Consider the following 60,948-nt stretch of genomic DNA (forward strand, 5'->3'; position numbering starts at 1 on the left):
CTCATTCGCAAATGTTGACCTGGGGCCACATCCGCCAGTAGTGGGTGACTGCTATGTATAATCCCAATTGAGACATTTGTGGGTGTTTGAACTTGGGTCCTTGATGCCGGGGACACAATCACCTACTCTTACAAAATGACACCAAGTGATATCTAATGCCCACTGAGAAGCGAACGGTGCATAGTATCATTAGGGTCATCACACCCCGCAATAATAAGGGCGGGCGGCCGCTAGTTTTCTAACCATGAACCTCTGCAACACAAGCGGCAAGTGCGCTATAGTGAAGGCCATGTCACCACCAGGGCATTTAGAGGTGAAATGAACTCCAATTTCAATAGATTTCAACTGACACACGGCCACAGGTTCGAGAATGATTGTAGATGAATATGAAACAGCAGGCTAGGGTTTATTTGGTTGAATCTTGTTCGCCGAGTTACTACATTATTTTCCCTGCCGTACAAGTTAGGGGCCATCCATTTAGTACGTACGCGTGGAGGGGCGAGTTAACCCAAATGCGTACTCTTGCGTATGGGGGTCTACTGACAATGTACGTACACATAGGAAACGGAGGGGGGGGGGGGGGGTTAATCCTCGATAATAATGTCTACATTGGTCTTCAAATGAGTTAGATAGTCCAGCGGTGGACTGTTTGCTTAAACACGTTAATATTATTCATCCTTGATCGTTTCTGCGTGGATTAAATATCGGCCGTTCTATAGGATTCGGTGGGGGGGGGTGGGTGCATCAAGCATACGTACACAGGTGGGGGGGGGGGGGAGTGTAAAAAGTACGCGTGTGTGCAGGGAGGGTGGGAGAGGTCAAGTTGACAGATTTTTGCGTACGTACTAAATGGATGTCCCCATATTACTCTAACACACCAGTTACCAAACACCAACCCAATGTTCCAAATGAGATATTAACAACTCTGAAGAGCTCACGTGAAAAAACACATCCCAACCGGAATTCAGTGAAAAAAGTATTAATTTGTGAAACTTACAATATTTGTGAAGATCACTCTATTCCGACACAGTTATGTACTTCAAGTGGCTAGTTTATAAAACCTTGCAGTACTTGGCAGTCTGCTCCGCACTAACCGATTGTTCTACAGAACGACCACTTTTCAATATTTATCACGGAAGCGAGACAAGACTTGAGGTCGCGTGATCCGACTGACTTGAGGCGAGTTTGAGAGTGGCAGGAGGTGGTGGTGGGGGGGGGGGGCTATGGACATGCTGACCTGAAAGGGCTTCTCGCCCGTGTGCACCAGCTGGTGCCGCTTGAGTTTGGAGCTCTCGACGAAGGCCTTGCCACACTCAGCGCACACGTGCACACGTGGCCCGTGGGTGTGCAGGTGTTTACGCATAGCAGAGTTGTCACGGAACATCTTGTTGCATCCCTGGAGCATGTTCGCGCGCGGACACATACACACACGGGTACAACGTACGTACCCATGCAAAATCACAATTATGTATACTTACACTCACATAGATGCGTGCAGAGGTACACATATACAGGAATAAGAACACACATGTACGCATGTACAAAGACAAACATCCCCCGAATAGCCTAACATAGTGTTGGAGCAAGTGCTGTTTGCGAGCACCTATGAAGACCAGCATGGTAAACGAGGGGGTGGGTAGCCAACACCACGCCCGACAACCTTCGTCTCCTCAGTGGCGATGTTGTCACACCACACCAGATACTTATTTGAAGCCAAGTCGACCTAGATGAGGCCCAGGATCGGTTCAGATAATCGTAACTGGTGTCGGCCGTGACCGGGAATTGAACTCGGAGTCAGCTAGTTCGTCGCGCAGCGCGCGAACCACTGCGCTACCTCTGTACATGTAGGCATGAATACAAATACTGTCAGACACGTGAAGGAGCATGTACGTACACACAAGTATTGCGGCCCACTCACACATGCACAGATACACACACTGCTAGGTACATGTGAATGCCAATGAAGGTTAGGGATACTGCAGAGGATGAACCTATATATGGCAGTCTTTACATTTTCACCTACACCAGCTAGTTTTTCCGAATGCTATTTATTTTATCAGTATAAACTGAAATTTAACAAATGATTTAACACTAAGTACACACATACATACATTAGCAAATTCCCATGCACTCTCACACCAGCATGCAAACAGGTGCCAAATGAACACGCAGACATGTAAACACACAAACACTTGCACACATCTAGGAATATATCAAAGCATATAAGCGAAATATATGCAACACCACCAACCACCCCGACACCACCACAGCATTGTGGCATGCAAGGTACTCATGTACATGCCAAGTACACAACTGTTCGTTCGTTCAGGTGACGGGCAGCCTATATCCTTAATGAAATACAAATCCACAATGCACCAGGTACTTGTTTACAGGCCAAGTCAATCTCGTGGAGGGCCAGGCAAGGTTTAAACACCATTTGTCATTGGTGACCAAGTCGATGCATCTCTGCTGCAAAAACAAGAGGCGGGACTCGAATCCGATGGTGGAGCCGAGCATTCGGTAGAAATTCTGCATTCCCATGGTGAGAGCCAGGTTATCCGCAGGAAATCTGGTGTTGTGACTTCCCACCAAGTCGCATTAATTTCATTAGCCCTGGAGAGACCCGCAAGCGAGATATGAACTCGCAACGTTACAACTGTGGGTCAAGTACTCTAAAACAATAGTGCCATTGGGCCAGATACACGCATACAATGTGTATGAAAACATTCCCATTCTTGCTTATAGGCTATTTGGGCAAGCAGTACTCTTAGCGACTGCCTATTGAGCGGAGTGCGGCATGTGAGGCTGTGTTGAGGCCAGAACGATGAATGACAAACCACCTTCTTTGCCTTCCCCTTGGTAACAGTATTTCGTTTTAAATGGTCCTCTTTGCATTGTACTTTCAGAAAAAAAGCTGCAAAGCATGAACAAAATGTGCCGGCTACATGCACACACACAACACTTAAGTAATCAATCACTTCATACAGTTAATAATTCATTTACCCATTTGGAAGCTTTTTAAAATTACATTGTATTTGTCTAGACACACCTAGATTGGTATTGATTTCCTAAATGCATTTTGTTATACAGTATATTTCTTATTCTTGGTTCTTTCGGTAAAGTCACGTAGAAGGGAAACAATAAAATAATAAAAATATAAAACAATAAAATTCTCACGACGTTTCGACTGCAACACAAGCAATCATCATCAGGTGTGAAACCCACAGCAAGAAAATTTGAAAAAAGTGGCGGTTTTGTTTTTACGTTAGCACCACGGGGAGCGATTTGGCAGTTATTCAGTTGGACGAGTCCATCTATGTTCGGAAAAGAGGAGGGAGGAGACAAAAATAATGGATGCGGTCTGAAAGCCACCGTAAGCGTGAACAATCAATTAAGACCCGAAATTGTTTATCAAATCCTTCCAACGATTGCTAAACCAGAATCCATCTTCTCGGTTGAAATTGTCTCTGTGTTTGTATATGTGGATAGCCTCATGAACGAATCTCTTAATTGATTGTTCACGCTTACGGTGGCTTTCAGACCGCATCCATTATTTTTGTCTCCCCCCTCCTCTTTTCCAAACATAGATGGACTCGTCCATCTGAATAACTGCCAAATCGCTCTCCGTGGTGCTAACGTTTAAAAAAAACGCCACTTTTTTCAAATGTTCTTGCTGTGGTTTTCACACCTGATGATGATTGATTGTGTTGCAGTCGAAACGTCGTGAGAATTTTATTGTTTTATATTTTTATTATTATATTGTTTCCCTTCTACGTGACTTTACCGAAAGAACCAAGAATATGAATCCCTGCAGTCACGAAAGCTTTAAATCAAAAGTATATTTTTAATTATTTTCTTACCAATTATATCCCATTCGTATTATTGGTGTCAAGGCATGCAGAAGCAGCCCATCCATCTTTCCGCACAGCTTCACATCAAACCGGGGAATGACCCTGCTACCCTATGAAGCAATCCGTGGACAAGTCTGAAACTACATGGCAGCCGACACGGTACAGTGCAGGGGACTACAGCAGTCAAAGTAAAACATTGTGTAATGGGCAGCTACCCTGTGAACACTCAACTTTCAGTGTGTAATAACATAGTAAGAGGTAATTACTTTTATATTAAGCGATAAATGGTTGCAAAGACAATTAAAATGCTGCAAAAGTTTGCCATCATCAGCTTGGGTCCATGTGCAGCAGACAGTTGCTTTCAAAGCAAACAGACCACAGACAACAATGCAAAGCCTACACATCATATCACAGAGATGTTGAAGTAAAGTAAACTGAACAAGTTAATTTTAAAAACAGTATCATAAAAGTAACCAAATAATCAGATTAGACTACATTAGAAATACCAAACACAAGACTACTTCTAAATAACTTGAGTGATGATATTGTTTTAAAAATTTATTCAGCGACTGATCACTTTTCAAAAATGACAGTATTAGGGTCTCAATGGCATGCATAATAATGAAACAAATGTCTTGCTGTTCATGGTGCCATAATATAATGGATTATCTGCCGATCACTATCTCTCGAAAATCAAACGGACCAAAGTTGACCAAAATCAAAAGAGTTTTGCCGGTCCTGGCTTGATCACAACTTGGGCAAGGTTCTTGTCCCAATAGGAGACGCAAAATTAATGAAGACAGGCCATACTCAATCACGATCAGGTTGGCTGAAGTGAGCCATGCTTCAGAGTCAGTGAGTTCCCTTAACAATTGGATGTAGAGAGGGGGGGTGTAAGGGGTACAGACCTTGTGTGGACAAGCAATCGTCCTTGGAGACTCCTCCTCCTTGGGTTTCCGGGGCTTCATTCTGGCGCAAGGGGAAACAGGCAAGGCATGAAGGCAGGACATACAACATGCCCAACCTCCAATACCTCCACAACTGTATTCTAGGTAAGCATTTTCTAAGTTAAATTTCCCAAAAAATATATGTACAATTAAATGGACTTGCTCCTCCCTACATTAATGACCTTCAGCCATATGCTGCATCAAGCTCATTAAGATCCTCAGATTGTGCACTGCTAACTGTCCCACGGTCTAGGCTTCAGACTTGCGGTGATCGTACCTTTGTAAATTGTGCCATCTAAACTCTGGAACTCTTTGCCCTTCAGGGCTTCCAAGACACTGCAAACCTTTCAAATCTCGACTAAAAACATATCTGTTTAAAATGGCTCTCGGTAGTTATTTTCAAAACGTCTTTTTGACTTCTTCTTTCCTTGGTTAATATTAACTTGTTCTGCCTTTTTATGCATAGCGCCCTGAGAATGATTGTTTAAGGGCACTTTGTACATATTCGTGGGTCTTTCGGTAAAGTCACGTAAATAACAAAACTAACAAATACCTATCCACGTGACTTTACCGAAAGACCCAAGAATATGAATTCCTGCAGTCACGAAAGCTTTAAGCCAAGCACTTTATACATTTAAATTATTATTAGATACGACTCTTTTCACAGAAGAACCTCACACAAAGTCCAATTGGATTCCTGCTCAAATGAATGGTTGATGGTGCTCATCAACTTTGGCGGCCATAAGCCCGTCATGGAAATTCCACATTCCTGTGGAGATGGCAAAATAACTCAAAGTGGTACGACATTTTACGGACTGTGTCGGTATGAGGGCCGAATTGACCCCCACTTGGATTTGAACTTACAAAATTCAGACTGAGCCAAGCACTCAAAGCAACAGAGCCACATGGACAGGTAAGGTGGCTGCCCAGATTAAAACCCTGTGCGTCCGGCACAACAGCCCTGTAACAGCCATTATGAACGCCTAAGGGAGAGACATCAAAGCCACACTATTGCAACAATATACCAAACATAAGCACGCTGTTAGAAAACACTACCAAAGTAATGAATAAGTGAACCAATGGACAAGTTACGAATGTTCGGTGTGGCGACGGCATGCACACGCGTGCACCTTGCAAACTCCGCTAGCTGTTTTGGGTCTGAGAGGTCGACGCCAGGGATTCCGCCGGGCGGAAGCTTCTTGCCCGTGATGTACTCCGAGTAATCGGGCAGCGGCGAGCCTCCCGACACCACCTCTTCCGCCAAGTCCTCCGCCTCCCCGTCTGATTTCTTGTCATCCGCTGAATAGGACCAGGAGGGTTAGGGGGTTGGAAAATTTAAAGCGTGGAGAAAACATATATCGCGAGAATCAAGGATAATTTCCAAGACACCTTAAATGAGAGCCGCAGCCATGATGAGACCAGGGACTCTCCTGGCAAGCGCACTCCTGTAAACTTGCGCTATTCTCATTTTGAGAAAACACTTTAAGACACGGCAGGGAAAGCATGATGAAAGTAGCACTGCAAGATGCCCCTGCAGTGGGAAATGCTGGCCAGGTGAGAAAATATTTGGCTTATCTGTCCTTTGCCAGGAGTTGAGATCCTCTAAATGTATGGCACCATCTTCTAGCCTTGCATTCAAAGGGTTGCAGCGCCTAAGGGTAACACAAGCCTGTGTTTGTGGCCCCTGTCCAAGGTGTAGAGTGTGTTTATATATTCCACACTCGGATCACTGTAGAATTTACAAAGTACTAGACCAAAAAACGAATCTGGCAACCAGAGACCGTGCCAAATGGTAAAAATACATAAAATCGTGGAGGTGGTGATTTAATAGAGCTATGGGAGTTAGCTTTAAAACTCGACGACAAAAATTACAAGACGTAGAGATTACAATTGAACCTTAAACCGCCAGATGAATGGAACAAACGCAAGATGATAAATGGCTCCAAAACAGGCACTTGAGTGACACCCAAAGGTCGACGCAACCACGGGGAAGGCCTAGAACCAGACGGCAGTGCTGATGTAAGAGTAGATCTTGGTGCTCAGAAAATTGAACTTTTCCATTGCAGCAGGCACCCGTCTGTCTACAAAACCCATGACAACGGCCCACAAACATCAAAGTCATGGGTTCCTCGTTGCATAAGAGTGCGAGACACCGCACATATTTTGGCGAGATAATTAACATCATGGCATCATTTAGATAACACAAACAGGATATAATACACCAGAGAACATTAAGAAATTACTCAACTTTACTGCAATGGATGGGAGCTATAGATTGTATTGTAAACACCAATATGAAGTGAACAGCATAGATGTATGATCACGGCTGATGATTAATTATGTTTGCAAGTGTTTACTGGTCACGCAGTCCTCAACCTTGCTCTTTTTATAGGCATGTGACGGCTCACTACATTGTTGCAATTCAGGGTCATGATTTCATCAATAATGGATTATTTCTGGTCTCGTTTCCTTTGTGCTGGAGGTATTGCTGGTCTCGTCTGGATGCTGTTATGTCGTCTCATTTGCCTTGTCCATATTTTTAGCACAAGATTTTCTTTTTCACTCAGTTTCCCTCTTTGTACTGTCCATTCATGTTCCGTCTCATTTGCTCCAATAACCACGAATCCTGACAGGTTCCAAGACGCACAATTTGATGTGCGAATCCTATTTCACATCACACAATCGTTTCGCGTCTATTTCAAAGCTCGGTTACCCCAATTTTGATAAGGTCCTTAGGAGAAAGATCTCGCAGAGAACGGCTTGACGGCGTGAGAGATTGGTGCCAGAAAGATATCGCCGCTACCCGAGCATACTGGCACAAGACGGAGGAAAGTGGAAACAAATGACGACGAAATGTGCAACGGACACCTACGGGCGATCTGCCCATGGATTGCGATGATGCATGTGATAATGGGTGTCGTCTATCCCTGAAAGCATCACCCGGTCTTGAGACTTTTACAAGAGGATCAGGTTCTGGTATGTTGGGACAAGTCCATTGATTGTATGGACACGATGTGAAAAGTTCGGCCCCCCTAACCTCTTGCTGTCCATGCCCTTCTAAATTTGCCCATTTAAAAACCGTCACAGCAAAATCAGCTGTGTCAAGATTTTGCTTTGACTGTTCCACCTGAAGACGGAAGCTTGTGTTGCCTCCGAAACGTCGTGATTTAATTTAGCTGTTTTCATTTATTTTACCTACGTGACTTTACCGAAAAAAAACAAAGAGCAAGATTCCGATTGTAAATTGACCACAACGTTAACATTACTCGATTCTCGAGTAGAAGCTTGTACACAGCAATCCATCGAATCGCTGGGGTCAAAAACAAAATCATCCCTTACGAAGCGCTATGTACAACACAAACCGTGTGTTGTATGTGTGTACGGTATAAAATAACACACCCTATCCGACTGGGTGGCTCTCTTGGTGAGAATATTGGTGGATACAATCAGTGGCTCCCCGTCCATTCAATTGACACCCGCCACAGGGACGTGTGGAACGTCCACCCCACTTGTATTCGGGGCTGCCAAAAAAGATGATAACCAATCGTCAATCGTTGTCCATCATGAGCAGGGCGGGGAGAGGGGGCAACACTTTTGGGACTTTATATTTCTGGCACTTCTGTCAACTCCACGGTGGGGTTGGGTGCGGGCAATGCGTGACAGTGGCCAGCGGGTGGCGTGTGGTTGCCGAGTGGCCGCGTGTGACCAGCGAGAGGGCGGCAGTGTGTTAGCGAGGCCGTGTACAGACACAGAGAAAGGAGAAAGTGAAAGGCGGCAACCAACGACAGCGAGCGTACACGGTGGCTGCCCCCCACGACTCTCACGCACGCCGGAATGCGTGAGACGTGGGCGAGCCAAGAACGTCAGCGAGAGATAGAGAGAGAGGAGCACTGCCATCGCCGGTTACACAAAAAACTACGTACAAATACATCGCGTTGTGGAAAAGACGAGATCGAGGAAAAAAAACGTCCTTGAACGCTTTACGCAACCGCGCACTTGTGTTTTTTTTACGGTTTGCGGCGCCGTCTGCTGTACGAGACGGCACAATCCTCCTAAGCGCCACGACCCGCGCACAACAAAAACACCCCCCCCAGCCGCTCTCGCTCGCTCGCACACTACACCACACACACGCAAAAAAAACTCCAAAATAAATTTGCGCCCGACGCGCCACGAAAACATCGCGGCTCGCCGCGGGCGCGAAAAATATAGCGATCCGTGAGGGGAAGGGTGCGTCGGGGCACGCTGCGAGCGGCGAAATCGTCGAACGAAGCGGCGGGCCTCCCGGGGGCCCGCGCCAAAACGCGGCGGCCATGACGGCGCCATCTTCCCCTCCGCCATTGAAGTGGGGGGGGGGGGAAGATGGCGGCGCCCAGGGGCCACAGCGCAGCAGCGCGGACGAGCGAGAGAAGGAGTCGTCCCCTCCTCTCGCTCGTCCACGCCAAGGAACAATAAACCACTCGAAATTTACCGGGGAGAAGAAAAGAGAACGCATCGCATTCGAGGCGCGCAAAGCTTTCTCTATCCCACCCGCCCCGCAAGCTTTGCGCGCGCGATTCGCGAGGTAGAAATTGCCGAGAGCGAGCGAGTACTTGCTCGCCCGTCTCGCCGCGGCTTCGTCGTTGTGAGTTTGTTGTTCGTCGCGAGCAGGCGGCTGCAGAGCTCGTTTGCTCTCTCTCGCTCTCATCGTCTAAAGTTCAAACGCGTTCCCATTCAATGGTCGCCGGGAAGGGGCGTTAGTGTGGCCGGCTTCTGACGTGAAAGTCCCATGCCGCCGTGGATCTTAAGATTCATTGCGTTTTGTGGAAACGATGTAAGCTCGACATCCGATGATGGGTGGTAATGGTTTGGCAAGACTCACGAGTTTAAATGATGCGTTTTGGAAAAAATAAGACCCAGTCTAGATCGAATATATCCCACAAAAAAAGCTTACTGCACATTTAAACTGTAATGTTTACAGTAAAACGTAAACAAAATGTACCCGCAAATAAGCATTTGACCACTCGACGTGTCAGGTCCTGCAGTCAAGAGTGGTGGCGAGACGTAAGGCATGAACGTTCTCAGTTATGCGTGATGTATTCACTTAAAATGGGAAACGACTGATATAAGTCAGACAACTCGAGCCGGCCAGACATGATGATGAACACCACATGGACCCGCCAGACAACACCACGCGAGGACTGTTGTTGATCGACTATGGTGGTGAGCACAGTCCACAACACTCGACAATAACAAGAGGTGAATGTGCGATGGTGACGGAAGAGGGTTATCGGTGTCGAGAAGTGACCGCATGGCGCTCACACTCCCCACAACACGGCAATGTTGTGGATGGAAAACCACGCGAAACTCACCCGAGGCCCACATCGTGACCGAGAATTCCCCTTCCAGGGTCTTGATCTGAACTTTCTTCTGCTCCCAACGGCGCGGTGGCCTCTCGGGCAGCACCTCCCCGGCCTCCAGCTGGTAACCCCGCCTGACCGAGCCACCTCCACCTCCTCCCCCCTTCTTTCCACCTCCCTTCTTGGACGGTCTCGCCCGGGCCGCCGCCAGCGCAGTGGACGGGACGGATGAGGTGGTGATGGTGGTGATGGTTGTGTTGGGCTGCATTGCGGCCAGAGATCTCTCAATGAGATCGTCATCGTCATCTTCGTCGTCCTCCTCCTCGTCGTCCTCTTCCTCCTCCTCCTCGTCGTCCTCCTCTTCCTCCTCCTCTTCGTCCACGGGTACGGGGATGAGGATGTGGTGCTGTTGGTGGTGGTCCTCGTAGGCCGACACGGTGAGGCCGCCGCCGCCGTCATCGTCGTCGCCCACGAGCTCCTCCCGCGTCTGCACCAGAATCACCTCCTGCTGCTGCAGGTGCAGGTGGTGCTCGTGCTGCTCTATGGGCTGCAGGGCGATCATGCCCGGCGAGTGGCCGTCCACCTCCATGAGCGCCGAGCCCAAAGCCTCCACGGCGATCGTCTCCACCTCGATCTCGTGCAGCTCCACAATATCGGCGGGCATCTCGCCGCCCTCCGTGATGTACAGCGCGTCGCTCGCCTCCATCTCCGCGAGCCCCGGGGCCGGGCCCTGCCTCCTCCTCCCTCCTCTCACTCTCTCCCGGCTCGTCCCGCTCAGCCGAGGGCTCCTACTGCTGCTGCTGGGTGACTCAAAGCCACTCGCCGCCCTCGCGTCTCCCGCCTTCTGCCTCTGCTGCTCGCACGGCCCCGCCTCCTTATCCTAGCCCCACCCCACTTTGTAGGCCCCGCCTCGTTTTCCGGTGACTCCGCCCACGTTCCGTTGTATACCGCCCACTCCCTCCGGCGCCTCTTCAATATCCCGTACACTTTCGTCAATAAAACTGTGCGGCCCTGAAACAGAAAGAAATATATGCAGTATAATTGTCGACGTTTCGGGCAGAGCCCCCCTCCCTCCCTCCCTGCTTCACAACAGAGAGACTCGCGGCGTCTCCAAATCTTACCCACTCCCCAACTCCTATCCACTGTTGCCTCTTTGCCCTCTTTGTTATGATGTGAAGGACTATTGCCCGAAACGTCGCCTTGTTTATATTATTTTCAAAGCCGCAACGCTTTCTTGACAATTTTGTTGCCTTTCGTTCAATGAGTGCCTCCCCCCACCCTTATAACTCCACCCACTCCTACGGTAACCCCGCCCCTTATGTTGTAGCCCCGCCCGTTTGGATTGCGGTGCCGCCCCTGCCGCTTAGCCCCGCCCCTCCGACTGTAGCCCCGCCTCTCTGGTTTGTAGCCCCGCCTCGTTTGTCTTATAGCCCCGCCCTTTTCCGCTGCGGCCCCACCCCTGTTGTAATCCCGCCTCTTCAGTCCGCCGGAGGAAGTCCCCCCCCCACCCTTATAGCTCCACCCCCTTCCACTGTAGCCCCGCCTCTCCCGGTGTAGCCTCGCCCGTTTGGTTTATGGCCCCGCCCCTCCCGCTGTATCCCCGCCCCCTCCCTCTGATTGTAACTCCGCCCCATTCGCCTTATATCCCCCGCCCTCTTCCACTTAGGCCCCGCCCCTGTCTGTTGTAACCCCGCCTCTTCTGTCCACCGGAACGAAGTCCCCCCCCCCCCAACGGTACCGATTCAAACGAACCGAACGACTCCTTGAGGTTATCACGAGTCAGGGCTCACGATTGCAAAATAAAATACAGACCGCTGGTAACTTGTTTTCTTTGTATCTTGCCTCGTTTGTTTTGTTCCCTCCATTCGACTAGCCCCCCCCCCCCCCCGCAGCGTTTCCTCGCAATGTCCCCCCTTACCAATCGCGGGCGGAATCAATTGTTTTGTACACGCGCCCACAATGTCCACGTTCACGTGGCGTGAGCGTAAGAATAGCTGACGGTGCACTGTGACGGATGTACATTTTCAGGGGTTTAAGTACCAGTACCCCGCCAAGTGACTCTGATGTCACCACGGCGCCTGTGCCAGGCTAGGTGCACGTCGAGGCCACGTGAAGTGTCGAAGGCTCTGCTGGCAGAAGGTCACGGGGCAGACCAAGGTGGTGCCATGCGTTGACTGCCTGAGATGACTGGCAGATGCACACCATCTGTGTACCCACTACTATGCCAACTCGCTGCGTTTTATCCGCCCGGCGCTCCGCTCGTTGTTGTGAGCGTCGCTCCTCTGCCCTCCGCTGTTGTTGCTGGAGGGCGACTGTCTCTGTCTCTAGCAGCAGCAGCAGCAGCGGCGGCGTCCTTCACGATACCGGACTGAGTCTCCCACCATCCCGTAGTTGCGATTCCTGCCCGTGTCCCGAGTCGGGGGGTGATTTGCTGTTGCCGTTTGAATGGAGAGAAATCTCATCGCGGACTCGCCGCAACGCTTCGTGCATCATCGTGAGGGCCACGGTGGCTAGGGGATGTTAACTACCTCGCCTGGTACGCAGGAGGTCGTGGGTTCGATCCCGACCCTGGCGAAGCCTGCTGCTGCTGTATATTTGTAGTTTGCGGTGTGTCTCATCATCATCAGAGTGGCTAGGAGATGTTAACTACCTCGCTTGGTACGCAGGAGGTCGTGGGTTCGATCCCGACCCTGGCGAAGCCTGCTGCTGCTGTATATTTGTAGTTTGCGGTGTGTCTCATCATCATCAGAGTGGCTAGGAGATGTTAACTATCTCGCCTGGTACGCAGGAGGTCGTGGGTTCGATCCCGACCCTGGCGAAGCCTGCTGCTGCTGCTGTATACTTGGAGTTTGCGGTGTGTCTCATCATCATCAGAGTGGCTAGGAGATGTTAACTACCTCGCCTGGTACGCAGGAGGCCGTGGGTTCGATCCCGACCCTGGCGAAGCCTGCTGCTGTATATTTGGAGTTTGCGGTGTGTCTCATCATCATCACAGTGGCTAGGAGATGTTAACTATCTCGCCTGGTACGCAGGAGGTCGTGGGTTCGATCCCGACTCTGGCGAAGCCTGCTGCTGCTGCTGTATATTTGTAGTTTGCGGTGTCTCTCTCCACGTGTTCGCGTGGATTTTTCTCCGTGTCCTCCGGTTTTCCCCCCCTCCACATTTAGAATCAACGTGACGCATTTCGACTATTTGACTGCTGCTATAAACGTCCACGTGATGACAAGCCACTTCTGTTGGGCTATCATTTGTGATGACCAGGTCGCTTCTGAAAAAAAATAAAAGAGCTACCTCGCTCAGTGGGCCCTGTTAAAAAAATAAAAAAATAGTTTAAAAACTTCGAGTAATCGTGACAATCCCAGCCCAGCCACCGATTTGCATGAGTCGCGTTCACTACTCGGAGTCACGCTCCGAACGTCTTCGAGCGGCACACGTGACTGCAGGTGAACCAACATAACACGTGGAGCTCCGCTGCGTCTCGTGAACAGGGTGAACGCAGCCTCCTCCGTGGCAGTTCTAACGTTCTTACCCGCCCCTACTGGACGTGCGTGGTTAAAGAGCTTTATAGCTCTTTGGATTCCCCCTCCAAGATGAATGAATATTCTGATTCTGAGATTGCCCGGTCTCCTCGCCTCTTCTCAACCCCCCGCCCGCCCCTTCCGATCCAACTTCAATGCCTGCCGCCTTGACTGTGGTGCGAATCGTGACCCCGGCATACTCATCAATGAACCTACGTGGCCTGGGAAGCAATATGAATAGGCGACGTTTCGGACAACGACCCTTCATTATTACGACATTACTTTTGTTGTTGTTTACGTGGCTATGAAGGGCCCATTATCACCAGTAAATGTTTATCCTCTTCACCCACAGAGCTCGCCGCTGCAGCCACTCCCGTTCCTCACCCCTCGCTCTTCTCCCTCGCCCAACAACTCTGTAACGATAATCTTGGTTCTTTCGGTAAAGTCACGTAAATAGAAAACAAAAAAGGGGGAGACGGGGGAGTGAGGGGCAGAGGGGGGAGGGGAAGGGTGGGTGGAGGGCGAATGGGGGGAGAGGTGGGGGGAGGGGAGTGGGGGGAGGGAGGGAGGGAGTGGGAGGGGAGTGGGGGGAGGGCGAATGGGGGGAGAGAGGGGAGTCGAGGGAGGGGATTGGGGCGGGAAGGGGAGTGGGGGGAGAGGTGGGGGGAGGGGAGTGGGGGGAGGGAGGGAGTGGGAGGGGAGAGGTGGGGGGAGGGGAGTGGGGGGAGGGAGGGAGTGGGAGGGGAGAGGTGGGGGGAGGGGAGAGGGAGGAGGGGGGGAGGAGGGAAGGGGAGTCGAGGGAGGGGAGTCGAGGGAGGGGAGTGGGGGGAGGGAGGGGAGAGGGGGGAGGGAAGGGGAGTGGGGGGAGGGGAGTGGGGGGAGGGAGGGAAGAGGGGGGAGGGGAGTCGAGGGAGGGGAGTGGGGGGAGGGAAGGGGAGTGGGGGGAGGGGAGTCGAGGGAGGGGAGTGGGGGGAGGGAAGGGGAGTGGGGGGAGGGGAGTCGAGGGAGGGGAGTCGGGGGAGGGAGGGAAGAGGGGGGAGGGAAGGGGAGTGGGGGGAGGGGAGTCGAGGGAGGGGAGTCGAGGGAGGGGAGTCGGGGGAGTGGGGGGAGGGAAGGGGAGTGGGGGGAGGGAAGGGGAGTGGGGGGAGGGAAGGGGAGTGGGGGGAGGGGAGTCGAGGGAGGGGAAAGGGGGGAGGGAGGGGGGGTTATCGGGCGGCAGTGTGGAGCAGTGTGGAGCAGGGATAACACCCGTGCCTCGCAATAAGAAACCTGGCTTCGATTCACGACTCGGGCGCCTGTGTGGAGTGTGTTTGATCCTTCCACTGTTCCACAGAGCGAGTGGAATGCTCGATTGTGTGTGAGTGGAGTATGTCCTTCCCCTGTTCTGCACGGTTTTCCTCGGGGTTCGCCGGATTCCTCTCATAGCTACCCCCCCCCCCCCCCCCAACAAAGTAACCGGTATTGGCCAAAACATCCCAATGTCTGAAAAGTAACCCTTGCCAACAACTCAAGTTGGATTACACAGAGCAACGTCGCCCCATGTGTAACGTTATGACCAGCTCATCCTGGACATCTGTGAAAAAGAGCTTCATAGCTCATCGGATTCCCTCCAGTATAAATAAATATTCTGATGTTGATACGACTAACACTTTGCAGGACTGTCCTGGAAAAAAAAAGCGTCTTGCTACTCAAGCGAGACTTTCACGTGTAAACAAGCGGAATTACAACGCGATTGATCATATAACCTTACACCTTGGCATCATCGTCATCTTCGCTGCCAGCTGCCGAATGGCAAGCAACGAGAGCTTAATCCGCCAACACTTTCAACTGCGCCGTTACATCATCGCCAGTCCCAGTCGAGCATGGACCCCAAACCCATCATCAACCCTACTTCCCCGCTGGGTGGACAAATGTAGTGTCATTCTGTGAGGCTTCAACAGTGGCTGTCCTACAGCCACGTCGACTTCTGCCATGGGAGTGGAGGGTTTCCACCGTTCCGCTGACAGCCACCATTGGAATGAAGCTACACCCGCGGCGCCTTGGTTTGGGGAGCACACTTCTTCTGTTTGGTTGAGCATTCGGCAATGACAATCGCCCAGAATTGCTCCTCGCCTCGTCACATCTCGGAAGCTAAAGCAGGAAACCTGCATAATCCTTGGATTGGGGGGAGTGACTACCGTGGTTAAAATGAACTTGAAATGAACTTGAAATTTGAGACAGATGCCATCCAGACATCCACGCTATACGCCCTTCCTTGTGGAAGAGATACGTAGATGACACGTTCGTCATCTGGCCACATGGCCTGCCAGCACTGAACCAATTTCTCAACCACATAAATTCCATAAACCCGTCTATAAAATTCACCATGGAAGTCGAAAAAGATGGCAAGCTACCATTCCTGGATGTTTTGATCGAGAAGAGACCTGATGGCTCGTTGGGACATTCGGTCTACAGGAACGCCACCCACACGGATGCCTATCTAAAGCCTGACTCCCACCACCATCCAGCCCAGAAGAACTCCCTCGTCAAAACACTACACCATAGGGCCCGTAGCATCTCCTACCAGCACCACCTAGCCAGTGAGCTGGAGCACGTACACCAAACCCTCAGGATGAATGGATACTTGGACCGTACAATCCGAAAAGCTGTCTCCCCAGCCATGGGGAGACAACCTTCTGAGGATCCAACCAAAATCATCACTTTACCATACATAGCAGGGATTACCAAAAAGATTTCCAAAATCTTAAACAAACACAAAATCCAGATTCGTTTCAACATAGTACACAAAATCCGTGATTTAATCCCATCTGTAAAAGATGTGATTCCTGACATGCAATACCCTGGTGTCTACAAACTGAGTTGTGGTTGCAGCAGCAGTTACATTGGGGAAACGAAACAACATCTCTCGGACCGCGTTCGTGAACACAAGGCAGATCTGAAATACGGTCGGACCAATACCTCTGCCATTGCTGATCATTGTTTTAACGCTGTGGGCTCACACGAAATAGATTTTCCAAGACGGAGGTACTCTGCAAACCTACCGGCTACCTTCAGAGATTTGTTCATGAAGCCATCCAGATATATAAACACAGACACAACTTCAACCGAGAAGATGGATACAAACTGAGCAGTCATTGGAAGGACGTTATTAACCAGGTAAAGTCTTAACTGACTGTGATGTTTCCATCCTACCTGCCTGTCAGCTGTTATTTCAGACTCTCTGTGTGTCTCTCTCTCTATGCCTCTCTCTTAGATCGCTCATGCTCACATGTCCTTTGCATTGCACTCTCATACCCACATGCCCTTTGGATTTCACCCATTGGGTTACATTTGTAGGGGTGTTGTGGGAAAGTAACACACACAGTGTGGGAAGGTGACACACAGCCGCAGCTTGGTGGCTACAACCACGTCCGCTATAGCCCCGCCCTCAGTGGGGAGAGCTCGGGGCAGTGTTTTGGGGCCAAGAATGAAGAACCAGTGAAGAAGGAATGCCGGCTAGATAGACCCTGGGACTTCCTTGACCGCAGTCCTTTTAAGGGCCGGCAGGGTAAGCCGGTGGTGCGGCCCCAGAGCCTCAGAGCCGGAGCCGTTTTAAGGGTCGGTCTGGTTGGTGGGGTGCCGTGATCTGTGCTTGACCAGGGCCAGATCAGATAGCCTCCTCTAGCGTCTGTAGTTGGAGGAACTGGGAGCACAGGAGTTAGGCTAGATAGCCTAGAGGGTGTCCCAGCGTGTGTACGGGTGAAGGGGCCGTTACCCCTTAAAGTGTAACCCTTAAGTTAAATAAACAGTGCTGCCTCTACTCCACCGTCTCCGTGTCCCGTGAACCCACTACACATTCATGCCTTTGGATTGCACCACTCTTCGATTTCACATTAACATGCTAATCTCTCACATTAACATCACTAGCCCCGGCCACTTCTTTATGACCCTTGAGCTACACCCATTTCAAACCTTTTAAACCAGCCTGCCTCAGCAGCAGACCATGCTTTCACACCTGATGACGGACGCTTGTGTTGCGCCCGAAACGTCGTGATTTATTTTATTTTATACCTACGTGACTTTTACCGAAAGCACCAAAGAGTATGAACTTGAAAGGCTGCTTCGGTGCCGCCTCGTTATAGTAGCAGCAGAGGGCGGTGCATTCATATCCATTGTGCGATTGTCCCGGGGGTCTCGGCAACCTGCGGATCCGGAGCCGCATTCGATTCTTTACGGACGCCTTCGTGGACCTTATTCAGGGCAGTCTCGTATTCGCATGCATTGCGGCTCTCGAAATATTGAGTTTCCTTGATCGAATTCGAAAAATTATTGGCTCTTCTTTTTATTTTGGTTGCCGACCCCTGTACCATATTGCCGCTGTACGCTCTCAGACTTGGAACCGCTTTGACCATCACGGTGAAGTATGGTCAAATAGCCCACGTGGAAGGCCCTCGTCCAGCAGGGGAATGACAAAGAGGCCGCGCATGTACGCCAAATATGAATTATACACGTAGGCTTGCGCAGCCACATGTATGGTTAGATGTTGTACAGCGGACAATTTAATTAGTGTGACAATTTAATGTCGGGTGGAGGAGGGTATTACGACATATATCTGGACAGATAAAAACGTGGCCTAGCCCAACAATCTAACACTGGTGATCTGTATTCTTAGCTCTTTCGGTAAAGTCACGTTGAAGGGAAATAATAAAAGAATAAAATATATATAAAACTGGTGATCTGCTTCTGGGAACGAAAGCTAATAGCTCAGTGGGTTTTACCTGGTAAGAAAACAATTGTTTAGTTGTATTTGTATATATTTTAAAGTGTTTACCTTTCCTATACATTTCACTCCTACCGTGTTTTGTATTGTTCGTTGTTGTAACGTCCTGACCCTGCCCAACTGACCATTTGTGAAAAAGAGCTTTATAGTTCATCGGATTCTTCCAGTATTCATACATATTCTGATTCTGATGTCACGAATCCTACAAAAGAATCGTGATCTCAATCGGTTGTCAAAACATACTTTTAACACGTTCGTCAATAACACTGTGGCCTTAAAAGGGAAACAATTGGCGACGTTTCAGCCAATGACCCTCCTTCCAACTGACGCTAAAGCCGGCCACGTGGTTGTCATCATCTTGTACATGGTCCTTCAACAATATCCTGAAAGTAAAACTGTTTTTAAGTGCAATGTAAACGAGGGACTGTGTTGTCTTTGTGCGGTCTTGGTTTGTTGTTGTTTTGCTGCCTTGCCCAAGCTTGCATTTCGATCTTGACAAATCTGCAAGAATGTATGCAGCAATGAGATTAGTACTTCCACGCTATTCATATAGGCGACACAGTGGCTAGGAGATGTTAACTACCTCGCCTGGTATGTAGGAGGACGTGGGTTATCACCTGACCCTGACGCCTGCTGCTGCTGCTGTGTGTTTGGAGTTTGCGTGTCTCTCTCTCATCATCATCACAGTGGCTAGGAGATGTTAACTACCTCGCCTGATATGCAGGAGGACGTGGGTTATCACCTGACCTTGACGCCTGCTGCTGCTGTGTGTTTGGAGTTTGCGTGTCTCTCTCTCATCATCATCACAGTGGCTAGGAGATGTTAACTACCTCGCCTGGTATGCAGGAGGACGTGGGTTATCACCTGACCCTGACGCCTGCTGCTGTGTTTGGAGTTTGCGTGTCTCTCTCTCATCATCATCACAGTGGCTAGGAGATGTTAACTACCTCGCCTGGTATGCAGGAGGTCGTGGGTTATCACCTGACCCTGACGCCTGCTGCTGCTGTGTGTTTGGAGTTTGCGTGTCTCTCTCTCATCATCATCACAGTGGCTAGGAGATGTTAACTACCTCGCCTGGTATGCAGGAGGACGTGGGTTATCACCTGACCCTGACGCCTGCTGATGCTGTGTGTTTGGAGTTTGTGTCTCTCTCTCTCTCTCCCCGTCGTCGTGTCGATTTTTATCTGGGTCCTCCGGTTATTCCCTCCACATTTAGAATCAATAATCACGCGTTTAGAGTGTTTGGCTCCTGCTATAGATTTGCACACGATGATGACGTTAAGCCCACTTTGTCGAGCGATAATTTGTGATGGTCAGGTCGCTTCTGAATAAAAAAAGAGCTATTTAGTTAGCTCAGTGGGCCCTTTACCTGGTGTCACAAAATAAAAACAAGTTTTTAGTTTATCAATTTTTTTCAAGGCTTGCTTAATCTCTCTCTGTCTTTTCATCTTGTGTCCTTCATTCATTGTTTGTTGGTTTAACTTTGCCACCCACTGACGTCACGCAGAGTATTGTTTATTGTATTGGTTATTGTATTGTTTATTCGCACGCAAAAAAAGCAATCGAAAGACAAATAGTGACGGACGCTTGTGTGAAACATTCCCCCCGACGCCTCCAAGCGGCTATCAATGATGTTCACCGACAGGAGACGCCACTCTGCTTCTGATCTGTCAGACTAAACCCGAGGCATTTAACATCTCCCTGCCGCCCCCCAGCAATTTGACAAAGTGTCATAATTCAGGGTGGCAACAATCATCAATATTTGTTCCGTGTTTCGTTTCTCCCATCTCATTCACTCCATTAGCCTAAATATAGCAACGTATACTTTTTTTTGTTCATACTCGTTGGTTCTTTCGGTAAAGTCACGTAGGTATAAAATAAAATAAATCACGACGTTTCGGGGCACAACACAAGCGTCCGTCATCAGGCGGGAAAGCAGCAGCAGACCAATGCTTTCCGGCCTGATTGTGGACGCTTGTGTTGCGCCCGAAACGTCGTGATTTATTTTAATTTTATACCTACGTGACTTTACCGAAAGAAAAGAAAGACAAATAGTGTAAATAAAACAAAGGTAAAAAAAGGTGTGCAGGTGAGGTTGTGGAAACCCAAGAGGGCTTATCTGAAAAGCACACCAAAACAAGAACAATGTATATACGAAACCAATTGTTCAATCACTTAAACAAAGCATACTAATTACAATTAAGCATGTTAAACTGAGTGTTCAAAAAACCATGCTGTTTTTTGTTGTGTGTGTACGCATGTGTGTTTGTAGGAGTGTGTGTGCATGTGTGTGAGAGTTAGGCGACATGGAGGAGACTAGTGGCTAGTTTGGTTCATCTGGCTGACCCCGTAGTCTACCCTGAAAGTTATTGAGAGATGATGATGATGTTAATGTTGATATGTTGGCAATGTTGAATGTGGGGAGTCCACTGTTAGGGGGAACATCTGCCTCCGCGTGGTGCCGCAGAGGCAGCCAATCACGGGCGAGCTCCATTCACTTCGGCACCCCGAGGGCGCCCCGCGGTCTAGCTGCCCGTGACCCGGCGTCCTCGTCGTCCTCGTCGTCCCCACCTCATCCTCCCCCAGCCACCACCTCGCCACCAGCCCTCCGCGATGTCCGCCCGCCGCGGCGGCGGCAGTGCCGGGGCATTGACCGCGGCGAGAGCGTTGCTTTGGGCCGGCGCGCCCGGTAGGCCGCGGCGCAGCTCCCGTCTGGCCTGGTCGCCCTGCGGACTCGGAGGTGTCGCGGCCGGCGTGGCGAGAGGCGAGCCGGGGTCGGGACTGGAGTCAGAACCAAGACCGCGGTGTGGGTGCGAACCGTGGTATGGAACCCGAGCAATGAGATCTGCATCGGGGTCGAGGCCTCTGGGGTTGACGCCGGGACCCGAGTGTTTGGAGTCGGACTTGAGACCCCCGGCCAGTGGTTCGGGACTGCTGGGGTCTGGACTGCGTTTGGGGGCCCTGGGGCCCCGGGCACTCGGGATCGGAGGGGCCACCCCGGCACGGGCAGTGGCGCCCGGGTCCGGGCTGAGACCGGCGGCGGCGGCGTTATCGCACAGCAGTGCGGCAGGCGGAGGGGTGAACGTGTTCGACCGGCGCATGAAGCGGAGGCAGCGAAGCTGGGCAGCGTCTCGACCCAACGCGGAGAGCTACGATTACCTTCGGCAGACGGTGACTCGTGGAGGCCGGGGTGGCATTGGCCGGGGTATATAAGGATAAGAGGCGAGGTCGCGAGCCACGGGTTCACGGCGTAAACGCTTAAGAAGGGATTGGCCGCGTGGCGAGACCTGGGGACGATTACAATTCTCCTGCTATTGTTATTAATGGGCGCCGCGGTGGCTATGAGATGTTAACTACCTCGCTTGGTACGCAGGAGGTCGTGGGTTCGATCCCGACCCTGACGCCTGCTGCTGCTGTATATTTGGAGTTTGTGTGTCTCTCTCTCATCATTATCAGAGTGGCTAGGAGATGTTAACTACCTCGCCTGGTACACAGGAGGTCGTGGGTTTGATCCCGACCCTGACGCCTGCTGTATATTTGGAGTTTGCGGTGTCTCTCTCACCGTGGTCGGGTGGATTTTTCCCCGGGTCCTCTGGTTTTTCTTTCCACGTTGAGAAACAACATCACCACGCGTTTAGAGTATTTGGCTGCAATACATTTCCACATGAGAAGCCCACTTCCACATGAGAAGCCCACTTTGTTGAGCTTATCATTTGTGGCCAGGTCGCTTCTGAAAAAGAACCATGTGTAGCTCAGTGGGCCTCACCTGGTAAAATAAAAAAAATAGTTTAACAGCTTAAAGCGAAGAAGGGACTGGCCACGGGTAGACGGACCTAAGGCCAATTACAATTGTAATGGTATAATTATAAATAAATTGCGATCACAATGTACAGTACTGCAATTGTAATTTCAGTTAACGCTGCTGTAATTGTGACTCCTACACTGGCCGCGGTTTAGAGAGTTAAAGTTAGGCACGGTCAGAAGGATAAGTGCTCAAAGTTACAAAGGACAGGTTGAAATATTTTAAATGTTTGCGTTCGAAATTACACATTCAAATGGTGGACATGCATTGATCACTTATGACAAAGTGGTGCTCGATCGTGGTTTGAATGATAAAGATGACCGGCTCAGTACTGCATCTGGGGTTAAATTATCAACCTAATTGGAGTCCAGTTGTCTGCTATGCTACTTGACTGGATGTTAAATTACTGCAGTGTGCTAATCCAAGTAAATGTGTGGTGGCTTCTCACATGCTGAAAAATAACAATACTTATATCGCTACTGGTAATTTGGTATAAAAAAATGTGCGTCATTCTCATGTCTGTGATAGAGTACTACTGGGAATTAGGTGGGCCCCCTGCACTGCATTGCACATTGATCTCCTAATCCAGAGTCAAACCCATGACTTCATCCCTCTGGGTTCAATAAAATGAGCGCCACTTTACAAGAAATCATCAGTACTCTAAAGAGACTGGCACCCCACCATATGAATGTGGAATTTCCAGCACGAATTTGGGGGCCACCATCAGCATGCCCTTTTTTGTAACTTTGACAATCACGGAAATTGAATGGCATTGGGACAGCCGTGCCTTAGGAATTGTTGATCACCATGGGTGATCGGGGGGTTCAATCGGCATAATCGGTTGAGGTGAATTTTTAACCTGAGTGTTGGCTCTATGCATGCTTCGGCAGGTGGCAGAACAGATTGTCGACCGACTGTTCGACGTTTCAAGGTGAGACGCACCAGCACAAGCCTCCAGTGAGCATCTATCGATTCTTTCGCTCAGAATATACGAAATCAAATCATACATCTGAGCACCTTACTGTTTCGTTCGTTCGTTTCTCAGTCCGCTTGTCCTGGTGAGGGTCCCGGCGGCAGCAGCGTGTTGAATAGGGTGGTCCAGACCTCCCTTTCCCTGGCGACAGACTCCAGCACTACATTCCTACATTACTATGCACTACTACACTACTATACACTACTATACACAGACTCTAGCTCTTCCTGGGGAATTCCCAAGCATTCCCAGGCCAGCTGAGCGACATAGTCTCGCCAGCGTGTCCTGGGTCGGCCCCGGGGGCCTTCGTCCAGTGTGACATGTCCGCTAGAGTTCCAGGGGGAGTCTATCGGCGGGCATCCTTACCAGGTGCCCGAACCACCTCAACTGAACACAAAGTTGATTTAAAGCTTTCGTGACTGCAGGAATCCATACTCTTTGGTTCTTTCAATAAAGTCACGTGGGTATAAAATAAAATAAATCACGACGTTTCGGGCGCAACACGAGCGTCCACCATCATCAGGAAAGCATTGGTCTGCTGCTGCTTTCCCGCCTGATGACGGACGCCTGTGTTGCGCCCGAAACGTCGTGAGTTATTTTATTTTATACCTACGTGACTTTACCGAAAGAACGAACGAGTATGAACAAAAAAAGTATACGTTGCTATATTTAGGCTAATGGAGTGAATGAGATGGGAGAAACGAAACACGGAACGAATATTGATGATTGTTGCCACCCTGAATTATGACACTTTGTCAAATTGCTGGGGGGCGCAGGGAGATGTTAAATGCCTCGGATTAGTCTGACACAGATGACAAAGTGGTGCTCGATCGTGGTTTGAATGATAAAGATGACCGGCTCATTACTGCATCTGGGGTTAAATTATCAACCTAATTGGAGTCCAGTTGTCTGCTATGCTACTTGACTGGATGTTAAATTACTGCAGTGTGCTAATCCAAGTTAATGTGTGTTGGCTTCTCACATGTAGAGTGGCGTCTCCTGTCGGTAAACAGCATTGACAGCCGCTGGGGGGGTGGGGGGGAATGCTTCATCAGCCACTAATAATCACTACATCGCAGAGGTGTGGTGGCATCTACAACATTGACCACGCTGACTGCATTTTATATTAAGCTGCTATGTGTGATACAGTAGATGAGGTGGCTATACAATTGTACATATCCAGGTGGAGCAGTGGGTTAGAACATTTCACTTGCAATCCGAGGGACATGAATACACATCCCATTTCAGGTCATCTCAGCCCTTCACCATCATCCCTCCAAGGTCTATTAAATTAATGATCACCTCTTTGTTTTAAGTAAACAGTCAACCTATGGTTGACGCTGATCTCTGCCATATGAATGTATGTGAACTTCATTCGCACCATATGTAGCCAACCGTGCTAATCACAGTCATGGGGGGAGGTAAAACAACTCGACACAAACCATAATGTGGAATTCCTGTGACTGCCTCAGGGCTACGAATGGAGAGGAGCACTGCACCAATGCTCGTTTGAGCAGAGAGGCACCGACTATAGCCCGATTGATGCTCGTGGTGGCAGTATTTGCAGTAACACTACAGTCTTTGTAATGACGTAAGCGGTAAATGGAACCAATAATGATATCGCACTCACAGGATGTTCCCGATGGCCCTGGATGTGGGTGCTGGGCGTGGATACATTGCTCAGCACCTCAACAAGGTGAGCTCGAGTACAGGACACGTGCTTCACTGTGGTGCTCACTTAGGTAGAGCCTAAAGAGGGGACAGCACACATTTTTATTTTAACTTGGTATGGTCCACTGAGCTATATAGCCAGCTTTCAGAAGCGACCTAGCCACAAATGATAGCTCAACGAAGTGGCTTATCACGTGGAAATTTATAGCAGCCATTTACTCTGAACAACATGTTTCTAAATGTGGAGGTAAAAACCGGAGGACCTGGAGAAAAATCCACGCGACCACAGGGAGAGAGACACGCAAACTCCAAATATAGAGCAGGTGTCGGGGTCGGGATCGAACCCACGACCCCCTGCATACCAGGCGAGGTAGTTAACATCTCCTAGCCACCGTGGCACCCCTTGTGCTGTGACAGCCCAGCCCTGGGTCTTACACTTTCATACAGCCTGTGCTGCAGACCAACTTTATAATACTTTCACTGTCATCACTGAAGAAGGTAATCCTCGTAACATTAAATGTTCAATTCATGGTGATACGAATCATTCACTGCGGCTCGTTTTTAATGTGCCTCAACTGTTACTCATCCTCACTGCTCGTGTATTTGTGGGTTGAAATAATTGTAATTATTTTGGTGCTATAAATGTCCAAATGATGGGCCACTTTGTTGAGCTATCATTTGTGGCCAGATCGCTTCTGAAAAATAAGTGAATACCTCCGTGGGCTTTGCCTGGTAGGATGGGGATGGTTTAGTGTTGTATTAGTTTGCGTTTGGGTCATTTGTTTATCTTTCTTGTACTTTGCACTACTATTGTGTTTTTGTTTAGTTTGTTGTAACGTTCTTACCTGCCCCTCCTGGACATCTGTGAAAAAGAGCTTTATAGCTCATCGGATTCCTCCACTATGAATAAATATTCATATTCTGGCTAACACCGGTACGCCTTTTCCATTCCAGGAGACCGTGGAGCTGATGATCCAGACGGACACGACACACGATGCCCTGGTGGGTTGTGACCGTCATACGTGCATTATAACTTGGGCACACGGCAGAGTGCAGTGTGGACAAGAGATCACTTAATAGTAATCATAATAAACTCGGTTTTCTATTGTGCAATTCACACAAGGCCTCAAAGTGCTTGAATGGTTCTCAGAAGTAGCGTGATAGAACCTTTTTGTGCCTGTTTCTAACACACACAGATACATTATCTGCTCTACGTGCTATGCAAAAAGTACGATTGGAATAACAGGAGGAAAAAGAAAACGTAATCCAACTCAAGTCAAAAGAAAACTGCTCGATTAAATAATGGAGTAGCTCTGATTTGCATTAGTAGGCCTGAAACCACTGCTGGAAACTACACATTCCTACTGTGGGGGGCGGGTCTGCAAGATAACCACTTGGTTTCCTCTTTATTTTTTAAGGTTGGAGGAAATATGGTGATGATGGGAATGAGTTAATTTATTTGCTTCAACCCGACACCTTTCGAGAGCGAGTCGGGAATTTTAAGGGCAGCGAAATTGTAATTGGTCCTGCGGTGGCGACATGTTAACTGCCTCGCAGGTACGCAGGAGGTCGTGGGTTCGATCCTAACTCTGCTGTATATTTGGAGTTTGCGTGTTTTCCCCATCATCGGGTTTTCCCCTCCACATTCAGAATCAACATGCGTTTTAGAGTATTTGGCTGCTATAAATGTCCACGTGATAAGCCGCTTCGTTGAGCAATAATTTGTGGCCAGGTCACTTCTGGAAAAGAGCTGTACAGCTCAGTGGACCTTACCTGGTAAAATAAAAAAAGTTTAGTTTTTCGTTTAGTTTAGTAATGCAGAAATCATCTGGAAAATGACTTGTAACAAGTTGCATCTGTCACTGACAAGTCCACAACTCGCATGACACTGTTACGTCCGCCAGATATAGCGGTTTAATTTGCCTTGGCTTCTCACAAGCAACTATATACCCGTTATGTATAGAAGAAGAGAAAGGAACGGGAAAGGAAAGACAGAAGCGGAAGAATGGGAAATCAGGGGAAAAAGAATGGGAATAGGGAAGGGAGAAACGGAAGCAAAGGGTCAGGAGAGATGGGGATCAGGAGGAAGAAGCTGCTTCAGGGCCTCGACGCTGCTGAACGAAGGAACAGCGGCGTCTGTCTTCAAGGGGTGGCGGGGAGAGGGGAGGGATTCTGTGTGGGGGTGGCCCCTTGGAAGTCACGTGATTTACAGGAGGATTGAGCTGCTTTAGATGTATACGCTTTGCTCCACAACTGGCTAACAGTTTTGTTTGAAGCTGTCCATTTTTAAACATTTCCACAATTTACATACATTATATGTATGTTTAAAAAAAATTTGCACCGTACGTGGCCAACTCTGCTAATCAGAGGTGCGGGGGAAGGCGTGCGATTCTGTGCGGGCGTGCGATTCTGTGCAGTCTTGCGAGCGTGAAAATCGGTGTCATTAGATGGATTGTGAACAAGCCTAGTGCTGTGTAATCCTGCCTGTCCGCCTTCTGTGGTGCTGCAGATCGCTGTTCATCGTCTGCCACTCTCTCCTGCGCACTTCTGCACCGTCGCCTTCTCCCCTCCTTGCGTTCCTCACACTCCCCATGCTCCCCCCTCCCCGTGTAGAGGCGTCCCCTGGCCACAGAGGTGGAGACTCGCTGCGTTGTGGCAGACGAAGAGTTCCTGCCATTTCCGGCGGACACATTCAACCTGGCGTTGAGCAGCCTGAGGTGCGCGTGTTTGTGCGCGCGATTTTGCGCGTTTCTGTTTTTAAAAGTCGCCGACGGAAGGAGATTTCATTGTGAACCCAGTCGGCATCAACAACAGAAGATCTGACTCTGGCGAGTGATGGCTAAAAATTTACTTATTTATCCGGGAATGCCACACTGAGTCATAGGACTTTTTCAGGAGAGTCCTGCATTGGGTTTTTTATTTGAAGATGCTTTCAGCCAAATTGATGACTAGTTGTGTTTATACGTGTGGGAGAAAACCGGACCACCAGGAGAAAACCCCACGCACACGAGGGAGGCAACACGATCCAAGGCTGATAAGTGAGCTGCAGTACACTTAAGCTGGCACTGCTGAGAGCCTCGGTTTGAATCTGAATTTCGATTTAAAGCTTTCGTGACTGCAAGGATTCATCTTCTTTGGTTCTTTCGGTAAAGTCACCACGTAGAATGAGAATAAAATAATAAATTGATAAAATAAAATAAAACAATAAAATTCTCACGACGTTTCGGCCACAACACAAGCGGCCTTCATCAGGTGAAGGGACGAGACTGTCTGGAGGACAGCGCTGGAGCACTGTCCTCCAGACAGATGAAGGCCGCTTGTGTTGTGGCCGAAACGTCGTGAGAATTTTATTGTGTTATTTTATCAATTTATTATTTTATTCTCATTCTACGTGACTTTACCGAAAGAACCAAAGAAGTTGAATCTGAATGTCAATCGCTCTTGTTTGAACCGGGTTTTCAAGTCGAGAGAGTTTATGGTCTCAGCTTGGTCACCAATGACGGCACAGAAGACCACCGTGACAAATCTTTAACTCGCTTTGGCTACATTCTATCTCCCGACTCAGGGTATTGCTTTGACTGTCACACGGCAAACGGTTCAGAAGTGCGGCGTGCACGATTGAAGAGGGCAATGAGCTCCAGAGTCCACCAGTAGGCATGGCTGCATCGCCCTGCGGGAAGCCTTGTCCTAACTCTTGCTCTCTCGTCTACGTCGCAGCCTCCACTGGGTCAACGACCTGCCCGCTGCGTTCCATCAGGTGTGCGCAAAAACAATCACCCCTCCACCCACTCCCGCCTGCATCGGGTGCGTGACCAAAAGCAGTGGGAACTGCCTTGCGGCAGAAGCTTCGAATGTGAAATCTGGCCGGGCGCCTCAAGAGGTCGGGATGCTGAGCAAGCGTCACCAAGATATCCTGTCTTTTTAAAATTTGTTTTTAAGCTGCCAATGTCTTAAGATTAAACTGCATTCTCAAGTCTAGGGAGCTGATGGCGTCACCCTGGTTACCAATAACTGCACGAAAACAACCTATCAGTGCATTTGGTGATCACTATATCCTACCAAATTGTAGCTTAAAAATCAAAACATAAATTGGTTTGACCCATGCTCTGTAGCAGAGGGTGTGCTAAAGTACGTACGTTGAACTTCTTTCGCACCATACGTAGCCAACCGTGCAAATTGGGGGTCCTGGCGAAGGCCAATAAACTAAACACGAAAAGCAGTTATAAAGAAATGAGTTTGTCAATCTAGATGATGATTTAAAAGTGCACAGCTCCAGTAGCTTCCTAATAACGGAAGGAAGAGCGTTCCAGACGGTCGCAGAAGCGCGATGCAGTGGCCGTCTTTGTTCGATGACGAGCGACACGCCGCTGCGATTGCACCCTCTGGTGTGTCGATGTAATAAAAGTTTGCTTGAAGGGAACTCGGTAGTACAGACAGCCCCTGGGTTACGGAAGGGATAGGTTTCCGAGAACAATCCGTAACGCGAATTTTCTGTATGTCGGAAACTGAACAATTTTCCCACAAAATCGACGATAAAATCCGTTTACCTTACGCCTAGTGAAGCCGTAACCTCACCGCGCTGCACTACATGCGCTTGCGTAACTCACGCAAACATTTCCGCGTATTAAATTTTTTTGTAACATGATTTATGGGAGCTTTTCTGTAAGTCCGCACTTCCGTAAGTCGGGTCTCCCGCAACCCCCGCGGGGACTGTCTGTAGCTTTGTGACGTGATAATAATAATGATAATGATGATAACTACTTGTCCACGAGAGCCACGCTGGGTCGTAGGACTCTCTTTCATTCCGATCCTTGCTACACTGGGTTTGGGAAAAACCCGGAGGATCCGGAAAAAAATCCACACCACCACTGGGAGACACCCTGCATACCAGGCGAGAGAGTTAACATCTCGCCACCGTGGCGCCCCGACTGGCTGAGGGCCAGTGATGCTTTTGAGCACCGGGCCATTGCTCGCTGGCGGAGCCAAGACGCCTTGACTTGGGCAGATCGCCGGTGAAATCCGAGCGACGTGACTCATTCGCGCGGGCGGTGGCCTCGCCGTGTGACCTCGACCGACAGATCCACAGGGTGCTGAAACCCGACGGGGTCTTTCTCGGGGCTATGCTGGGCGGGGAGAGCCTCTTTGAGTTGCGGGGGGCCCTGCAGCTGGCCGAGATGGAGCGCGAGGGGGGCTTCTCCCCGCACGTGTCGCCCTTCACCACGGCGGCCGACCTGGGTGGGCTGATGACGCGCGCCGGCTTCACCATGCTCACCGTGGTACGGGTGATACGGATGCCGGCAGCGGCGGGGGCAATAGCGGGAGCGGCAGCAGCGTCCGTGCAAGCATCGGCGGCATGGGAAATATCAGCAGCAGTGACGGTAGCAGCGTTAGCAGCAGAATAACAGCACTGATGGCGGCTTTAGAAGCGGCAGCAGCACTAGCAGCACTACCAACCACAGTGACACGAACGGCATCGGCACCCGAATTAAGAGCAGTGACAACATGGCAGTGGCAGCACTAGCAGCAGTAGAAGCAGCAAGGGTGGTAGGAGTGCAAGCAGAAATAGCAGCAGTGTCTGCAGCAGCAGCACTAGCAGCACTAGGAGGAGCACTAGCAGCAGCACTAGGAGGAGCACTAGCAGCAGCACTGGTGCTGTTACGTCACACCTGTTCCGATCGTCAACATGCATGCTGCTCGAGTCTAAATGGATGATTACCTCGTTATCACGAACCACTTGCGGGATGGGAAGAAAGTTCACCGTCAGGGTCGTCGCTGTTGCAGGTTTAATGGCCTTTGAAACGCACGAGAACATGAATGCAGATGCGAGTACGTACGCGCCTCCTCGTCCCGTGCAAAACATTACGCACGCGGCTTACGCGCGTTCACTATTACCCCTGTACAGTTACAGTGCATTGCATCGTGTGCGGGTCGCTGAAGGGACGCGGTCGCCGTGCGGCGGTAGAGACAGACGCGAGAGAACGCGTTGACGCGCCTACGGACCGTTACACAACGGCGGGATCGTTGTGTTAAGCGTGGCTCGTCACAACGAGGCGACACTCTTCGCCACGGTAATTTAGTCTTTAATCCGCCGCTGAAGGTCTCCCATGTACAGCACGTCGGCCATGACGGTTGTCTGGCCATACCTCGCCACGCTGGTCAGTGCGGCGTGTCAAAGGGAGGGGAGGTGGGGGGGGGGAGGTGCCACCAGCGCCCAGGGTGGATATCACCCACCAGTGATGTTAGCCGAGCCGTGGCCTGGCATCGAACTCGGGTTCATCGTGCAGCTTGTAAACCACTGAACCTCCCCTCCCTCTGGTTGCATGTCGGGCATTCACAAGAGGGGCAGTGAATCTCGGGGCACCTCAGAATGGTCAATTAAAGGATTCGAGCGGTGTCATGGGTGGGCTTCCAAATAGATAATTTTAGCAGCAGGGCTGTGGTCTGGTTACACGAAGGATGACGATCACTCGCAGGGTGAGACCTTGCCGCATGCTTGCGACCGAAACTGACGGTCCTCTCCAATCTCTGTGTCTCTGTCCCTCGCCCGTGTCCCCGTTGTCTCCTTCTTTCCGTCTGTCTTCCCTTTTGCTCCGTCTCCCCGTGTTTGTCTCCTGCCCACGCGTCTCGCCGCGTCCCTGCGTCTGGATTCCCCCCCCCCTCCCCCGTTGCGCGCGTTGGTTTTAGGATATGGACGAGATTGTGGTTCGTTATCCCACGATGTTCGAACTCATGGCCGACTTGCAGGGTAGGTACTGCATGGCAAACATTGACATACGGACACATACACACATTGGATGTACGCGTGCTGTATTACCAATGCGCATACGTGCACACAGTTTTTTTGTATACACCCGCAGTAATAACCAGGGTGGCTTGCTGGATTGAACGATGAGCTTGTGCAATATGTACGTTGAACTTCTGGCGAATGTGCCGTGTTCAAGCGCTGTTTGCCTGCGCGTGTCTTTGTGTTCGTTCGGGGAGCGGTGGCGCAGCGGTTAGCGCGCAGCGCTACGATCCCGGCAATCCGAGTTGGATTCCCACTCACGGCCAACACCAGTGATGATTATCTGAATCGGTCCTGGGCCTCTGCTAGGACTACTCGGTCTCAAATGATGACCGAGTGCGGTGTGTAAACATCGCCACTGGGGAGGCAAACGACTGCCGCCCCCTGCTGCTGGCCACTTGCCCCAACGGTCTGTTGAGGCTATATGGGGAATCTTTGTCTTTGTTGTGCGCGTGCGCATCAGGGATGGGCGAGAGTAACTGCACGTGGAACCGGAAGGCGATGCTGCACCGGGACACCATGGTCGCGGCTGCTGCCATCTACAAGGGTCTGTGCACTGGGCAGTGGTTTGGTGATGCTGCTGTCTCTGACTGCTGTCTCTGGCTGCTGTCTCTGACTGCTGTCTCTGACTGCTGTCTCTGACTGCTGTCTCTGACTGCTGTCTCTAGCTGCTGTCTCTGACTTCTGTCTCTGACTGCTGTCTCTGGCTGCTGTCTCTGGCTGCTGTCTCTGACTGCTGTCTCTGGCTGCTGTCTCCTGCTGCTGTCTCTGACTGCTGTCTCTGGCTGCTGTCTCTGACTGCTGTCTCTAGCTGCTGTCTCTGACTTCTGTCTCTGACTGCTGTCTCTGACTGCTGTCTCTGGCTGCTGTCTCTGACTTCTGTCTCTGACTTCTGTCTCCTGCTGCTGTCTCTGGCTGCTGTCTCTGACTGCTGTCTCTGGCTGCTGTCTCGTGACTGCTGTCTCTGGCTGCTGTCTCTGGCTGCTGTCTCTGACTGCTGTCTCTGGCTGCTGTCTGGCTGCTGTCTCTGTCTCTGGCTGCTGTCTCTGTCTCTGACTGCTGTCTCTGGCTGCTGTCTCTAACTGCTGTCTCTGACTGCTGTCTCTGGCTGCTGTCTCTGACTGCTGTCTCTGGCTGCTGTCTCTGACTGCTGTCTCTGGCTGCTGTCTCTGGCTGCTGTCTCTGGCTGCTGTCTCTGTCTCCTGGCTGCTGTCTCTGACTGCTGTCTCTGGCTGCTGTCTCTGTCTCTGGCTGCTGTCTCTGACTGCTGTCTCTAACTGCTGTCTCTAACTGCTGTCTCTGGCTGCTGTCTCTGACTGCTGTCTCTGACTGCTGTCTCTGGCTGCTGTCTCTGACTGCTGTCTCTAACTGCTGTCTCTAACTGCTGTCTCTGGCTGCTGTCTCTGGCTGCTGTCTCTGGCTGCTGTCTCTGGCTGCTGTCTCTGGCTGCTGTCTCTGTCTCTGACTGCTGTCTCTGACTGCTGTCTCTAACTGCTGTCTCTGGCTGCTGTCTCTGACTGCTGTCTCTGGCTGCTGTCTCTGGCTGCTGTCTCTGGCTGCTGTCTCTGACTGCTGTCTCTGACTTCTGTCTCTGACTGCTGTCTCTGGCTGCTGTCTCTGTCTCTGACTGCTGTCTCTGGCTGCTGTCTCTGACTGCTGTCTCTGACTGCTGTCTCTGACTGCTGTCTCTGGCTGCTGTCTCCTGCTGCTGTCTCCTGCTGCTGTCTCTGACTGCTGTCTCTGACTGCTGTCTCTGACTATTGTCTCTGACTGCTGTCTCTGGCTGCTGTCTCTGTCTCTGACTGCTGTCTCTAACTGCTGTCTCTGGCTGCTGTCTCTGACTGCTGTCTCTGACTGCTGTCTCTGGCTGCTGTCTCTGGCTGCTGTCTCTGACTGCTGTCTCTGACTTCTGTCTCTGACTTCTGTCTCTGACTGCTGTCTCTGGCTGCTGTCTCTGTCTCTGACTGCTGTCTCTAACTGCTGTCTCTGGCTGCTGTCTCTGACTGCTGTCTCTGACTGCTGTCTCTGACTGCTGTCTCTGGCTGCTGTCTCCTGCTGCTGTCTCTGACTGCTGTCTCTGACTGCTGTCTCTGGCTGCTGTCTCTGGCTGCTGTCTCTGTCTCCTGGCTGCTGTCTCTGACTGCTGTCTCTGACTGCTGTCTCTGTCTCTGACTGCTGTCTCTAAATGCTGTCTCTGGCTGCTGTCTCTGGCTGCTGTCTCTGGCTGCTGTCTCTGGCTGCTGTCTCTGGCTGCTGTCTCTGGCTGCTGTCTGGCTGCTGTCTCTGGCTGCTGTCTCTGGTTGCTGTCTCTGGCTGCTGTCTGGCTGCTGTCTCTGGTTGCTGTCTCTGGCTGCTGTCTCCTGGCTGCTGCCTCTGGCTGCTGTCTCTGGCTGCTGTCTCTGACTGCTGCTGGCTGCTTTGGCAGCGGTGCACGAGCAGATAACCAAAACAACTCAACACATTTGTCATTAGCACTGCGGCCTTAAAGAGAAAATTACGTAACGGGTGACGTTTCGGGCAACGACCCTCCGGTCTTCTTCTAATGCGCTATGAAGAAGGCCAGTTGTAAAATGGGTTGAGTTTTAGTTTGTTTTTACTTTGAGTGCATAAACCCATTGGCTTTCCGTTGGCACTGATCACAAGCACCTGTTCTTGTGTAGGTGTGTATGCTTGTTTGTATGTATGTAAATGTACGAGTACTTGTGTATACGTACGTATAAGGGCGTATGTGTGCATGTGTGTGGCTGCATCTGCGAATGTGTTCATATGCCCATATTGATACACATATGTAGTAGTGTATTTGGTGCACTGCGGTATGAACCCAGCGACCCGAGTTCGATTCCCGCAACAGCCAACATTGTTGAAGATTATCTGAACCTGTCCTGGGCCTCCCCCAGATTGACTAAGCCTCAAATGAGTACCTGGTGCAGTGTGTAAAGATCACGAGGGAGACAAAGGTGGTTGGGCAGGGTACCGACCAACCACCTTGTGTGCTGTGCCGGCCTTAATAGGTGCTCACTAACAGCGCTTGCCCCCGAGTGTGTTTCACGGTTACACAGGGGAGGGGGGGGAACTTTATCTGTGTGTGTGTGTACGCGCGTGTGCTTTGACACAGAGATGTACGGGCCAACGGAAGACTCCATCCCGGCCACGTTCCAGGTGCTGCACATGATCGGCTGGAAACCGCACGAGTCACAGGTGAGAACTCTACCCCGTGTGCCTCCCCCTGTTACATGTTAGGCTCTTGAGAGAGCACCGAGCCACCACGTCCCAGCATCTAAGTTCAAGCCCTGGCAATGCACGTCTCATAATTAACTACCTCGCCTGGTATACATGAGGTCGTGGGTTCCACGATGACCTTGAAACCTGCATATTTGGAGTTTGCATGTGCTCCCCATGGTCGCGTGGATTTTCCTTCGGGTTCTCCGGTTTTTCCCTACACATTTGGAATCAACGTCACACGTTTAGAATATTTGGCCGCTATACATTTCCACATAAGCCACTTCGTTGATCTATCATTTGTGGCCAGGTCGTTTCTGAAAAAGAGCTACATAGTTCAGTGGGCCTTACCTGAAAAAAAAAAGTGTATCCTGCAGTTGATCCAGGATTGTGATTGGAGCCAGTGGAGAGATCGTAGCGAGGATTGGGGTGGATGCCTCTTGCAGGAGTGTGGAAAGCGCACAACACAATTGGTTTGGCCTGGACCCAGAACTCAATCCGTTTCCTCTCCTCCTGTCCAGGCCAAGCCGGCCAAGAGGGGCTCGCAGACTCGATCCTTCGGCGACCTGGGCCGCCTGGAACCCAAGACGAAGTGAACTCTGCCCTGCGCCCCCATGTGCACAAACTCGCACACGACATGAATCCGGGTTCTCAAGGCCAAGCGAGTTGATGGTGTCATCTCGGTCATCGATGTACTAAACAAACAAACTCCCGTGTATCGTTTTGGATTTTTACTTAATCCTGGCCCGCCAGCGGAGGTCTTGCATTACAAATGTCTCGAATCAACGACGTTGGGGAAAACCACTATCCACTAACGAGACTGAGACGTCGTCAAATTAACTGTTGAACACAAATCACACTGTTACTGTTGAGTGAAGAGCTTGGCTTCAAAATACAGTGCACAACTTCCACAAATAATAGGAAGATTTGTTTTTTTGTCTTGGCTTGTGAAGGTCTCCCCAAGTTAACTATTGCTCGTCATTAAGTCTGCTCCAGTGGTGTGCAGCGACTCGGGAGCTGAAAAGTGAAGGATGCAAGAGATCGCAACACTTTATTAAAACACGCGGGTGGGGCCAAAACGTCATATCCACGTTTACAAAGCAAGCTCTTCACTTCTAAGTCACAAACTCGTGCACTCGCACACCGATGCATTGCCAGGCAACTTGGCTTTGCCATTTGCGTCCGTTGAGATGTTGCCAAGTTGCTCGACACTTGATTCCCTGGTGAACGTTCGGATTGGCTTAATGCAATCAAGGCGGCTCAACGCAACCGTCCCATCAGGATTTGAAATTCACATCTCCTGCTGCTGCCGTAATTACCGGGGTTGACGAGGGACATGACCTCTGGCGGGGAACTCACACGTTTAGAAGTCGTCCGGTCGAGATGCACGAGTGAGTTGCCTAACTGGCATCGTCACCCTCTGCTAGCGCTCATCGACAAGAATTTGCGTGCGTCTTTAAAAAAATGGGACAATTACGTTTTTACCTAAACACTTTTGAATGTGTCGCCCTGCATGTGTTTTTAATCATATTTGTTTATTTATACAGCGTCTAAATACAGACGTAATGTTTAATCTCAGGGTTGTACGAGTGGTACTTGAAGGACGGACGAGCGAACCGCAAGACAGGGGGAAGAGCCCTAAAAGGAGACGGTGGTCGTGAGACCGTGAGCAGGCCTCGGGAGATCGAGTGTCAAGTGTGCGACAACTCGATGACCTGGCAGAAGGAAGGAGGCGATTGCCGCGGTCGCTTTGTTGGTACGCGCCGTGATGACATTTTGATCTTAATATGGACAACAGGAAGTATTGACTTTGCGGTGAACCCTGCAGGTAACATCCGCGCCATTTTAACCGTAACAAAACAATCTGAAAAGTTCTGAAGAGATACAAAAACAATGCAATGTACGCGAGTTTTAAAAAGTTCAACAATTCACATCACGCAGGACGGCAATAAAATATACGTATGTACATGACAAATATCGCGGCAACATGCAAATCAAACCCCAAAATCCGTGGGCGGCGCGCGAGGACATGGGTCTGGGCCAGTGGCTCCCAAATTGAGAACCAACGTGCAGAGAGGCTTGCATTGCTAGCGAAGCGGTCAGGTGTGCTGGGGAGTAACTCGTTACTGTAGCCCGATGACCAAAGGCAAGTTCTGGCGATCCCGTGTAATTACTCTGGGATTAGTGTGTATTCGGATTACCATTGGCGCACATTTAACTCGCTTACAATATACATTTTTTTCAAAACTAGAGTGAAGGACCACGCGAGCTTCAGAAGCAGCCAATGGCTTTTTTTCGCCAAAGCGTAGAATAATTCTGAAACACGTTGTTTGGTGACGCTGCTGCATCGCCAGTTGGGCACGAGCGCACCAGTAACAGAAGGAACGTAACGCGTTTATCACGAAAACTGTGGCCTTAAAATAAATATATATCTGACATTGCAGGTAACAGTCCATCATAGTGCATAAATATATGTGCTATGAAGGGCCATTTTCCTCGTAACATCACCTGTCATGTATTTTTTTTATTTTTAAGGTTTGTGTTAATGACTAAATTGTTGAGTTTCTAGAATCACCAATAGCGATGGCTTTTAAAGTCGCTCAACATTTTCAGGTTTTAAATCTCACCTATTAATTGGTAGCCATAAGCGTGCCTGCTCAATGGATTTGCACGACACCCCATTTGCGGTCCTCGGCTTCCACACTTCTTTGACGGGAGTGGGCATCTACACAGCAAAATCTGCTGCTGGCTTCTGAAGGATCCTGCTGGGGTCAGAGCTCTCTATGCACGGTGCTCTGAAATCGGCTCGGCCCATCACACTTTCACACACAATAAAATTAGTGCCACGTGAAAGGTTAACGCGATCATCCAATAGATTTTGATTGAAAGCTTTCGTGACTGCAGTGATTCATATTCTTGGTTCTTTCGGTAAAGTCACGTTGAAGGGAAACAATAAAATAATAAAATATATAAAACAGTAACATATATTTTATTATTTTATTGTTTCCCTTCAACGTGACTTTACCGAAAGAACCAAGAATATCATCCGATAGATGATGAACTCGCCTCTGTCATATGAATTTTCATAACTGCAAGAAGAGCATCGCTCCTTGATCGCTTGCGCAGGGAGGCTTTTTGACGCTGTATTTGCATTGGAATGTCTGGATGAAGCCTTTACAATCAGGGTTTCTGCACGAGGGGAAAAAAAACGAGACGCTGGATACAATCCACAAATGCGCACACAAAGGAAAACTCAAAAATCCACGCCGAGATATTTTGGTCTTTACAATATCCTATCAACCCCGGCTGGAAAGTGCCGAATCGCAGGCGTGCCAACACATCTTAACCATGCCACATGACCCTGCCATGGCGAGGGAGGTTATCTTGAGAAGGGTGCAATGATGTTGTGCTTCACACAGCCATGGCAGGTGCATACCTGCCCGTGGCAGGTGCTGTGATGATGAGATACTCCGGGAGTGGTTAGCGCACTGTGCGATGAACCCAGCGACCCGAGTTCGATTCCCGCTCACAGCCAACACCGGTTCTGAATATGTGAACTGGTCCTCGGACTTCCTTATGTCACTGGTGCGGTGGTTAAATATCGCCAGTGGGGAGACAAAGGCGGCCGGGCGTGGTGCTGGCCACTCACCCCCTCGTGTGCCGTGTCAGCCTTCATCGGTGCTCGCAGCACTTGCCCCAACGGTCTGTTAAGGCTACACGGGGGACTTTTGATGATGAGATACTACTGCGTGGTAGTGGTGACGATGTAGATACTACTGCGTGGTCGGTACTCTGATGATGTGATACTGACGTTGGGCACTCCCACGGAGGTGGCCGTGGTGGGCAGGATGGGGGGGCTACTTGTGGGCTTCGAGTGCACGCATGTAGTCCTGCAGAGCGTCGAGGCGAGCGTCGATCTCGGAAAGGTCGGCCGATTGGCTGTAGTAGGTCACTGCAAAAAAACGCACAGACAAAGATCCCCCGTATAGCCTTAACATACTGTCGGGGAAAGTGTTTTTAGCGAGCACCTATTAAGGCCGGTACCGCACACGAGGGGGTGGGTGGCCGGCACCATGCCCAACCGCCTTTGTCTCCCCAGTGGCGATGTTTACACTGCGCCAGGTACTCATTTGAGGCCGAGTCGACGTAGGGGAGACCTGGGACCAGTTAAAAAAATCATCACAGGTGTTGGCCGTGAGCGGGAATTTAACCCGGGTCGCCAGGTTTGTAGCGCGGTGCGCGAACCGCTCCACTACCATTCCCCGTACACACAAACACACACAGGCAGATCATACACAGGACACCAGACACAAGCAAGCATAAATAATAAAAACAACAGCTGTCATTCACTAAGTCGCAGTGATGTCACCGCTGCGCTTATGCCAGCCTGGGTGCCCTCTGAAGCCGTGTGAATTGCAGAAGGCTCGCTGGCAGCGGGTCATGGCACAGACCCAGGTGTCATCAGTTGACTGACCGAGGTGACGGGCACAGATGCACCCCGCGGACCGTCGTGGCAAGTGCCCAGCATTCATCAAGGATGGCACAGCACCATTCCCGGCCGCTTTAGTCTCGCAACTTCAGATGATGATGCATATCATCAGACACTCAAAAGGCAGTCGACATAGGGACAGGCCCAGGACAAGTTCATATACCACTTGGCAATGCAATTACCGGGAATTGTACACAGGTTGTAAACCACTGCACAACCGCTCTCTGAATGATTAACACAAAGCTCCCCCCGTATAGCCTTAAACAGACTGGTGGGCCATGTATGCGTGTTGAACTTCTTTCGCACCGTACATATCCAATCGTGCTAATCGGAGGTGCTGTTAGTGAGCACCTATGAAGGCCGCCACGACACGAGCGGGCGGGCGGGCGGGTGGCCAACAGCAAGCCAGGATGCCTTCGTCTCCGCAGCGCTCATGTTCACACAACACACGAGGTGCTTGTTTACGGTTGAGTGGACCTACGGGAGGCCCAGGACCAGTTCGAATATTCGGCACTGTTATTGGTCGCGAGCAGGAATAGAATTATGACTGCCGAATACATAGCGCAGAGGGCTAACCACTGTACCGCCACTCCCCACACACACACACAAAGACGTTACGTGAACCCGGGCCCAAAGTCAAACGAGAGATGCCGCGTCCTGTGGTAGGAGAGGTGAGATGCTTGCTGGCGCGAGCAGGCAACTGTGAGCAGGCGCGGAGGGGTGTGAGGTTTGGAGAGAAATGGAGACGCAGAAAGGGACATGCAGATACAGAGAGAGGTTAACAACCAGACGGACGCCGAGAGGGATAGGTCCTCACTTGTCTCGGCAGGTTGGGTCGCTGTGGGCGTGCTGGCCAGCTGCCGTCTCCGCTCCGCACGGCCCCGCTTGGGCTGAGGAAATGAGCGCTTGAAACACGAGTACGCACACACACTCACTCGCCCGCATTCACGTACACACGCGCAAGCACGCTCATGCACACATGCACCTATAAATGGTCGCGTGCTGTGCGAGTGATTGGGTGCTGTGCGAGTGGCGAGTGGTAAGGGTGATGTGTGATTAGCGTGCTGTGTGAGTGTGGAGCGTGGTGTCGGCAGTTCTCACTTCAGCTGGGCTTTCCCAGGAGCTCTTTTTCACGGGTTTACCTCCACGTCTTTGGGTTCTGCACACCAACACATTTGTACGACGATGATACGACATGACACAACACCACACTGGATCACCAGCCAACGCCATACCATCGCACGCCGTGCCACACGACAACGAAAACAACGGCGCATCACATGCCACAACACACCAACCCACGCCACGTACCACCACACCACACCACAATAATAATAATAGGGTTTTGAAACTTTTTTTTACGGCGACAACTGAAACCTTTTGCAAGAAATCATGTTTACATTAACCACAATACCTGCAGTCAAAATGCAAACAAAAAACAACACTGATAATTTATGCATTGTCCTTGAAACTAATTGGTCCACACCAGAGACAGCTTTCCTTAGAGCCTAGTCTCATATGGTGTTCGACCAGATGATGCCAAAAGGCGCACAAAGACATCGACATCACATAATAATAGGGTTTTTCGCCTTTTTTCTGGCTAATGTAAACATGCAAAAGGTTTCAGACACTTTTTGTTGAGAAATCATTTGTGATAGCCAGGTTGCGTCTGAAAAAAGAGCTTTATAGCTCAGTGGGCCTTACCAGGTAAAATAAAAAGTTGCAAGATTGTTAGAACGAGTAATGCGAGCCTGAAGGACGTAGTGTCACTACTGCCCGAGAGGGGTCACTGAGTTGTTTGTTTTTGACGAGTGCTGGGCTGCATTCTCGGCTGCAGCAGTTGAATCGGCTATCGTGTCGGTGGCAGCAGCAGCAGCAGCAGGAGGAGGAGAGGGACTCACGTGGCGGAGGTGAGAGGCTCAGAAAAGGGGGCAGCGTCGCTGCCGGAACCTGCTGATGATCGCCGACTATGGGCGCTCTCCACTGCACAAAGACAAACATCCCCCCCACATAGCCTCTACCAGACTGTTGGGGCAAGTGGTGTTTACAAGCGCAGCACACACACGTCTATACGTACACAATACATACGTCTCGTACAGACAGTGACTGAGTGATGTAACTTACGTTTACATTCTAGAAGGGCCAGATAGGATTTTCCCAGTAACATCCTCCATTACCAACCCTCTAACCCCATTGGTACTGATCTTCAGCAAGTCCACCCCGAGTCGTCCTGTACCACATCAGCCATCTCTTCTCTAGGCCGTGCCATGCTCATTCAGCCTCTATCGTACAACCCCACTGGGCGTATGGGTTAACTTGACCCAGCCAACGCAACCTCGCCTTGCCAGAGGAGCTCACAAATGGGACTTTGTCCAGATCTTTCAAGCTTCTGCGAGCTCTTCACACAATCCAGCCGAGTTAAACTCAAGATAGATTGTAGGCAGGTCAGTCTGACTGTTTCAATATGGCGCTGCTGTTCCTGTAAAGTGCTCCATGTTTCGCAAGCAAATAGAAGAGTGGGCATAACTTTGGCCGAGAAGACCCAGAGCTTCATACGGAGAGCGATAGGCCAGGAAGCTTCCACTTAGCGCTATGCAGCCATTGAAAATGTAATGGTGCTCTAATAAATTGGAGCGAGACCTCCGCTGCCCAACCAGAGGTGGTCATCACCACACTTATTCTGATACGGAACTGCCTCAACTTCTATACAACCATCCCAAACTCTTACAGAGGGGGTGGAGTTATTGATGTCACAACATACCCAAGAGGGTGTTTTCTTCGCTCACACACAATCACAAAGACACCCCCCCCCACCCTGCCAGTATAGCCTTAAAAGACTGTTTGGGCAAGTGCACCTATGAAGGTCGACACCGGCCACCTTTGTCTCCCCAGTGGCGATGTTTATACATCGCACCAGGTACTCATTGGAGACTCAGGACCGGTTCAGATATTCGTCACTGGTGTTGGCCGTGAGCGGGAATCGAACTCGGGTCACCGGGTGTGCAGCGCAGGCCGTGAACCACTGCACTACCACGGACACGCACGTTGACACACTGACATGCACAGCGACAAACACACGCACACACACACGCGTGTCCGTGCGTGTCCGTGCGTGTCCGTGCGTTCTCACGGGAGGAGCTGCGTGTGTTGTGCCCGTTGAGCGCTCGTCCCCCCGAGGGAGGGCGCGACCGCGGGCGACCCCTGCCCCCGCTGGACCCCCCGCTCCCCGGGGTCCCCTGCAGCTCCCGGCGACGCTGTCTCGAACTGCCAGCACACGTAGCACGGTTAGACACGCCGCACGGCGTAGCAACAAAGATCCCTCGCATAGCCTCAACAGACTGTCGGGGGGCACGTGCTGTTCGTGAGCACCTATGAAGGCCGGCACGGCACACGAGGGGGTGGGTGGCCAGCAACCACGCCCGACCGCCTTTGTCTCCCCCAGTGGCGATGTTTTTACTACACCGTACCAGGAACTCATTTAAGACTGAGTCGACCTAGGGGAGGCCGAGGGCCGGTTCAATTTAATCGTCACTGGTTGTTAACCGTGAGTGGGAATGGAACTCGCGTCACCGGGTTCATAGCGCAGCACACGAACCGCTGCACCACTACTCTCCGTGTTGTAACACACACTGTGTGTTACACACACTGTGTGTGTTACACTGTGTGTGATACACACTGTGTGTGTTACACACTGTGTGTGATACACACTGTGTGTGTTACACACACAGTGTGTGATACACACACTGTGTGTGATACACACTGTGTGTGATACACACTGTGTGTGTGATACACACACTGTGTGTGTGATACACACACAGTGTGTGTGATACACACACAGTGTGTGTGATACACACACAGTGTGTGTGATACACACACACAGTGTGTGTGATACACACACACAGTGTGTGTGATACACACTGTGTGTGTGATACACACACAGTGTGTGTGATACACACACACAGTGTGTGTGATACACACTGTGTGTGTGATACACACACAGTGTGTGTGATACACACACTGTGTGTGTGATACACACACAGTGTGTGTGATACACACACAGTGTGTGTGATACACACACAGTGTGTGTGATACACACAGTGTGTGTGTGATACACACACTGTGTGTGTGATACACACAGTGTGTGTGATACACACAGTGTGTGTGATACACACACTGTGTGTGATACACACACTGTGTGTGATACACACACTGTGTGTGATACACACACGGGGTGGTAAGCAGTCTGATACACACGGCAGGATACACGGTGCGGTACACAAGGCGCAGCAGGCAGTGTAATACACAAGGGGATGGTACGCGCTGTGTTTATGTATACACACCGCGCGTACCGTGCTCAGTGTTTATCTGTGTGTGTATCGCGCTGTGAAGCACAAGGTGTGCACACGAGCGTTGTGTATCTCTCACCCACGCAGCTCGGCCTCTTTCTTGCGCTGCTCTCGCTGGCGCACGTACGCCGTGGGGTCAAAGGCCGGCACACGGCCTGCTGGACATGTGCGCACACACACACACAGTACACACGCGCACATACACAATACACATAGCATACACACACAATACACACAGCACACATACACACAATTACACACAGCACACAATATACACAGCACACAATACACACAACATACACAGCACGCACACACACACACATACACACGAAGAGCAAATATCCTGAACAAGTTGTTGGGGCAAGTGCTGTTAGCAAGCACCTATGAAGTCCGGCATGGCTCAATGCCTGGGCCACCTTTATCTCTCCAGTGCTGGAAGTAAACAAACTGCACTAGGTACACATTTAAGGTTCAGTCTACCTAGGGAAGGCTCGGGACCAGTTAGACGATCGGGTCATCGGGTTCGTAGTGCAATACGCTAACCACGACACTACTGCTCTCCATACATAAAACAAAGCTCCCCCGTGTAGCCTTGAACAGACTGTAGGGACAAGTGCTGTTATCGAGCACCTATGAAGGCCGGAACAGCTCACGAGAGGGTGGGTGGCCAGCACCACGCCTGGCTGCCTTCATCTGCCCAGTACTGATATCTTACACACCACACCAGGTATGCATTTGTGACAGAGTCGACCTAGGGGAGGCCCAGGACCGGTTCAGATGATTGTCACTGCTGTTGACCGTGAGTGGGAATCGAACCCGGGTGACTGGGTTAATAGTGCAGCGTGCTAACCGCTGCACTACCGCTCCCCACTCTCCATACAAAATACACAAACATACAGTGAGGGAAAAAAGTATTTGATCCCCTGTTGATTTTGTACATTTGCCCACTGACAAAGAAATGATCAGTCTATAATTTTAATGGTAGGCTTATTTGAACAGTGAGAGACAGAATAACAACAAGAAAATCCAGAAAAACGCATGTCAAAAATGTTATAAATTGATTTGCATGTTAATGAGGGAAATAAGTATTTGGCCCCCTCTCAATCAGAAAGATTTCTGGCTCCCAAGTGTCATTAATACAGGTAACGAGCTGAGATTAGGAGCACACTCTTAAGGGAGTGCTCCTAATCTCAGCTTGTTACCTGTCTAAAAGACACCTGTCCACAGAAGCAATCAATCAGATTCCAAACTCTCCACCACGACCAAGACCAAAGAGCTCTCCAAGGATGTCAGGGACAAGATTGTAGACCTACACAAGGCTGGAATGGGCTACAAGACCATTGCCAAGCAGCTTGGTCTGGGGCTCCATGCAAGATCTCACCTCGTGGAGTTGCAATGATCATGAGAACGGTGAGGAATCAGCCCAGAACTACACGAGAGGATCTTGTCAATGATCTCAAGAAAGCTGGGACCATAGTCACCAAGAAAACAATTGGTAACACACTACGCCGTGAAGGACTGAAATGCTGCAGCGCCCGCAAGGTCCCCCTGCTCAAGAAAGCACATATACATGCCCGTCTGAAGTTTGCCAATTAACATCTGAATGATTCAGAGGACAACTGGGTGAAAGTGTTGTGGTCAGATGAGACCAAAATGGAGCTCTTTGACATCAACTCAACTCGCCGTGTTTGGAGGAGGAGGAATGCTGCCTATGACCCCAAGAACACCATCCCCACCGTCAAACATGGAGGTGGAAACATTATGCTTTGGGGGTGTTTTTCTGCTAAGGGGACAGGACAACTTCCCCGCATCAAAGGGACGATGGACGGGGCCATGTACCGTCAAATCTTGGGTGAGAACCTCCTTCCCTCAGCCAGGGCATTGAAAATGGGTCGTGGATTGGTATTCCAGCATGACAATGACCCAAACACACGGCCAAGGCAACAAAGGAGTGGCTCAAGAAGAAGCACATTAAGGTCTTGGAGTGGCCTAACCAGTCTCCAGACCTTAATCCCATAGGAAATCTGTGGAGGGAGCTGAAGGTTCGAGTTGCCAAACGTCAGCCTCGAAACCTTAATGACTTGGGGAAGATCTGCAAAGAGGAGTGGACAAAATCCCTCCTGAGATGTGTGCAAACCTGGTGGCCAACTACGAGAAACGTCTGACCTCTGTGATTGCCAACAAGGGTTTTGCCACCAAGTACTAAGTCATGTTTTGCAGAGGGGTCATATACTTATTTCCCTAATTAAAATGCAAATCAATTTATAACATTTTTGACATGCGTATTTCTAGATTTTGTTGTTATTCTGTCTCTCACTGTTCAAATAAACTTACCATTAAAATTATAGACTGATCAGTGGGCAAACGTACAAAATCAGCAGGGGATCAAATACTTTTTTCCCTCTGTACATACACCAATTACATTCACAGTATACACACATATACAAGCACACATACAATCAACATATGTTCAGTTCTATATACATACTCTCACACTCTTGATTTAATTTTGACAGACTATCAAATATCTCATTAGATTCAAAATAGGTGGGTGGCCGAATGATCGAGTAAGTGAATGAGTGGGTGTGTGTGTATGTATGAGTGGAGATGGTTAATGAGTGAGAGGGTGGGTGTCTAAGCGAGTGAGTGGGTGAATGAGCGAACCAGTGAGTGGGGGAAATGAATGAGTGGGCAAGTGTGTGAACGGGGAGTGAGTGAGCGGGTAAGCATGTGAGCAAGTGTGTAAGTGAGTTAGCGCGTGCATAAGTGGGTGGGTGAGTGCGTGGGTGAGTGCATGGGTGAGTGAACGGGGAGTGAGTGAGTGGGTAAGTACATGAGCAAGTGGGTAAGTGAGTGCGCAAATGAGCGAGTGGGTGAGTGTATGAGTGAGCGAGCGAGCAATTTATAAGCAAGGAGTGAGCAGGTGAGTGTGAGAACGAGTGGATGAGTAGGGAATGAGTGGTAGAGCGTTTAAGTGGGCGAGTGGGCGAGTGGGCGAGTGGGCGAGTGTCCGTCCTCACCGGCTGGCGACAGGGAGGGGGTCCGTGAGCGGGGACCACGGACGGGGGGTCGCCCCTCCCTGGACGCCGTCCTCTCCCTCTCGCGGGACGCGGAGCGAACTTCACCCCGGGCCCTTCCGGGACCCCCGGACGCCGCCCTCTCGCTGCCCCGGGAACGCTCCGCTAGGGGCAGCACGGGAGTGACCCTCCTGGGGCACAAGGAGTCTGAGTAACGAGCTGCCGGTCCACCCGTCCCTGTCAGTGAGCCCAGTCCGGCAATCAATGATTCAGTCCGTCCATCAGTGACTCAGTCTATCCATCCATCCATCAGGGAGCCAGTCTGTCCATCAGGGAGTCAGTCTGTCCATCAGGGAGTCAGTCTATCCATCCATCAGGGAGTCAGTCCGTCCATCAGGGAGTCAGTCTGTCCATCAGGGAGTCAGTCTATCCATCCATCAGGGAGTCAGTCTGTCCATCCATCCATCAGTGAGTCAGTCTGTCCATCAGGGAGTCAGTCTGTCCATCAGTGAGTCAGTCTATCCATCCATCAGGGAGTCAGTCCGTCCATCAGGGAGTCAGTCCGTCCATCAGTGACTCAGTCTGTCCATCCATCAGAAGTCAGTCCATCCATCAGTGAGTCCATCCATCCATCAGTGAGCCAGTCTGCCTGTCCAACAGTGAATCAGTCCATACATCAGTGAGTCAGTCTGTCCATCAGTGAGTCCATCCATCCATCAGTGAGCCAGTCTGCCTGTCCAACAGTGAATCAGTCCATCCATCAGTGAGTCAGTCTGTCCATCAGTGACAGTCCATCCATCCATCAGTGAGACAGTCTGCCTGTCCAACAGTGAATTAGTCCATCGGTTCATCAGTGAGTCAGTCAGAGCATGAGTCACCACCCAGGTGATTTGCGGAATCGTCACGATTCGAGGTCATTATTGAAGAACCTACTCTCTTTTTGTCTTGTTTTTACCACCTCCTTTATATTGTTTGTTCCGTCCCGCTTGCCCGATTTCTCATCTGTACCATCTTGTTTGTTGCAGTTTAATTTGCAGTGTCCCATTCCTCGTCTGAGTTGCTTCATTTGCCTCGTATGTCATGCCATCCCATTTCTAGTATAGATCTCGTTTACATTGTCTTGTCAGTTCTGTCATCCTCATGTGAATTTTCTACTCCATTATTACGAAGAGCCTAAAGTTAGCAAAAACATTCGCATATGATCTTCACGCACTTTGCACGAATCTTAAATAATAATCGATGTTCATGCACACCATTCGATGTTGCATATCGTGAGTGCGAGAATCAATTTTAAGCGGCTCATCCGTGCACCACTTCATGGAGTTGCGGCAGCGATGTTGTCGTGGGCCCCAAGAGCTGAGAATTAAAGAGCCCCCCCCCTCCCCGACCCACTGTCCACTATCCCTCCCTGCCACAGCCCGGCACCTGGAGCCTTCCAGCCTGTGGACACGCTCGATGGCTGTACCGCTGGGTTATGTGCGATCGTATGATTATTACATTATCTTGTTGTGCATTGTACATCTACGAGAGCCGTTGTGTTTTTTTTGGTTGCATCTTTGAACATGCGCGTGGGCTCGCTCACCCCCTCTTGTACAGAGCCAGCTCGGTGCTGAGACATTTGACGCGGGCACGGAGACTCCTTTCCGACGCTCGCGCCTCCTCCAGCTGCACCAACGGACACACAGCACCAACGTCATCGTGACACCAACGTCATCGTGACACCAACGTCATCGCGACGCCAACGTCATCGCGACGCCAACGTCATCGCGGCGCCAACGTCATCGCGACGCCAACGTCATCGCGGCGCCAACGTCATCGCGGCGCCAACGTCATCGCGGCGCCAACGTCATCGCGGCGCCAACGTCATCGCGGCGCCAACGTCATCGCGACGCCAACGTCATCGCGGCGCCAACGTCATCGCGACGCCAACGTCATCGCGACGCCAACGTCATCGCGACGCCAACGTCATCGCGGCGCCAACGTCATCGCGGCGCCAACGTCATCGCGGCGCCAACGTCATCGCGGCGCCAACGTCATCGCGGCGCCAACGTCATCGCGGCGCCAACGTCATCGCGACGCCAACGTCATCGCGGCGCCAACGTCATCGCGACGCCAACGTCATCGCGGCGCCAACGTCATCGCGACGCCAACGTCATCGCGACGCCAACGTCATCGCGACGCCAACGTCATCGCGACGCCAACGTCATCGCGACGCCAACGTCATCGTGACATCGTCATCGTGACATCAACGTCATCGTGACGCCAACGTCATCGTGACATCAACGTCATCGTGACGCCAACGTCATCGTGACATCAACGTCATCGTGACATCAACATCGTGACACCAACGTCATCGTGACACCAACGTCATCGTGACACCAACGTCATCGTGATGACAGCACTATCCCAGCACCCATGCCATCACTAAGCCAACGCAATCACGGTGCCAACGCCATAACAGCACCAACGACATCGCAGCACCAACGATTTCCGACACAGCCACTAGGAACCCCCCTGAGCCACCCAGCCTCGTGCTGTGTCACACGGCCCCAGGCTCAGGGTGGCGGTGTAAACGATCAACAAAATTCCCATCGCCGCAGTCGCCGCTTGCACCTCGTCGTCGAGCTTGCGGATTTCCTGCGACCTCTTGGCGGCCGAGCGCTGGGCCTTGGCTCTCTCCCGGCCCAGCTCCTCCTGGAGGCTCGACACGAGGCGTCGCAGCACGCGCAGCTCCTTGGCGGCCGTGGCGCCGACGACGCCGCCGGCGTCGCTCGCACCGCCGCAGCCGCCACCCTCCGCTCTCTTCTGCAGCCGGGCAACGAGCGCCTCCAGCTCGCGTTTGTCGCGCTGGAGAGACTCCAGCCTGGTGCGCGATGGGGGAGGGGAGGAGGCTTTAGAGTTTACAGAGCGGAAAAGGGGAAAACTGCAGGTGTGAAATTGCTTGCTCAGTCCCACTGCTGGCAGAGGGGCCTCCACCGAGGAGGATCTAGGAGCCCCTCGAAAGGGTATTTGACGTTGAAGGAATCACACTTTACCCCCACCACACGTGGTCTTCATATCAATTAACCACGGTTTACCCATTCACACTGGGGGCGCTGGGAGATCGTGCCGACGACCTCCGGATTGCGAGACTTCGTGTGCTCAGCGTTACACCACGGCAGCAACCCTTTAAACAAAGTACGTGTACAAAACGCGCATGGAATGGACACGTACAGAGTACGCGCATACATCAGTGCGTAGGATCTATACAGCGGGGGAGACGGGCACAGAGTTGAGAGGCGAGCGTGGCTGCCGCACTCACTCCCTGTGCTTGTGGTCCTGCACGACGCCCGGGTGACCCCGCAGGTGGGACAGCTCCTCCTTGAGCTGGCGCACGGCTCTCTGCAGGGTGGCGGTATCCGGGCGCCCCGCGTAGCCCAGCGCCAGCGGGTAGTGGATCCTGCGCAGGGGGAACGGGCGGACACGGTGAGTTCTGCAGGACTGCTGTGGCAGGCCCACTCAACTGTGTGCCTGTATGTGTGTACACCTGCACGCACATACACCTGTGTGCATGTGTGACTACACCTGTGTGCACGTACACTTGTGTATATGTACACCTGTGTGCACGTACAACTTTGTGCTTGACTGCCTGTATATCTGTGTGCCATGTGCAGCTGTATGCCTGCATTCATGCACAGTGACAACGATATCAGTAATGCTGGCTGGCAGTGAGATGTGTTATTAGGATGCCGATGGTGATTTTGCATATGATAGTGACGGTGGTGGCGATCACAGTAATCCTGCTGGTGACAGTGGTGCTGGTAACTATGGTATTAATGAGCGGTGATTGCTGTAAATGCTGCTGCTGCTGGCGGAGCTGCTGATGGTGACAGCGGTGATAATGGTAATTAATAATTTACTAATTTATCCAGGAGAGCCACACTGAGTCGCACGACTCTTTTTCAGGAGGGTCCTGCTGCTACATCGAGTTTAAATGTTATGATGTTTTAAGCCAATTAACAAAGAGTTATGTTTATTATACAAGTGGGAGGAAACTGGAGCACCTAGAGAAAACCCCACGCATGCGAGGGGGCAAAACTCTATCCCCGTACAGATAGAAACGGATGCCGCTTATTCTACTTGCAGTGCCGCCTTCTCCTGGCGAGCAAAGTCATGGCCCCTCCTCGACTCCCACGAGGGGAAGAGAGTTTCACAACATTTACGCGATCCAGCAACCCTTGCCTCCGCGATGCTGGGTTACAGGCCACGTGCACAGCCACCATCACAATGGCGGTGGTGATGGCATTAAGAAACAGTGATGCTGCTGTTGCTGCCTCTGCTGCTGGCCGGGCACCTGTCAAACTCCACCGTGTAGATGAGAATGAGGTAGCGCTTGGAGCTGAGTGCTGGGTTGGCGGCCCCACTGGGAGTGGTGGCGGCGGCGGCGGCGGCGGAGGGATGCAGCGCTGACCGCATGGCCGGCCCGCTTTTACGGCTCCTCATTCGCTCCAAGTCGGCATAGGTCAGGAGGTCAAGGCTCACCGACTCGCTGCTCTGAATAAACAGCCGAGTCGGGTCAACGACAACGGTCAGAGTCCTCCTGTTCAAACGAGTGTTGGATGGAAATTCCACATTGCCGTAGCGAGTCTTTCCAGAGGACAGCTGTCTGTGACTGGACCGAGAACCCATGTTAGTCGCAGGCGACCGAAACACTGATTCTACCTCCCCCCCCCCCTTCCTGAAAGTGGTACCTCCCAGGCCCCCCCACCCGCAGCCCCCCCCCCAACCTACCCTCCCCTCGCACCCATGCCTCCTCCCCTTCCCATGCACTTCTGATTAGCACGGTTGGCTACGTACGGTGCGAAAGAAGTTCGACATACATACACAGAGATGACAGAGTGGAATCAACCCCACGTGGGGATTTGCAGCTGTGACCCCTGCGATTGCGAATCGATCTAAACCACGGCACCACACAGTTGACAGCACAGCCCGGACGAATTAATGAATCGAAATGAATTAATCTATTGAATGCATCAAATTGAATGAATGCATAGAATCAATCGAATGAATGCATCGAATTGAGAAGGGGTGGCAATGTGATCTTGAATTGAATGTTTTTTTAACCATTATAATGAGAGTGAAGTTTTGCTAATACAAAAAAACAATGACTCTTAATCACAAGGGTGGAGCGGTGGTGTAGTCATGATCACACTACACCTGGAGACCCGAGTTCAATTCCCAACCATGGCTAACTTGAGTGGTCCTGACCCTGAAGTATGGTGTGGTGAAGTATGGTCAAACCAGAATCAGAATATTTATTTATACTGCTGAAGGAATCCGATGAGCCATAAAGCTCTTTTTTTACAGATGTCCAGTAGGGGCACGGGGTAAGAACGTTCCAACTAACAAACCAAAAACATGAGAGCAGTCCCAAGTACAAGAAAGATAAACAAATCACCCAAAGACAAACAAATACAACATTAAACCATCCCCCCCATCCTACCAGGCAAAGCCCACTGAGGTATTCACTCAATTTTCAGAAGCAACCTCGCCACAAATGATAGCTCAACAAAGTGACCCATCATTTGGACATTTATAGAATTGACAAAGTGCTGTATTTTCGTGCGTGTGTATATACACACACACCCTGATCTATAGTGATTGACAGATTGACAAATTAACAATTCTACGGTTACAAAAGCTGCATGCTCTCTCTTGGTGGATTATGGGTGTTAAATAATAACCTTCATAATGCAGTGTATGCAGAGAAGAGCTCTCAATTAATATTAACGAATAAAGGAAATTAATAATACAAAAATAAGTTAATCCTCTGGAATCTGATTGACAATATCGTACCCTGTCTACTGAATGCACTGTGACCGTGGATATCGGCTCCATCTCCTCTGCTCCGTCCCATGTGCGTTGATATTTGCCGTTCTGCAAATGCGACGATGCAATTTCTCGAACCTGCTCCAACTTTGACCGTCTCCTCTTTTTGCACTGCAATTTCGCATCGTCTCGTCCGCTGCGTTTTGCCTTTCTTTCGTTTGTAATCTCGCTGAGAAGCCCACACCTCAGCTGCAGGGGACTGTCAGTCCAGTGAGGGTTCAGAACCCCTGGGCATAAGCTTCAGAGAGGCTCTCACCTGTGTTATGGCCGACTCAAGCATGCTGCAGAACACCGAGAATTGTTTGAAGTTTCCGGTTTTATGCGTCAGATCTTCAACGTCTACAAAAATCACAAGCACATGTAAAAGACAAAGATCCCCCATATAGCCGTAACAGACTTGGAGCAAGTGCTGTTTAGCGAGCACCTATGAAGGCCGGTATGGCACACGAAAGGGGTGGGTGGCCAGCACCACGCCTGGCCGCCTTTGTCTCACTAGTACCAATGTTTACACACTGTACCGGGTACTTATTTGAGGCCGAGTCGACGAACGGGAGACCTGGGACTGGTTCAGATAATCATCACTGGTGTTGGCCATGAGCGGGAATCGAACTCGGGTCACCGGGTTCGTAGGACAGAGTGCTAACCAATACATTACCGCTAAGTGCACATTAATGCCACGTGGAGTGAGGCAGGCTCGCTTCTGGTAGGTCACAGGACGATTCCAGATGTTATGGGTCAACCGAGGTAACTGACAGACGCACCACCTATGCTCCCCACGATGCCAACTTACTGCGTGTTAGCCGCCCAGTGCTCTGCTTATTGTCATGAGCGTCAACGCTCTGCCCTGTGTTGCTGCTGGAGGGCAACTTCCCAGTAGCATCCGTCACGAGCCTCTTCCATCTGTTTTCTATCCCGTGCCGTGCCCGTTCAGCTCCTCTATCTGACCAAAGAGATACCGCTTGGGCATGCGGTGGCTGACCACGTGGGCTATATGACTCAGCCATTGCAGCCTAGCCTGCCGGAGGAACACGCTAATGAGACAAGCACGCACCCATCCACACACACAGATTGTGCGCGGTGCATGCGTGAAGTGCGCACGTACACGACGGCTGGAAGTCTGCCCTCCAGCAGTCTCCGGAGTAGGGGTCCTGCACCTCGACGTTCAGGCTGGAGCCGCCCGCCTCCATCCTCACCTCCAGCTCCAGCCCTCGCACCTCCAGCCTCCCCTCCGCATGAACCTGGGACCTGTCCATCACTCACCCACTCCCTCCCTGTCACCTCAACGCGGCCTGTAAATCAAATAACAAGGTGGCCAGGTGGCTCAGGATCAAGATGTCAATTACAGTCAATGTCATGAATATTGCCATGCCTCACTATCACATCCTTCCTTCGGCCAGATCATAAGGATAATGCAGCAGTGGATATTTGACCAGCAACGTCCAATGTCAAGTCTCACCATCACCGCTATCGGGTTACACTGTCGAATTGTCCTTTAAGGAAAACTCTTACAGGACCATCACCACTGCCACGCAGCGACACTAAGCGACAAGATCAAGAGGTTATTACAATTCATACCACTACGTTTTGCTTTACTTTAGTTGTCCAGTCCACAAATGGTCTCCGAGGCCCACTGTTACAATTGTATCACCGATTGTGGCTTTTGGCTTTTTAGGTAGCCCATGGATCTGTCTCTTGACCTGACAGCAAGAATTCCGTGTGTACATCCTCTTTTCGTGTTACCACAACCTGAATGCAGTTCTTCCCCCTGGTAACCGACTACTCCGATGTCCCACCTGCCCTCCTCTATTCAGCACGCGTGCCCCACCCTTCGCAAAACTCTACATCCTGATTACATCCACAATTCTTCTACTTCCGTGGTTCTATTCAGACCTTTACAGATACTTGCCCTTTCCTGCCATGAAACCCACTGCATTCTCTGCATGCACATGTGAGCAAAAGTCAGAATCTATTCGAGTTGGGAGGCTCAGCGGCCACAAAAATGGCCATCAGAGACACTGAACTGACACCCTGCTGGGTTCGATTCCAGGTTGAGGTCGTACTTGATTAAACTAGATTCTCAAGTGCATGCGAGTTTAGTGTCTGAGCCAGTAACCATCAGTCCTCAATAGATACCGGTGGTGGTGGTCAGCTGGATTTCAACTCATCTTGTAAATGTGAACAGTACCTACCGCTAAACTCAGAAACGCCTACCTAATTAGGAGTAGTGACCGAAACGTCAATGGCCCACATTCCTTGGTGCGCCTCAGTATTCTCATGCAGTATTTACAACTCGTGGGCAAAAACCTTGCAAACAGTTGAACGCACTGCTGCCATCAATCAGTATTGATTTGACACCCGGGATAGCAAGAATGGGAATCTTGACTTAAAGCTTTCGTGACTGCAGGAATTCATATGCTTGGGTCTTTCGGTAAAGTAAACCTATCTACGTGACTTTACCGAAAGACCCAAGAAGAATGGGAATGTCATGACATAACCATGTAATTGCATATTTTTTGCAATGTTAAAGGAATTGCAATTTCAGCCAAAAATGTTGCTGTCATTTTAATTATATTTGACCCCACGTGTGTTTTATAGGTAGAAGGGCTGACGATTGTCTGCGACACTCTTTTTCACAACAGCAGTTCCAGGATTGACAGACATCGCCACCTACAGATCCGATGATGGATAGCAGACAACGGTACCAACAGACACCTTTTCCATTTCAAAGTGTTCACGTGATACCCAGGTACATTCTTTATCCAAATAAAAAAAGTTGTAATGCATAAAAGCCCACGAAGGGTTTCATTAGACTTTTATTTTGCGTGATTTTAACTTTAACGTTACACACGAGGAAAAAATTAAAAGAGTGGTCCATTCCTAATGTGCCACATTAACATAAAACTATGTTAATACAAAACACCTCAAAAGACGTTCGTCAAAAACTCTATTCCCTTAAAAAGTAAGGTATATGAGGCGACGTTTCTCGCAATTGGCGCGTCATCATAGCACATTTCCGTAACTATGAAGGACTCCTGCCCGAAACGTCGCCCGTTATATATTTTTCCGTTTAAGGGCACATAGTTATTGACGAATGAGTTGAGTGTTTTTTGTTAACTGTGATTGCGCCAACAGCAGCGGCAAGCATCACCAAATCATCTGTTGAAGCAATGTCGCGGTGCTCCACTGGGTAAATGGTGGAAATTCCACATTACTATGGTAGGTGCCGCAATGCGAACTCAACAGGAGAGTTTGCACCACCCAGGTTATTTTAATCTAGTAAACTCGCCTTTTGCCCGTGCAAGGACGGGTGTATTGCAGTAAATCTGAAACTTGCAAGCGAAAAGCAGACCGCCACGTGATATTAATTGCATTAAGGCGCGGTGTCAAAGAGCTATTTCATTTGAAGGTTATATTCCCTTGGTCATCACGGCGTCCTTTTTACTTTGATGTCTCAACAGCGTTACGGAGATCGCGTCACGTGATAAGCCTTTGTCACGTGATAAGCCTTTGTAGTGAGGGTTGTGAGTTAACGCCGAGGAGGGGGAGGAGGCGCCTCGCCCCTCCCCCATGTGGAGTGACGTCAGCCGATAATTATTATTAATGAGGGGGAGTGTCCATTTGGAGGACGTCACCTTATGATTATTAATGAGGGGGGCTGTTCGATGTGGAGTGACGTCACCTGCTCATGATTATTAATGAGGGGTGGGGGTGTCCATTTGGAGGACGTCACCTGCTCATGAATATTAATTAGGGGGGCTGGTCTATGTGGAGTGACGTCACGAGCGTTAAGGACAGACATTCCTGGGTGATTATAGTTGGTACATGTGGGTTTGCTTTCCAACACACCGATGTGCTGTACTGGTAACGAATTGATATGTTCCGTTTATGTGACAAACCTTACTAATTGGCTGTGTCGGGTGGTGGCGGGTTTAACAACACACATTTACGCGATCTAACCCAAAAATATATAAATTATGGATATTGGGTCGCGAAAGCCTTCGTGTTAAACAGGTTATTTATAGAATACAGTTCCTCACACATGCCAAACGCTCGCTGATTAAATTGGTCAAACATATCAATGCAGGATCCTCCAGAAAGAAAATCCCCGAAACTCTGAGAACCTTTGCTGGGTAAACGCATCAATAATTACAGTAATGCCCCATACGACTCGTTGAGGGCAAAATCATGAACCTCTTATATATCTAAAAAAATTATAAACACAACCCGCGCAACGCATCGCAACGTGATCGTTCAGAACAACGCTGTAATAAAAGTATTACGATTTTTATTTTAAGAAAAATCTATTTTAAAAAAATACTCCGACCGCATGCGGCCTACATATTCCTACCGGGCAGCGTCGCGCGTCCCCGGCAGACCTCCACTAGTCCCACGGAGCCTCGGACCCCGCAATATATTTAATTAACGTCCGAATAAGCAATACGCATCCACGGAGACGTGTGACAACCTCCGGCGGGGCTTGATCTCTCTCCTCTCTACCGTGGCAGCCCGACGAGCTCGGATTTTCTCGTTAAACAGCAGCGAGCGAGAGCCCCGTTTAAAGCTGGCTTGCAACGATCCGAACCACTAACGAATCGAGTCGACGCAAACTGGTTCGAGCGATTCCATGCGGATTTCGATTCACGTTATACCCCCCCCCTACCCGCTTGTGAATCGCGCCTAACCTAGAGAGAAGGTGAACTCGCGCCCAAGATTCAATAGCCAATATCTTACATAGAAACACTAAAATATGCCTTTTACGGCCAATTCGGTCCGAGTACCGCAAAAGTAACGTCGAATTCGATTCCCGCTTCAAACGAATGTAGAAATCGATTCAGGCCCATCGCCGTTGCCGCTAAAATTGCCGCCTTTGAGCCCCTCGCGCTGTGGGGGTGGAGGGGTTAGTGGGGGGGGTTAGTGGGGGGGGGGTTAGTGGGGGGGTTAGTGGGGGGGGGGTTAGTGGGGGGGTTAGTGGGGGGGGGGGGTTAGTGGGGGGGGGGGGTTAGTGGGGGGGGGGGGTTAGTGGGGGGGTTAGTGGGGGGGTTAGTGGGGGGGGTTAGTGGGGGGGGTTAGTGGGGGGGGGGTTAGTGGGGGGGTTAGTGGGGAGGGGTTAGTGGGGGGGGTTAGTGGGGGGGTTAGTGGGGGGGGTTAGTGGGGGGGGTTAGTGGGGGGGATTAGAGGGGGGGTTAGAGGGGGGGTTAGAGGGGGGGATTAGAGGGGGGGTTAGAGGGGGGGTTAGAGGGGGGGTTAGTGGGGGGGGTTAGTGGGGGGGGTTAGTGGTGGGGGTGAGGGTGGAGGGGTTAGTGGGGGGGTGGGGGTAGAGGGGTTAGTGGGGGGGGTGGAGGGGTTAGTGGGGGGGGGGGTTAGTGGGGGGGTTAGTGGGGGGGGGTTAGTTGGGGGGGTTAGTGGGGGGGTTAGTGGTGGGGGTGAGGGTGGAGGGGTTAGTGGGGGGGTGGGGGTAGAGGGGTTAGTGGGGGGGGGGGTGGAGGGGTTAGTGGTGGGGGTGAGGGTGGAGGGGTTAGTGGGGGGGGGTGAGGGTGGAGGGGTTAGTGGGGGGGGGTAAGGGTGGAGGGGTTATTGGTGGGGGTGAGGGTGGAGGGGTTAGTGGGGGGGGTTAATGGTGGGGGTGAGGGTGGAGGGGTTAGTGGTGGGGGTGAAGGTGGAGGGGTTAGTGGGGGGGGTGGAGAGGTTAGTGGGGGAGTTGGTGAGGGGGTGAGAGGGGGGGTAAGTGGGGGAGTTGGTGAGAGGGGGAGTTGGTGGGGGGGGTAAGTGGGGGAGTTGGTGGGGGTGGGGTAAGTGGGGGAGTTGGTGGGGGGGGGTAAGTGGGGGAGTTGGTGGGGGGGTAAGTGGGGGAGTTGGTGGGGGGTGGTAAGTGGGGGAGTTGGTGGGGGGTAAGTGGGGGAGTTGGTGGGGGGTGGTAAGTGGGGGAGTTGGTGGGGGGTGGTAAGTGGGGGAGTTGGTGGGGGGTGGTAAGTGGGGGAGTTGGTGGGGGGTGGTAAGTGGGGGAGTTGGTGGGGGGTAAGTGGGGGAGTTGGTGGGGGGTGGTAAGTGGAGGAGTTGGTGGGGGGGGTAAGTGGGGGAGTTGCCGGGGTGGGGTGGCAGTGCTCATGACGTCACGCGATGAGTGATGTCTGGCAGCCATCTTACGTAGGGGGTTAGATTGCAATGAATAATACAGCAACGTGATTCCAGATAAAGAATCAGCATCAGTCAATATACACACACACCACCGTAATTTCATTTAACATTTACCCACCCGAGTTTTCACGGTCAATTATTATGCTTCGCGAATTGATTTTGGGCGAGGCCACGGTGACAGGGCAAACCTGTGTCGAAAGTCCCTCCCGCCACCCGACGTACCACACCAAATCACAAATTGCCACGTTCAGAGCAATCCTCGCGATCCTCATCATCAAATTGTTTCGCGGTAATTGGCCTTCAGCTTCCCGCTGAGCTGAAACGCTTGACACGCGCCAGTGAATGTGGCTGCCACCTGATGAAGCTGGTTGTAATTACTGGCGAAACGTTGTGCTCAGATTGTAAATGTTGTGTGTGGCTTTGCTCTCCAACACAGCGGTGTTGTTGTGCTAGTAACGAATTACCAAGTTCTGTTCACGCGACAAACCTTATCAATTGGCTGTGTCGGGTGGTGGCGGGTTTAACGACACATTTATATATACGCGATGTAACCCAGAAGACCCTCTATTTTGGCTATTGGTCACTAAAGTCTACGACTTACGTGTTAAGCAGTCAACAAGTCTGGCAACGCTGCTGCTGATGAGACCCAGCAGGTAGAAACAGGGCCAAAAATTGCCCAAAAACAAATGCCGCTTGATAATAACCTATAACCGAAATGGGGAATATTTTTCAGATCCCAAGAAAATAGTTGACAATTTTAACCTTCATTTTTCTGAAGCTGGTAATCTTTTTAATAATGTATTGGGAGTCACCCCTGCTCATGCATATTTCTACACCCCTGTCCAAACATTAAACGAATTTAGTTTCCAGCCAATCCACGAAAGTAATGTTCTGAAACAACTGTCCTACCTCAAAGGGTCCTCCTCTACCGGAGCAGATAGTATTCCCGTCTTTGCTCTACTAACTGTTAGTCACCTAATATACAAACCTATAGCCCATATTTTCAACCTGTCCATCAGGTTGTCCGTTCACTTCACAAAGGGGGCCCTAAAGATGATCCAAATAACTACCGACCTATCTCAATTTTGTCCCCGTTGATGGAAATTTTTGAAAAATTATTGACCTACCAAATTAGCAGTTTCCTGTCCACCAAAAATCTACTACATCTAAAACAATCTGGGTTCCAAAAAAAATACAGCACCACATCTGCTGCATTAGACTCTCTGAATCACATTTACAGTAGCCTTGATAATAAGCAGTACTGTGCCTGTCTTTTTCTAGACCTGTCCAAAGTTTTTGATACAGAAGACCACAACACCCTGCTTAGTAAACTAAGTTGCCTCGGTTTTTCCGAAAACGCAGTAAAATGGTTACAAAATTACCTCTTTTCTCGCACCCAAACTGTATTCACAGATGGTTGGAGGTCAAAGTGTTAAGATAACAAAAGGGGTTTCACAGGGTTCCATCCTCGGCCCCCTTTTTGTTTTCTCTTTATGTCAATGACTTGGGCACTGACCTGGATCATTCCAGGGTAAATCTAATTGCAGATGACAAGATACTGATTACTGCTGGCCGCTCTCCGGATGACGTGATTGCTAACATACAGGGTGATTTCAACAAACTACAACATCAGCTAGTTGCTCTTAAACTAGTCCTGAATACCTCCAAAACCAAGGTGCTATGCTTCTCACCAGGACTAAAGCAGGAAGTTATTTTTCCCCAATTACATTCCTTAAATAATTATCAAATAGAGCAAGTCAAGATCTATAAGTATCTTGGGGTCATCCTGGATTCAAAACTGAATTTTGAAGATCACATTGATTATATTGGTAAAAAGACAAAAATAAAAATTGGTTTTCTGTATCGACACAAGCACTGCTTCCCCCAATGTTCCGTTTGGAATTGATAAAAGCTACCATACTGCCTCTACTTGACTACTGTGACATCGTGTATAAATCAGCCCCAAGTACTGTACTGAAGAAGCTTGATTCCATCTATCACTCGGCCTTACGATTTACATTGAACTGCCCATATAGGACTCACCACTGTGATCTCTACATTGGGTCAAACTTAACATCTCTTAATGTTCGACGGCCTGTGCACCAGATCTTATTTATTCACGATGTACTTACAAAAAAATCCGCAGACTACCTGCTGGATCTCCTCTCTGTTTCAAAGAACAAATTTGACCTCAGATCTTCGCTCATTTACCAGCTTCACATTCCCTATTGCC

The 60,948-nt window shown here is 50.4% G+C and overlaps 3 protein-coding genes across 6 annotated transcripts in view; 1 reads left to right on the plus strand and 2 right to left on the minus strand.

Annotated features, from left to right (window-relative positions):
- LOC116943367 (transcriptional repressor protein YY1-like) overlaps positions 1-11,154 on the minus strand; it is a 23,170-nt gene extending 12,016 nt beyond the window's left edge. Inside the window, exons 1-4 of the mRNA XM_032956207.2 lie at positions 10,147-11,154; positions 5,929-6,097; positions 4,760-4,820; positions 1,238-1,396 (exon numbers count right to left, since the gene is read on the minus strand). Of these exons, the coding sequence (XP_032812098.1) occupies positions 1,238-1,396; positions 4,760-4,820; positions 5,929-6,097; positions 10,147-10,840 (1,083 nt within the window). The 5' untranslated portion in view covers positions 10,841-11,154. The remainder of the gene's footprint in view (positions 1-1,237; positions 1,397-4,759; positions 4,821-5,928; positions 6,098-10,146) is intronic.
- Positions 11,155-20,680: 9,526 nt separating this feature from the next.
- Positions 20,681-36,438, plus strand: NDUFAF5 (NADH:ubiquinone oxidoreductase complex assembly factor 5). Of its 2 annotated transcripts, XM_032956205.2 has the most exons (11): positions 20,683-21,582; positions 23,104-23,144; positions 24,819-24,882; positions 25,812-25,859; positions 27,471-27,574; positions 28,575-28,614; positions 29,936-30,133; positions 31,542-31,602; positions 32,105-32,188; positions 34,757-34,839; positions 35,382-36,438. In XM_032956205.2, exons 1-11 carry the CDS (start codon positions 21,025-21,027, stop codon positions 35,454-35,456), a joined length of 1,356 nt encoding a protein of 451 aa, XP_032812096.2. In that variant the 5' UTR covers positions 20,683-21,024; the 3' UTR covers positions 35,457-36,438. The 2 variants fall into 2 exon arrangements, with proteins under 2 accessions (XP_032812097.2, XP_032812096.2); XM_032956206.2 differs by lacking the exon at positions 29,936-30,133 and having other exon boundaries at positions 20,681-21,582.
- Positions 35,886-57,200, minus strand: CCDC61 (coiled-coil domain containing 61). Of its 3 annotated transcripts, none has more exons than XM_032956203.2 (14): positions 56,929-57,200; positions 53,683-53,869; positions 52,837-52,919; positions 51,046-51,245; positions 50,014-50,151; positions 49,326-49,575; positions 48,295-48,377; positions 46,716-46,903; positions 43,775-43,850; positions 42,480-42,613; positions 41,251-41,332; positions 40,451-40,508; positions 40,167-40,254; positions 35,886-38,812 (listed from the first exon to the last, which is right to left on the minus strand). In XM_032956203.2, exons 2-14 carry the CDS (start codon positions 53,831-53,833, stop codon positions 38,718-38,720), a joined length of 1,626 nt encoding a protein of 541 aa, XP_032812094.2. In that variant the 5' UTR covers positions 53,834-53,869; positions 56,929-57,200; the 3' UTR covers positions 35,886-38,717. The 3 variants fall into 3 exon arrangements, with proteins under 3 accessions (XP_032812094.2, XP_032812095.2, XP_032812093.2); XM_032956204.2 differs by having other exon boundaries at positions 40,167-40,239; positions 43,775-43,853; XM_032956202.2 differs by having other exon boundaries at positions 43,775-43,853.
- Positions 57,201-60,948: the final 3,748 nt, after the last annotated feature.

This window comes from Petromyzon marinus, chromosome 17 (assembly GCF_048934315.1).
Source record: "Petromyzon marinus isolate PM22_M1 ecotype Great Lakes invasive population chromosome 17, UKy_Petmar_22M1.pri1.0, whole genome shotgun sequence".
NCBI lineage: Eukaryota > Metazoa > Chordata > Hyperoartia > Petromyzontiformes > Petromyzontidae > Petromyzon > Petromyzon marinus.

Coding starts and splice junctions, on each gene's coding strand:
- NDUFAF5 (XM_032956205.2), top strand. CDS start 21,025: ATGTCCGCCCGCCGCGGCGGCGGCAGTGCCGGGGCATTGACCGCGGCG. Junction 25,860..27,470: donor ACACGACACACGATGCCCTG/GTGGGTTGTGAC, acceptor CTCCCCGTGTAG/AGGCGTCCCCTGGCCACAGA. Junction 32,189..34,756: donor GGCTGCTGCCATCTACAAGG/GTCTGTGCACTG, acceptor GCTTTGACACAG/AGATGTACGGGCCAACGGAA.
- CCDC61 (XM_032956202.2), bottom strand. CDS start 53,833: ATGGACAGGTCCCAGGTTCATGCGGAGGGGAGGCTGGAGGTGCGAGGG. Junction 46,904..48,294: donor CTGGCTCTGTACAAGAGGGG/GTGAGCGAGCCC, acceptor CTTGTGCCCCAG/GAGGGTCACTCCCGTGCTGC. Junction 41,333..42,479: donor CAACACACGCAGCTCCTCCC/GTGAGAACGCAC, acceptor GTCTTTGTGCAG/TGGAGAGCGCCCATAGTCGG.